General features: G+C 40.3%; 1 protein-coding gene across 1 annotated transcript; it reads left to right on the top strand.

Moving 5' to 3' along the window:
* Positions 1–15,121: 15,121 nt before the first annotated feature.
* Positions 15,122–68,323, top strand: ABCB1 (ATP binding cassette subfamily B member 1). Its single transcript, XM_063452480.1, has 28 exons — positions 15,122–15,386; positions 15,748–15,837; positions 28,474–28,552; positions 29,042–29,177; positions 30,316–30,415; positions 35,842–36,033; positions 40,190–40,361; positions 40,494–40,618; positions 41,511–41,682; positions 44,210–44,323; positions 44,852–44,962; positions 46,725–46,850; positions 47,004–47,207; positions 47,999–48,169; positions 48,431–48,592; positions 50,091–50,264; positions 50,903–51,046; positions 52,029–52,130; positions 53,956–54,033; positions 57,416–57,499; positions 57,613–57,816; positions 58,775–58,875; positions 60,992–61,132; positions 61,864–62,020; positions 64,947–65,144; positions 66,203–66,409; positions 66,906–67,052; positions 67,637–68,323. Exons 2-28 carry the CDS (start codon positions 15,758–15,760, stop codon positions 67,835–67,837), a joined length of 3,882 nt encoding a protein of 1,293 aa, XP_063308550.1. The 5' UTR covers positions 15,122–15,386; positions 15,748–15,757; the 3' UTR covers positions 67,838–68,323.
* Positions 68,324–72,089: the final 3,766 nt, after the last annotated feature.

Genomic DNA, 72,089 nt, shown 5'->3' with positions numbered 1-72,089 from the left:
AACTTCTATCAGGTGTGGTGATTATTGTGCTTATATGCACTGTGTAGGGCCTGACTGGACACTGGACTTGTTTTGCGGTCTTGTAATACAATGCAATTCAGTTGAGGATATATAAATATCTCCCTTAACCGGGCCACTTTACGGATGTATGGAGGAGCCGAGCCCCTTATTGGGATGTACTGACAGGATATTGGTAGAACACAAGGGACAGCCCCTCAGTAAGAAGAGCCCACTCCCCAGCAAGAAAGCCATACTCCTGTGCAAAACATAGGCAAAGAAAAGGGTGGTTAAAAACAATATAAAGTTTAATATTTGTTGGGGTGTGTATGTGTGTAGCTGTGTGTGACTCTGACAGTGTCTCTGGTTGGGTGTGTGCGCCTGACAGTGTGTGTGCTAATATTAAACGCTGCAGAAATCCATCAGTGTTATCGGATACCTCTCGAAAATTGGGATCGGGTGAGTGGGGAAGGTGAGCGGGGTCCTGAGGGGTCATTGCAAAACCTATAACGGGCAGGCACAAAAAATAGTCTAGCACGCCTACAGTGAAATCACTGGTGCATTTTAGATTGTACCCAATACAGCTGATTTGCAAAAAAATTATTCGGATTAGCTATTTGTTCAGCTTTGCTGTTTTGTCTGAACATTTGAAGCTATATATTTTTTTTTTTTTATTATTGAAGGAAATTTTTAAAAATTATTTCAAATGTATATACTTGCCGGAATATGGTGACATACTTTTACTTCCCTCATATATACAAAATTGGCAGTGGAGGGGTTACCTGGAGTAGAACATTCTTGTGTCAAACATACTGCATACTGTCCTGTATTGCACCATTAGCAAGAATTCAAAGTATTCAGGGATTTCCCACTGCATAACACAGTGTATGTTCTACCTAAATTACAGATTTGCCTAGATTGAGTACATATTTTTTTTTTTGTAAATCTGTTTATTGATTTATGAGCATTTTTGACATAATATGAGAGTAAAGTAAGAGACGCAGGTCTGGGCATGTAAAGAAAATAAAATGAGTAGAGTACAAGCAGGTGAAAACCAAGATTCCGTGAACAGAATATACACAACCGATAATACACTTATTAACAAGGTAACAAGATCCATCCTTACCGGGATCAAATGTTAGCATGGTATCCAAGACGAACGTGTGCAATCGTTATATACAAAACTACACCTGTATTTACATTTGAGAGTTTGCGTTCGATGTACCCGGGAGGAGTACACCTGGTGGTATACCTGCCATTATGCATACGTGTAGGTGTAAGAATTTGCTTTAAAGGCGCCCCAACAAATTGTCTGAATCATAGATAAAGGGTTCGGTATACAGCAGTGTAGTGGTCGGCATGCAAGCGAATAACTCTAATAATAGTGGATGTAGCATCATGCTAAGGCAGCGTGTTCCCGACACCAGGCCTAGGTCGGGGCCTGAAAGAGCACCTAACCCGAGCCTAGCACCCGGAACAACGAGTTTCCCGTTAACCCTCACTTTCTGCAGAGCTCGTGCGTTGTCCAGGTATCCCTCCACCTTAATTGAGGCGCTCAGGTCCTCTCCCCTGTGCGTCATGATAGATATGTTGAGATGGCATGTAATATGGGTGCTACTCCTGCACGAGGGTGGACCAAGTCATGCGTCTGTCCAGTCGGTGGGAGTGTAGTGGGCAAGTGTTCGTCATGTGAGCCACAGTCCTGTTAAATGACAGGCATCGATCCCACAGATTGTCTTGGGAATACGTATCCCCAGGTAAACGTCTTTGCGTTCGTCATGTTACTCAGTAAGCGTATGTTCTTGTCATACCTGCTATTCCCCAGGTGTATTGTGTCGTGTATACGTCTCATAGTTGACTCTCCAGCAACTCGAGACTAATCCAACCGGCCCCGGATTCGGGCCTCAGCAAGTAGACGAGAGGGGTAGGGGGGGGGGGGAGAGAGGAGGGGAAAGCAAGGGGAAGGGGTATTCAGGTTACACGGGACGTGTTCCCTCCAGCTGACTGCGCACCGGGCCGTTCCCCCACCGCGGGTCCCAGTGCATCTCCCCCCTCGCGGCAGCGGGAGATGTACAAGAACCACGGCTGCCACATCTCTGCGTGTCTTGTTCCCCGGCCAGTTAGGGTCGCATATGCTTCTTCTGCGCCGTGGATCTCTTCCACTCTGTGGATCCACTCTTTTTTGGTGGGAATTTCCGTCTTTTTCCAGTGAGCCGGGATGTTGGCTTTGGCGGCATTAAGCAAGTGCCTCAAGATCGATTTCTTATAAGTTGATATGGATTGTGACGCGATATGCAGCAATGCCAGTTCCATTGACCAGTCCGGGAGGTCCCCTATAATATGTATGATTGTTTCCCTGATCATTTCCCAGTATGGGGTGATAGCTCCGCATTCCCACCAGATGTGTAGCACTGTGCCGCGGGATTCTTGGCACCTCCAGCACGTCTGGGGTATTGAGGGGAATATACGGTGTAGTAAGACAGGTGTCCTATACCAGAAGGAGAGCAATTTATAATTAATTTCTTGGTAGTATGAGCTCAAAGAGCTTTTATGTTGCCAGAGCAATGCCGTGTCCCATTGCTGCGTCGAAAGTGTTTTACCTAATTGGTCTTCCCATTGCCTTTTGAATGTTGTAGCCACAGGTGAGTTCCCTGTTAGGAGATGTTGATACAGCGCGGAGATCGCGTGTTCCACGTTGGTGCCTCGGTCGCACAGACCCTCGAACCACGTGAGGTCTCTGTGCAGTCTATCTTTGTGTGGTAGGGATTCGTAGAAGTGTTGCAGTTGAAGATACCTGAATCGGTGGAGGTGAGTCGGTGTTCTGTCTCCCAGTAGCGAGGGAAGGGGCTTCAGTCTCCCGCCTTCGAGAGCTTTATGTGTGGGAATGTACAACCCATTTCCCTGTATAGGCAAAGCATCAGGGGGGAGTCCCCCACCTACGGCCGCATTATGTGTAATTGGCATCATCGGGCTGGGAGTGGGGGATACGTGGATTTGTTCTCGTACAGTCCCCCAGCTCAGCAGAGTCTGTAGGGTTAGCCCTTCCTCGGTAAGCTGAGCAGATGAGCGTCTCGAGTGTCCCCAGATCCTTGCCTCCAGCGCTGATCCGATAAGACCTCTGTCAAGTTCTACCCATTGTTTGGTCGAGTGTGTTGTGTGCCAGTCTAGGATACGTTGCATGACTGCGGCCTGATGATATTTCCTAAAATCCGGTACCGCCAATCCCCCGTGAAGTCTAGGTCTGCAGATGATGTCATGCCGGATTCTAGATCGTCCTCCTCGCCATATAAATTTAAGTACCGCTGTTTTCAAGGTGGAGAAGAAAGCCGGAGGCAGCGCGAGAGGTATAGTCTGCATAAGGTACAAGATCCTCGGGAGAATATTCATTTTGATTACCGCAACCCTCCCGTGCCACGTTATATGCGGGTGAGCCCATTTGGAGAGGTCCGAGAGTATAGCCTTCAGTAGGGGCGCGAAGTTGTGTTGGTACATATCATTCGGGGCCTCAGATACCCAGACTCCCAGGTATTTCATTTTATGGTGACACAGTGAAACGCGAACTCCGATTCCAGAGACCGGTATTCTTCAGTGGGGAGCGTCAAGTTCAAGACCTCACACTTTGAGACGTTAAGCTTAAATCCGGAAATCTGTCCAAACCTGTCAAATTCCGAGAGGAGGCACGTCAGTGTGATCCTGGGGTTGCGCACAAAGAAGAGGAGATCGTCTGCATATGCAGCCACCTTGTGTTGTACCCCCTTCCAATCATATCCCTGTATGTCCAGGTTTTGGCGAATTGCCTGCAGCAGTGGTACAACGCAAACAGCAAGGGAGAGAGTGGGCAACCCTGCCGGGTTCCGTTGTTAATTGCGAAGTCCGCGGTTGAGGCTCTGTTAACCCGCACTGACGCACGTGGTCTGCTATATATAGCAGATATCCACTTAAGGAGTCTCTGACCACATCCTTGTTGTCGCAATGTCTCCAACATATATGTCCAATTGACACGATCAAAAGCTTTTTCAGCATCTGTCGACAAAAGGGACCAGCCGTGTACCCAGTTTCCTTGCATGGTGCTGGATAGAGAAGAGTCTCAGCGTGCTGTCCGGGGCCTCCCTTCCTGGAATGAAGCCCGTCTGATCTGTGTGTATTAGGGCCGGGAGGAGATGTTTAAGTCGGGTTGCTAGGACTTTCGTGAACAGCTTGGCATCAACATTTAATAGTGAGATCAGTCGGTAGCTGCTACATTGTAACGGGTCCTTCCCAGGCTTAGGCAAAACCGTGATTGTGGCTGCTAGGGACTCCGCCCCCAAGGTCCCGCCCTCTCCGACTGCGTTGAGTGCTTTGGTGAGCCAGGGTAGCAGTATACCCGAGAAGTGCTTGTAGTACCCCGTAGCAAAACCGTCCGGTCCTGGTGCTTTGCCGGTTTTGGATGCCTTAAGGGCCGCGGCCAATTCTTGCACGGTGATCGGGGCATCCAACAACGTGGCCGAGTCCTGTGCGATCGTGCTGGCGACCGTGCTTGACAAGTAGTCCTGTATCCTGGCGTGGCGTCTCGCGTTCTCAGCATCACCGGTAGGTTCATACAAATTATATAAGCGTTCATAAAAGAGCCGGAATTCCTCCGCGATTTTCTGCGGGAACAGGGAGACTTCCCCCGAGGCCAGGCAAATTTTATGTATTTGCCTATGGGGTTGGGGACCTTTCAAGAGTCACGCCAAATATCTGCCCCCTTTATTGGCGTGTACATAGTAAAAGCCCTTCGTGCGCTGCACGGAGCGGAGATGTCTTTTCAAAATAAGGTCTTGAAGTTTCCTCCTCTGTTCCATTAATTCTCCGTAAACCGTGTTCAGTTGAGAACGTTTGTGTTGGCGTTCCAAGCTCGAGATCTTACTATATAAGTCAACCATGTCATGCATGAACGCTTTTCGCTTTTGGGAAGCGATGCGTATGAGCGTGCCTCGAATCACACTTTTGTGAGCTTCCCAGATGGTGATCGGGGAGGACTCATGAGTGTCATTTTCACTAAAGTATTGTTCTAATGCTAGGTGGATCTGCATCTTGACATCCGGGTCAAGTAGTAGAGCTGGATTAAGTCTCCAGGTCCAGTTCTTCGGCCTGAACAGGGGCGAATTCATCTCGACTGACCCATGATCCGACCAAGTGGCCGGCTCCATCTCCGCTCCGCGCAAGCGAGAGAGGCCTTCCTGTGCAATAAGGATGTAATCTATACGGGAATAACGATTGCGAAGGGACGAATAGTAGGTAAAATCCTTTGCCGAGGGGTGGAGTGTCCTCCAACAGTCCACCAGTCTCAGGGCTTCAAGCAACTGACGGATAGATATAATGCTGCGGTGCGGTATGCAGTTATGACCTGTGGATGAGTCCAGCGTTGGGTCAATTGGGGCGTTAAAGTCGCCCCCTATTACCAGTATCCCATCCGTGAAGTCCTCCAGCTGTTGTAGAGCGTTGCGCACGAACGGGGCCTGTCTCTTGTTAGGGACATATATAGTCGCAATCGTGTATATCTTATCCGCAATAGTGCCTTTAAGGAAAAGATATCTCCCCTGCGAGTCCTGTATACGATCCACTTCTTTAAAGTCCAGCTCCGCCGCTAGTAGTATGGCTACTCCGGATTTATGTGCAGTCGGGTGGTTACAAAAATAATTATTGGGGAAGTGCCTATTCCGCAGTCCGGGGGTGGACCCTTCCTTAAAGTGCGTTTCTTGTAACATTGCGACTGCGACATGTTTTTTCCTCAATTCCCGCAGTAGGTGTGTCCGTCGTTCAGGGATGTTGAGCTCTCTGCAGTTCTGTGTGAGGAACCTCAGGGGTGCGCTATGGTAAGCCATTATCACTATATGTGACGGGTGTACGTACTAACTGGTTCGGGTCCCAGAGGACCCACCCGCAGTCCGCAACGCCAGAGAAGCCCACGGACCGGGGCGCAGGGAGGCCAACGCGCGTCAGCAAAGAGGGGAGGTGATGGGGGGGGGGGGGGGTAGGAGGGGAAGGGAAGGAAGGGGGAGAGGACGGGGTAATAGCAGACGGTAAGGGTGGAGAATCCGGTGTTCGATAGCCGGGTGTCAGGGCTGGGTGTATCGTGCGAGTGCAAAGAGAGTTGTGTGTACCTCCGGGGCTACCGGTGGGGTACCGGATCTAGACCCCCTCTACAAGGGGAGGGGATACTCGCGCGGTGACCAGTGTCCGCAGGGGTACGCTCCTAGGCCGGCCCAGGAGACACGAGACACGCCGCCTGGTCACCAACCACTTAGCGCAAGTGTATATGGTAGGGAACGCGGTTCGAGCTCCACCCAAGTAAGGTTTCAGAGAATCTAGAGGTATGAAGTGAGGCTGCCCGCCCCGCCGTAACCCCCCAGTACTGAGTAGATTAGGTAGTAACATATCATATTAGGGGCATACAATTTTTAACATCCAATAACACGAAGACATTTGCGTAGCCCAAGTTAGTGATCCTAAGTCCAGAGCAACCCGTCATTCCCCAAATGGTCCATGTAATTAAGAGACGACCATCTCACGGCCATCCGACCCTGTCTTCCCGGGGTAACCTCCACTCCCCACAAGTCGCCCGTCCCAGCTACCAGATGTGTAAAGGCGGTATTGGGTCAAGGGTAACGAGCCGAGAGCCCGACAGTACCTATTCTATTGTCTTCCGCGCCAAGTGCGATATCAGGTTATGCAACAATTGTGGTACATCTCCCCAACATCCTCCACGTGGGGAGGGGTGCAAGCATAAGAGGTCATGTGTCAGTAGGGCCTAAACCGTCTGGCTGCGAGCGTCAAAAGTAACCCTGGAGCTGCGTCCAAGGGTCCGTGGCCTCAATATATCGAAGCAGAGCTACAGGCGAGTGTGTATGCACTCGCGGAAGGGGGTGCTAAGTCGAAAGCAATCTGTGGTGTGGGGCCCAACTAGACGGTCATAGGGGGTGAAAATACTGCGAAAGCGAAATGAGTATGTAAGTGAGCGTTGTCAGCGGATGTCCGCCTAATGTTACCTAGGTGCAGCAGCGCGTGAAAATGGGCACCCATGTGGGGCGCATAATAGACATCATCCAATTACATTCACGTACAGTAAGGCACTCATTGGTAAAGCCCCACCACCAACCGCCCTCCCCATCAGTCCCCCACCACATAGGAAAGTCAATATGTTGAAGCTCATACAAGCCAAGTCAGGGACCCTATTTATGATGGAATGTCCGCAGCATGGCATACGTAACCAGGATTACAGGTTAAATAACAGCTACTCGCCGGTCCATTAGTGAGTCCCCTCCGTAGCCCCCCATATCCCCCACCCCAAGGCTGAGTCCGCCTGCACGGGATGATAAAGTGTCTAAGAGAAAATGATATGGAGTGTTCGGTGCAAATGAGTTGGCTGTACGTCCCGTGTATAGGCCCCAGGGGCGATCACGCCCTCCTTGCGTGCCCACATGCTCAAGCTCCCCCCCTCCCATACCCATAGACTTTAGCCCTGAGTACCTGAGGGTATTGTTATACGCCAAACCTGCTTTCCTCGGGCTCCGAGAGGTAGAGACGGGCAGCAGATGTCAGCCGGAGGTGTTAGTCCAATCCTGGCTAGCCGTGGTGGTAGAAGATACAGGGAACCGGCGAATCAGCGCCAACCGGGAGTGGTGCGTGGCGGCCATTAACTCGGCAGGCAGGTGTCGTTATTCTTCCTAGGCTGTCGGATCTCCCCGTCCTCCAGCACGCTGAGCAGGAGGTGCTCTCGCTCCCCTTTGTCGAGGTGGTCTCTGAGGTCTCGGTTGTGGGTTCAGCGCCCCCAGAATCCAATTGGGGTGTCCAACCTGTGGTGAGGGGAGGCCCATTTCCCCCATGTACTGCGCACCTCTTCCGGCCATCTCATGGTGAGCCACCTGTTCTGGTGTCTGGCCTGCAACGCAAAAGGAAATCCCCACTTATATGGTATGTTGTGGTTTCGTAAAATTGCTGTGACCGGGCGGAGTGCCCGTCTGGCCTCTAGCGTCATGGGGGAGAGGTCATTGAAGAGAGAGACTTGAGCCCCTCTAAAGAGCCAGGTCTGCCGTTCCCGGGCTTTTGTCATGATGGCGTTTTTCACCGGGAAGGAGTGTAGGCAACATATCAAGTCCCATGAACCTTCTTCCGCGGGGTCGCAGCGCTCTGTGCGCCCTCTCAAGCTCTATCTCCAACGGCGGTGAGGGTTGCAGGAGGGAACGGAAGAGTTCTATGAGTGTCGCCGCCGCGTCTTCCGGACCTTCGGCCTCGGGTACACCGCGGACGCGGATATTGCACCTCCTGCCCCTGTTGTCTATGTCTTCCAGGTGCCTACGCATGGAGAGCAGCATCTCGCCCTGGCGCGCTACTGCCGTGTCCGTGGCTGCCACGCGGGTTGCAAGGGCCTCGCTCGCCTCCTCCACCACTGTAATGCGGCCCGCCTGCGCGGAGAGCTCGTTGCGGATCCCCGCTAGCTCAGTACGCAGAGTATCCTGTATGGCCGTGGTTATGGCCTGGAGGTCAGCTTTAGTCACTGCTGACGCTGACAGGTCGCGCAGGGTGCCCTCTATGCGGCTCAGGGTTGGTGTCTCCTGATCCGGTGCGGTGGGCGCCGCCATCTTGGGGCTGGGGGAGTCTCCGCTTGCCCCGGGCTGCGGCTGCAGGAAACCGTCCAGCGGTCCCTGAGGTGGGTTCCTTGGGGTCTGGGGGTGCTCCGGGCGTTTAGTGCGCCCCATGTAGCTTATTGTTGTTAGCTTACGGCGCTCTGTTAGGGTCCGGCGGAGCGGAGCTCTCTCCTCACGCGGCCATCCTGTTCAGAGCCGGAACCGGAACCGATTGAGTACATATTCAGTATCCTTGGTGGGCACATCATTAATATTGAGAGTGGGCATATGGGCATGTATTCCCTGTACTTAAGCACCTGTCTGATTATTTCATTATATCTTGGCTGGACACATGGCTAATATCTAGTTTTGACACATGGCTATTATTTGGGACTGTCACTTTTCTACATCTAGGTTGGGTTTTGTCACGTGACTCACTGTCCCGTTTTTGTTCAGTGTTCAAACAGCCCCATGTTTTGGGCTCCATCCCCATCAAAAATGGGTCTGTCCCTATAAGCACTTCCTGCTAACTCTGTGAAACAATGCTGGACATCCTCACGCTGTGCATGTGAACATCCAGAGCCTAATGCATGCACATTCGGTTCCCCCTCTGTGCTGATGTCGAACCTCGTCACTAGTACAAGGTAAGTGAGAAAAGGATCTAAAGACACAAAATTCCACTTTTCCTTCAGAGTTCATGCACAGTGTGACCAGTCATCATACCGGTTAGGCCCGACCCCGATAATCTTTAGTTTTACATTTTATAAATACATATAGAAAAAAATAAAGGGATGCAAGCAAAATGAAAACTATTGACCAGTATTGCAAGAGACATGCCTGCTAGACATGTTTATACATTGACAACATCAGGAACACTTTAAATAATTAACAAATCTCAAATAAAGACTAGAATGCCAACATTAATGATAATTGAAAAAGTATATACAGGAACATTGTATGAATAAGAGAGAGGAACAAAGTAAATCATGTTTACTGGGGATATGATAACATTATACAAATATATTCAGGGCCAATACAAACCATTGTGTGGAAATCTATTCACACACCGGACTTTACATAGGACACGAGGCCATGCGTTTAGACTGGAAGAAAGAAGATTTCGTCTAAGGCAAAGGAAAGGTTTTTTAACTGTAAGAACAATCAGGATGTGGAATTCTCTGCCTGAAGAAGTGGTTTTATCAGAGTCCATACAGATGTTCAAACAGCTACTAGATGCATACTTGCAAAAACAGAATATTCAAGGATATAATCTTTCAATGTAGGGTAATAACTGCTTGATCCAAGAATAAATCTGACTGCCATTCTGGGGTCAAGAAGGAATTTTTTTCCTAGCTTGTTGCAAAATTGTGCTTCAAACTGGGTTTTTTTTTTTGCCTTCTTTTGGTTCAACAGCAAAAAAACAAATGTGAGGAAGGCTGAACTTGATGGACGCAAGTCTCTTTTCAGCTATGTAACTATGTAACTATGTTGGGCAATTTATAGTGGTCAGAAAACAATTAAAAAGCAACAGCCTTAATTAGTTGAAGAAAGCAAAGAAACATAGTCGAGGGGAATCATGTTTAACCAACCTGGTCTGACCGAGGAAGCAGTGAGAGAATTCCATAGAATGCATTTCTTCAACTTTGGTGACCCATTGCTGGATGTGGGAACAACAGATGCAACGCTCTTCCATAGAGGTGGGATTAATAATTTAGCTGCTTTTAAAAGATGCTTAATTAAGGAACATTTTTTATTAGCAATTGAAATAGGAGAGAGGTAAAAAAAAATCATAGCTTTTGGCATGAAAGGAGTGTTTACGGTAAATCTGTAATTTTAAGTATCTTTATAAGTATTGTTCTCTACTAAAAAGCAATGAGAGGGCAACTCCACCAAATGTCTCCAACACTGAAGCATTATACCTTGTAGGATCTCAAGGGGCAGTAGCTTGTAATTCAGCTCCTGAACGTTAGTTGAGACATGGTGGAAATACAATGTTGTTCCAAGGAAGTAAGGTTCCTGTGAACATAATGTCTGCCCAGCAGGGAACAATAATAATGTGAACGCTTAAAATATCTGAAATTTTACAGTCCTGTCGGACAGCAACCCTGGAGCATATGGGAAGAGTTTTAAAGTCATTACTTGTTCAGAGCAAGTAAAGATACCCAGAGCCATCTAATGCCAAGAATGGTAAATTCTCACACCAAGTTAATTTTGATAATTCTGCAGTAGAGAGATGGAGAGTCTCACACTCTGTACCTGGGCCTTTGTCTGCAACTGTTCCCTGTTTACTGTGTGGCCACTGGTCCACACCATGCCTCTCTGTGCTGGGAGCATGTGATTACATTTCACTTCCTGACATGTTTTGGGCGCCACGTGGAGAGATAGTTGCATGTTGCATCAAGAACACCTAGATTAGGGGAATAAGACCAAGATTTCACAGATGGGCTCCTTAAACACACAACATTGCTCTGTTTTCACAGGGAAATAGTTACAAAGCCCAAAACTCACTTAAAGGATCACTAAAAAAGGCTAATGGAATATATGGGGCTAGAGGGAGGTCCTACGCATGCTGGACCTCAGGGCAAAGCCAGAAAAGAGACGCTAATCATCCCTCTTTACAAGTATACACTGTTTTGGAGAGGCAAACAAATTCAACTTGATTCAAGGACCTTTGGAAACTTTTTTTTAAAATTATTATTATTGAAAGAATTTATTTTTAAATAATTTGCTCCAATGGTACTCTAGAGACCTTACAATTAAATAATTGTGCCATGTTGCACATAAAACCACTTCTAATGTGAAACAATGACCTGTGAGATTCATTGTGCCCTGATTGCATACAGTAAAACGGGTTACTTTTTTCAACAAATCCAGTTTTTTGTAATATAGCTTTATACCTAAAAATTATCCACAGTAATTTTCTTGCTCATTACTAGAGTGTCCTATTTTGTGTTAAATTGTGACCTTCAAAACAAAACTGTTCCACACATTAAAGCTAAGGTGTGACATTTATTATGTATAACAATGGAAAATGTTCTAGGAAACCTTTCTATCCAATATTTGATAATGAATACAATTTCCTTGTACTTTCAGTCGATAATTATTTATTGTCTGTTCAGCTAGCATCCAGACATTTTGCCAGGATATATCCAGTAAATTAACCTACGGAGGGATTGCAACTTGTGCTGTATATGCGTATGATTTGTCTGGCTAGAGTGGTAATAATACCACTGCCTTAGAACTGGGAAACCTAATAATAATAATAATAATAATAATAATAATAAAAAGAAGAAGGCATATTGCTCATTAAGCTGTATCTCCTTTCATACAGCAGTGATACATTATAACCAGCACGGGATTTGCATGTCAGGTGCCTGTAAGCACAAGAATTCTGATGTGCCCCTTTCTCCTCTTCCCCACAAGAAGAAATTGCAGATAAAATAAGTTTAATACTTTTATTAAACATTATATATCCAGGTTGTATATCTAGGTTGGGTACATGTTTTATATCTTGGGAGGACACATTGCTGTATGTAGATTGGTTGCTTGGTTTATATCTTGGGGGAGCATGTTGCTATATCTAGGTTGGGTACATGGTTTATATATTGGGAGGGAACATTGCTATATCCAGGTTTGGTACATGGGCTATATATTGGGAGGACACATTGCTATATGTAGGTTGGGTACATGGGCTATATATTGGGAGGACACATTGCTATATGTAGGTTGGGTACATGGTCTATATATTGGGAGGACACATTGCTATATGTAGATTGGGTACATGGTTTATATCTTGGGAGGACACATTGCTATATGTAGGATGGGTGCATGGTTTATATCTAGGGAGGACACATTGCTCTCTCTAGGTTGGGTACATGGCTTTTATATCGGGAGAGAACATTGCTATATCCAGGTTTGGTACATGGATTATATATTGGGAGGGAACATTGGTATATCTAGGTTGGGTACATGGTTAATATCTTGGGAAAACACATTGCTATATGTAGGTTGATTACATGGTGTATATCCTGGGAGGACACATTGCTATATCTAGGTTGGGTACATGGGCTATATATTGGGAGGACACATTGCTATATGTAGGTTGGGTACATGGGCTATATATTGGGAGGACACATTGCTATATGTAGGTTGGGTACATGGGCTATATATTGGGAGGACACATTGCTATATGTAGGTTTGGTACATAGTTTAAATCTTGGAAGGACACGTTGCTATTTCTAGGTTGGGTACATGGCTTATAACTGGTGGCCACTTTTTTTTAATTCTTTATTTTATTGAGGCATGAGAATATGGTGGTACAGAAACAAGAGAGGGAGACTTGCAAGAGTTATACAGGTTAGGGTCATCATAACAGATTACAGTAATCTCCTAGGATTATCAGCCTCATTTTATATTGTATTAACAAGTTTAAACCATTGAGTTGATGCTGAGCTACATACTTATGTAATGCTGCAAGCTATAAGTACATGACGATTGTTACTTAAGATTTAGCATGAATGAACATTAACGAAAAAGGGAAAATAAACCTGTGGCACTTTAAGAGAGACAGGAGGCAAATAACAGGGGGCTCCTCGGGGTACACATGTCAGCAGCATCTACATGGCTATCACAAAAGATTTTTGGGAATCAAAATGAGCAGACTATCATGGCATAAGTGATCGTGGCCGGCAAGGAGTGTTTAGTGGAGCAGTCCTGTGCCCTAGCGTTGATCCTCTATGTCAGCCGATGCCAACACGAGCTGCATGCTTGTGCTTCTTTACAGGTAGGTCACTGGGTTCAATCAGTCCCATTGCCCTGGAGACCCCAACTGCTTGAAGGTGGTGTAGTGGATGAGTGCCTGCTAGTGCTCCCCCAGGGGAGGTCGGCAAATGGGACCTCAGAGGCTCTGACACGTCACATGGTTACATTGCTTGCTCGGGTGTTGCTGGCTGCTGCAGGGTATGCCAATTGGGCTCTGGGCTCCTCAATTTTGGTCTGAATCCGACCTACATGGTCTGTTGTTTCCATATAGTCCGTTACAGGCGTCTTAGGTGCTCGCTGCCTCGTGGTCACCGCTGGGTTGCATACAGTCGCCATCTTGGGGGTTCCGTCAGTCAGTGCAAGGTCTGTAAATTCCCGAGGGCCCGCAAGCTGGAGCGCCACAGGGTGAGAGTGAGGTTGCCGGGATGACCCCCACCGGCAGGGGGGGGGAAGTCCAGGGTCTGAGCCAACACTTCAAAAGCTGGGCAAGTTACGTGTGAGGAGATCGTCAGCCTCTCCGGCACCCGCTTCACCCAGTAGTCCGCAACATGGCACATGTGCAAAATTATCAGTGGTGCTCCGGAGTGCCCCTAGATTGGTTGCACCTCAGCTCCACAGGTTTACTCAGGGTTTCCAAGATTTGTGGAGCTGCTGAGAGTACAAAATGTGCCTTAAATGCAGGGCTTCCCACGGAGCTCAAGCCAAGTGCAGCCGCTCAGCATGGTGGTCTGACCCTGCCCCCAGTGGCCACTTTTAATATCTAGGGAGACCACATGGCTACCATCTGCAGTGGACATGAGGTTATATGTGGGGTGGTGGGCACATGTAAATATCTAAAGGTTGGGTCACATATAATATGTTAATCAGATATGTTGGCACATGGCTATTTATAAGCTGAGCAAATGGTTATGTCTTGGGCTGGCATATCGCTTATATCTAGGGTGGGCACATTTTTGATAACAAAGGGGCACTGTCACCATCTGGAGACTTTGCTGTGCATAAAGACCCTCAATGGTGACATCTCCGCCGGGGGTACGGTTACCTGCGGGCAGGTAAAAGTGAGATCTACCTACATGTCCCTCGTGGGCACGGCCATCTTGTTTCGGTAAGTCCTCTATAGCTAGCCAACATCACTGCAGTACTCTCGCATATGCACAAATGTACAGCATTGAGGTCTATGGAGGATTTCGGGATATCCTCCATAGACAGAGCTAATTCCCTCCATAGACAGAGCTAATTCCCTGCGATGGCTATCGGAATTTACACTGCCCAGTGTCTAAGAAAGTCAGGCGGAGGAAATATACAGAGCTGGACCTGGCACCCAGACCACTTCATTAAGCTGAAGTGGTCTGGGTGCCTAGAGTGGTCCTTTACGTGGCTATTAATGACTTTAAATCTCAGTACTGCCAGACTGCAATAAAGCAGTTCTGCAATAAAGCCTTTACCAGAAAAGTAGTTACATTAGTACATACATGTCTAGACAGTCTGGAAAGCAAATTTATTGAATAACATTGGCCATAAACCAGACATTTTCCTGTAAACGACCACCATGACACATGCTGTTGCATCATCCCCCATCATGAGCTGCTCTAAATATATTTCATGTACCAGATCTTAAAGAGACAGGAGCAGGACAGGATGTGGATAAGTGATGTAAGACACCAGCAAGTGTGCGCCTGGCTGACATCTCACTGTGCGTGTGAAACATTGTGTTACTGCAAGCTACATTAAATATTAACACAAGTCAATCCGCCCTCTGTGTGAGCTAGGAGGAGCTGTGTGACCTGAGAGCAGGCAGAGGATGCAGCATGCTGTGTCATATCAGCTATAATACAAGCTGTCATTTATTAAGGGAAGGAGGAGCACACTGGATATCTACCACCTCCTCTGTGCTTTCTCCTTCCATTCCAATTCTCAACAGCCCCCAGCTACCAACAGGGGGGAAAGCCCTGGACATAACAGAACATCATCTCCAAATTCACTGGAAACAGGGGGGATTGTGTATACTACTGGACCTAAACAGAAAGCCAACAACTACTAGTAAGTGTATGTTTAGGGAAGTACAGGGGATAATAACAAGGGTCCTCCACTTTTGAGACTAAATTAGTATCGCACCCTAATCTGTTCATCTCACTGTACTTCTTAACCCTTTCAGCGCCATGGGTCCTAAGCAAGCATTTAGCAAAAAAAAAAAAAAAAAAGTTACACCCCTTCCGCCCCCACCTTCACCTCTTGTCTCTAAAAGTGTTCATTATACAAGTTGTCACAAAAATTCACTTTATGTTTCTTAACCATTTGTGTGCTGGAGGGATTCATTATCATTGATGAGCTTGGATGTGTAAAAAAAAAAAAATGTAATAAAAATGCATTATGTAGGACTCTTTTTTTCTTGTTAACACAGATCTCTAAATATGGACAACGACAAAAAGATGGACAAAGCAAATGGTATCGATGAAACGGCGGTCACCATCGAAGACCCCAGCACGGGGAAGTGAGTGCAATCATTGTAGTTCTGATATTAATATTATTAGTTATTAGGTTAAGTAGTTTGCTTGATATGCCTTGTAGTGTGTCACCGGTTACAGCTGTGATGTATGTAAAGTCACAGGGTTTATTTGTTAAATAGGCAACATTTAATGAGTTAAAACAAAAATGTTGCAACCTTAGATCCAGGCTTAGGTGACTCAAAAAAATTATCCTATTTATCAGTATTCCCAATCTGGCTCTTATAGTTTACATTTTGCAAATGGTGTCTTTTTCAGTTTACCAGTATTGATAGGTTTTTTTTTTTGTTGCTAAACTAGATCAAAAAAGATGAGTATTTGCAATACCGAGTTTAGTGAATAAGCCCATGTAAACTAATCTGCAAGTGTGGAATTTATAACCATGTATCTTTATTATGCCTGTCGTAAAAAAAAATGTTTTGCTGCCATATTTTTTTATTTTAACCTTCGACTGTCAAACTACATTGTCTAATCAGTAAAAAAAAAAAATATTCCAAGAAATCGGCAAACTATGCTGTTTCTGTGTTCTGCTCTAAAAAAGACTTCAGAGTATGTGCGTTGTAGCCTAATTTTGCTGGTTTGATCTACATTTTGTGAGTTGGTTCTCGACTCACTGTAAATCACTATTTCTCTAATTGTCAAGTATGCAATCGGAGTGATTTACTAAAGTCAAATTGTCAGGAGTTTTAAAGTAAATATAAAATTCTAGGACAACATAGTCATACCTGGAACTTTTTTCCAAGCCATATATTTTATCTTAAAAGTTACAATAATTTTTCAGTGTTATTTGTTAAAGTTTGGATAGTCATGCATTCAAAGTGAATTAAAAGGGAATCTCAGATTTTAAATCTAGATAGTCAAAGTGGCTTGCACAATTTTTCCAAGCAACTTTAGTGGCTTAAAATTTGAAATTCACTTTAAATTGAAGACCATTCTCACGTTAGCAAAGAACCCTGTCTTAATTCCAAACGGTTAATACAATAATGAATAAGCCTAGCTCTATTATTGTTATCATCACGGTCCTCATTAAACAGTGAGTTGAGATGAATTTATATTTACTCAATAAACAGTTGGGGGTTTGTAAAGTATAGGCCGTATTCAAACACTGTAGCGTTAGGAATATAAATACAAAAAGAGAAGTCCTGCGCTAAAGCAGCAAGGACTACAACACACATCAGCCCCAATATGTAGTAAAAACCAAAGAAAAGAAAATGTTACTTGCGCTTTTTCCTTAATCCCTATGTATATTTAGACAAATGGAGGTCATTTAGTTGCTCCAATGGCCATTGGAGGGATGCCCGCCTGCCAACGTCAAGGCAGACCCCCCCTAAGCGGGTCCTAACACTGACCCTTCAGCCTGCTTCCTTGAGCTTCTGGCAAAGATATCTCTAATGAGACAGAAAGGGGTATTTTTTATATACACCCCTTTACTTATTAACCCTTAATAGGGAACACATGGGATGGGTAGCAGCATTGTAACCAGGCTGTGTGATACAAAGTAAATACAAATACAAAAAGAGAAGTCCTGCGCTAAAGCAGCAAGGACTACAACACACATCAGCCCCAATATGTAGTAAAAACCAAAGAAAAGAAAATGTTACTTGCGCTTTTTCCTTAATCCCTATGTATATTTAGCGTTAGGAATATGCTGTTTAGGTGACCAGCCCCTTACCTACAGCTTTTACTTCGATTTTCTCCCCCGCAGCACGGATCTTCATGGCTGGCCTCGCCTCTTTGGCTGAGATCATCGAGTTCAATAAACTCAGCCAATCCAATGCTTTCCCATTGGAAAACATTGGGAGGCCATTGCGCATGCGCTGCAAAATGCTGTCCTGATCTGAGACCAACATAGAGAAACAGAATTGTTATCTGCTATCTGCTTTTCTACGATACGCCTCTAGTGGATGTCCAAGTTACAGTCAATAGAGACACTTCACCATGCAACAAAAACATTGTCATTTTGCAGAACGACTGTTTTCTGCTGCAGGGTAAAAATGAGGGGGAGTGAAATGGCACCCAGACCTCTTAGTTGAAAGGAAATGGTCTGGGTGCCTATAGTGTCCCTTCAAGTAATTGTCAAAAACTTTCCAATTATTTCTGCTTGAAGTTTTACTTTTCTATCTTGACTCTTCTAATCTAAAATTTGAAAATCAGCCATCAGATCACCTCAATTTTATTTTTAATAAATAACCTTATATAAAATACCTCAGACAGCATGTATCACTACAATCCATTGTGAACACAGCTTGATATATTTATGTTTAATATGTTATTATTAACATTTATAGATTAATGTATTAAACTATTTATAAAATAAAAATGGTTTTAAAATTGCTATTTATTGGATATGGTTGTCTGAAATTATCCCCCGAATTTTTAATGCATTATACATTTATTTAAAAAAAAAAAAAAACACTGTCTGATGCAGCACTTGCAGGTGTCAACAGCAAGCAAACTCTGCTCGGACCAGAACAAGTCTCCACCAACCAGGAGCCTCTCATTCTAGGGCTAGGCTATGGGGGGGTTCTCTTATCCCATAAACCCTTGAGTGTCAGAGGTACAGCTACAGAAAGGATACGTAGACCTGTGCAATAGCACCGTGGATGCTATAACTTTACACACAACTTGGTTTACACAACCACTCTATAGCACATAACTGTAGCCGGTACACATTATAGATGGAATTTTAAATTGCCATTATACTACAAAACAAACTTTGTAAGGTTAAGTAAGTAAGTGTATTAGAAACACAGAGATATGATTGTTAGTTATCGAACTATCTAGATTTGCTTGTTAGCTGTTGTGTGTTAAGAACCAACCCGCTAAATTTATACTAAAATAGTTAATATCTTATAAAATGCCTGTAATTAAAGACAGACTTACTATTTGGCCTACATATTTCTAATTACCTCTTAACTAATCATACCTATTTAGTCCAAACAGTTTATAATCTACACTGCGTGCAGAATTATTAGGCAAATGAGTATTTTGACCACATCATCCTCTTTATGCATGTTGTCTTACTCCAAGCTGTATAGGCTCGAAAGCCTACTACCAATTAAGCATATTAGGTGATGTGCATCTCTGTAATGAGAAGGGGTGTGGTCTAATGACATCAACACCCTATATCAGGTGTGCATAATTATTAGGCAACCTCCTTTCCTTTGGCAAAATGGGTCAAAAGAAGGACTTGACAGGCTCAGAAAAGATAAAAATAGTGAGATATCTTGCAGAGGGATGCAGCACTCTTAAAATTGCAAAGCTTCTGAAGCGTGATCATCGAACAATCAAGCGTTTCATTCAAAATAGTCAACAGGGTCGCAAGAAGCGTGTGGAGAAACCAAGGCGCAAAATAACTGCCCATGAACTGAGAAAAGTCAAGCGTGCAGCTGCCAAGATGCCACTTGACACCAGTTTGGCCATATTTCAGAGCTGCAACATCACTGGAGTGCCCGAAAGTACAAGGTGTGCAATACTCAGAGACATGGCCAAGGTAAGAAAGGCTGAAAGACGACCACCACTGAACAAGACACACAAGCTGAAATGTCAAGACTGGGCCAAGAAATATCTCAAGACTGATTTTTCTAAGGTTTTATGGACTGATGAAATGAGAGTGAGTCTTGATGGGCCAGATGGATGGATTGGTAAAGGGCAGAGAGCTCCAGTCCGACTCAGACGCCAGCAAGGTGGAGGTGGAGTACTGGTTTGGGCTGGTATCATCAAAGATGAGCTTGTGGGGCCTTTTCGGGTTGAGGATGGAGTCAAGCTCAACTCCCAGTTTCTGGAAGACACCTTCTTCAAGCAGTGGTACAGGAAGAAGTCTGCATCCTTCAAGAAAAACATGATTTTCATGCAGGACAATGCTCCATCACACGCGTCCAAGTACTCCACAGCGTGGCTGGCAAGAAAGGGTATAAAAGAAGAAAATCTAATGACATGGCCTCCTTGTTCACCTGATCTGAACCCCATTGAGAACCTGTGGTCCCTCATCAAATGTGAGATTTACAAGGAGGGAAAACAGTACACCTCTCTGAACAGTGTCTGGGAGGCTGTGGTTGCTGCTGCACGCAATGTTGATGGTGAACAGATCAAAACACTGACAGAATCCATGGATGGCAGGCTTTTGAGTGTCCTTGCAAAGAAAGGTGGCTATATTGGTCACTGATTTGTTTTTGTTATGTTTTTGAATGTCAGAAATGTATATTTGTGAATGTTGAGATGTTATATTGGTTTCACTGGTAAAAATAAATAATTGAAATGGGTATATATTTGTTTTTTGTTAAGTTGCCTAATAATTATGCACAGTAATAGTCACCTGCACACACAGATATCCCCCTAAAATAGCTATAACTCAAAACAAACTAAAAACTACTTCCAAAAATATTCAGCTCTGATATTAATGAGTTTTTTGGGTTCATTGAGAACATGGTTGTTGTTCAATAATAAAATTAATCCTCAAAAATACAACTTGCCTAATAATTCTGCACTCCCTGTATTTTATCTGATATAAATGTATTATAGAAGAATATGTATATTCTATATATATTCTAAGTGCTTTGTTATAGTACATATTTTTGTGTAGTTGCCAAAAACACTCATTATAAGATTTTGTTTGTCTCTTGATTAATTGTTTATTTCTAGTCAAGGAAACTTTTTTTTTCTGGTAATCTTTAGGAAAATAATACATTCTTTAAAGTCTTATTATTTCTTTCGCTTCCTATCTATAAAGTCTTTTCTTTGATCATAAATGAAAGTAGACACCTTTATCCTGTACCGCAGGAGACTTGGAGATGTTGACAAAGAATTTGGATTTCACGCTGTGCTCACATTGATTTCAAGATAATTGTATGGTAAAAAGTAACTAGTGATTTTCAGAAATGTTTGCCTTAAAATATGACTGATTTTAACCCACTGAAAACCAATGACATGCAGGGAAATTCTTGATATAAAGGGATTTGCCTAACCCAGACCCTTAACCCCTTATTGACCAGACCTTTTTTAAATGTTCTTACCGTTAAGGACCAGGTTTGTTTTTACATTTCTGTTGTTTTTAGCTGTAATTTTCCTCTTACTCATTTACTGTACCCACACATATTATATACAGTTTTTCTCGCCACTAAATAGTCTTTCTACAGACACCATTATTTTCATCATATCATATAATTTACTATTAAAAAATTATAAAATATTATGACATTTCTTTTTTAAAACACACCTTTTCTGACTTTGACCCCCAAAATCTGTTACGCATCTACAACCGCCAAAAAACACCCGTGCTAAATAGTTTCTAAATTTTGTCCTGAGTTTAGAAATACCCAATCTTAACATGTTCGTAGATTTTTTTTTTACAAGTTATATGGTTATAAGTACAAGACAAGTAGGACATTGCTATTTCAAAATACCGGTATATATTTTTTAAATGTATCAATAATGACATTGTAACACTGTTATCTGTCATAAATCTCTGAATCACATCTTACATGTACATATCTTTTTAATAGTATTTGAGAGAAATAGGCCTTCTGTGTACATAGAGAAGGTCTTAGATCTTTGAGTTCAGCTCATGAAAAATGGGGTCAAAAACAAGTGTTGCGTTTAGAATTTTGTTCAGTGTATATATACACTATATGGACAAAAGTAATTAACCCCTTGAGGACCAAACTTCCGGAATAAAAGGGAATCAGGACATATCACACATGTCATGTGTCCTTAAGGGGTTAAAGGGACACTATAGTCACCTGAACAACTTTAGCTTAATGAAGCAGTTTTGGTGTATAGAACATGCCCCTGCAGCCTCACTGCTCAATCATCTGCCATTTATGAGTTAAATCCCTTTGTTTATGAACCCTAGTCACACCTGCCAGCATGTGACTTGCACAGCCTTCCATAAACACTTCCTGTAAAGAGAGCCATATTTAGGCTTTCTTTATTGCAAGTTCTGTTTAATTAAGATTTTCTTATCCCCTGCTATGTTAATAGCTTGCTAGACCCTACAAGTCACTCCTGTATGTGATTAAAGTTCAATTCAGAGATTGAGATACAATTATTTAAGGTGAATTACATCTGTTTGAAAGTCAAACCAGTTTTTTTTTTTTTCATGCAGGCTCTGTCAATCATAGCCAGGGGAGGTGTGGCTAGGGCTGCATAAACAGAAACAAAGTGATTTAACTCCTAAATGACAGTGAATTGAGCAGTGAAATTGCAGGGGAATGATCTATACACTAAAACTGCGTTATTTAGCTAAAGTAATTTAGGTGACTATATAGTGTTCCTTTAACCCCTTAAGGACACATGACATGTGTGACATGTCATGATTCCCTTCTATTCCAGAAGTTTGGTCCTTAAGGGGTTAAACAATTGGGACACCTGACCATTACACTAAAAGAGACTTTTCCGAAATTGCATTCAAAACACAGACATTAATATGTAGTTAGTCCCCCCTTAGCAACTGTAACAGCTCCCACTCTTTTGGGAAGGCATTCCACAAGCCTTTTTGATGTGTTTCTGTGGCAGTTTTTGCCCATTCATTCAGTAGAACAAATGTGAGGTCAGTCACTGATGTTGGACAAGAAGGTCTGGTTCGCAATTTTGGTTCCAGTTCATCACAAAGGTGTTTGATGTGCAGGTTATTTCACACCAAACTCAACCATGTCTTTATGGACCATGCTTTGTGCACTGAGGCAGTCATGCTGAAATGGAAAAGGGCCTTCCCCGAATTGTCCCCACAAAGCTGGAAGCATAGCATTGTCCAAACTGTTTTGGTATGCTGAAGCATTAAGATTTCCCTTCCCTAGATGTAAGGAGCCTAGCCCAACCCGTAAAAAACAGACCCATACCAATATCCTTTCTCCACCACACTTTACAGTAGACACAATACAGTCAGGCAGGTAATGTTCTCCTGACATCTGCCAAACCCAGACTCGCCAGACACGTTTTCACTGCTCCAAAGTCCAGTGGCGTTGTGCTTTACACCACTCGATCCAACGTTTAGCATTGTACTTGAAGCTTGAATGCAGCTACTCCGCCATGGACACGTGAAGCTCCCACCATACAGTTTTCATGCTGATATTAATGTCAGTGGAAGTGTGTAACTTTTCAGTTATGGAATCAGCAGAGCATTAGCAACTTTTACTCATGCGACTAACCCCACTTTGTGACATTACACGGTCTTCCGCTTCGGGGCTGAGTTGCTCATGTTCCTAAACACTTCGACTGTCCAATAAAACTACTTACAGTTTACCGTGGAATATCTAGCAGGGATACAATTTCACGAACTGACTTATTGCAAAGGTGGCATCCTATCACAGTACCACACTTGGATTCACTAAGCTTTTAAGAACGACCCATTGTTTTCACAAATGTTTGTAAATGCAGATTGCATGGATAGGTGTTTTATACACCTGTGGCTATGGGTCTGATTGAAACACCTGAATTAAATAATTAAAAGATGTGTCCCAATATATGTGCCACAACTATCCTAATTTCTAGTGGCTAACAAATGACCATTGCATCTTAGTGGGACCAGGAGCAGGGCTGTTCCTGATAACTTTAAATGACTTCATGACATATCACGTTTGGCTCTTGATAATGTAGAATGTTGATAATGTTGAAAAGATCCCTGTTTTCATGTCAAGGGTACCCAAACAGTTTCACAAAAAACTAGGACTGGACCCATAAATTTATTGCGCCATAAACACTAAAAAGAGTTGGCATGAAGGTGGGGTTAGAGTACTACAGGGACAATGGGACAGAAAAGGACACAGAAAGTTGGGTCTTAACCCCTTAAGGACCAAACTTCTGGAATAAAAGGGAATCATGACATGTCACACATGTCATGTGTCCTTAAGGGGTTAAAGAAGCACTTTCTGTCCTCAGTAGGGACACTTGAGAGGATAAGGAATATTCTTATGGTAATCATGATGGTAGGTATGGTTATTGGACCTTGTGAATTGAAGTTTTGGAACAGTTTAGTCACTGAGAATGCATGGTCCATGCAAAACTTTGATGTCAGTGGACCATACCACGTGTCATGTAGGGAAGGCGTTTAATACTTTTTTCATGTCTCTTTAATTAGTTTGTAATTATGTGTATGTATTGAAGCAAAGACTACATATGTTACGTATCAAGAAACCTAAACATATTTCAGTGGTCTAGTCAGTGGATATAATTCTAGTTTATGTGGTTTGTTTCATGATTACATTTTTTATTTTTTTTTATACATAATACTGATGCGCTTGGTCATTTATGGATAACCTTAAAGCATAAATTGAAAGTTAGTGCATACCTAGTCTTAATATGGCTATAAAATATCGTTGCATTTTTTGTTTGCTTAGCCAAAATGCTGAATGTTGTATGTAATGCACAATGCAAGTGACACTTGTCATAATCCGTATAAACATAGCGTGACCTATTTTTTTCAGAAATGAAAGTTTTCCATCTGTGTTTGCCTACATGTTTCAGTAAGGTTGTCAGTTAACTACAATTTTCCATTGAGATTGCTAACTCACTTAGTAATTGCAGATATGTGAGCTATGGTTGTTAAATTACGCAAGCAGTGTTTTAAACATTTCGAGGTGAAATACATAAAATAAAAATGTGTCCTAAAATGTGATAATTACTTTGAAAATTAAACTTTACTGAATAACCCTGACAATGACCCATATATCCAGTTTAAAGTATCCTCAGTTAGTTAACCTGAATTCAAACTGGTTTCTAACGGTGATGGACCAGGAAGGATGCTGAGATATACTCTTGCCATCAACCAGTTTAAGTGTAAAATATAGACATGCAAATCTATTGCTTGAACTCCCATTAAGATCAACCAGACTGATTGGAGTTTAGCATATTGGGGATTATTATTCTCTGTATGAGCACCAGGCAGCTCTATGGAGATCTATGTTTAATTGGATCTGAAACAGAATGAAGGATTCACTCAGCTCACTGAACAGGTGATTGCGTTCCCAGGTCAGTCTTTAAGACATGAGTGAAGTTCTGTGTCGCCTGGTCATTTATATGGATATTGTATGATCAGTAATTGTAATAAATCAGATTAGTGGGCCCCTCTGGTAAAGCAAAAAAAAGTTAAACTCTCCATTTATCCAATGCCACTATGGTGTATGTGCCGCAAACGCTGTGCTTCGCACGTCAGATGCTTCTCATTGAGAAACATTGAATCTATTGCTTTTCTATGAGAAGCATTAACATTCTACAGTGCTGCACGTGAAGACTTTAAATAATTAGTCACCCTTGGTAACAAATGTATATATCACTGTTTTCCACAAACAGTGTTATCATTTGTCATAATGCAACACCGCTCAATTAAAGGGACATGCATGACTTGACAATTAATTTTTTTAACCAGTAAGCAAACACTTTGAAACAAATATTCAAGCCTAAATAAAGCTAGAAAAATATTGAAAACGATGTAATAAACATATATAAAATACTATAAACTTGGTCAGATTGCATTTTTGGGCACGCCTCTCAATTAGGTGAGTTTATTCAGCCTCCCCCTCCTCTCTCTTGCCCACTCATATCAGTTTCAGACCTGCCCACCAATGACAGAAACAGGGCATTATTGTGCAAGAAGAAAGAAACTCCGCACCGGAGCCTGCTCTGCATAAATCACACCGAGCAGACTCCCCCTGTCAGAATGTTGCAAGGTGAAGAGAAATTTCACACATGTGAATCTGTCAGGCATGCCAAATGCACTTTCCAGCATTCCTAGGGATAGGATGAATCAACATTCCCCCTCCCCCCGGAGTGGGTGTGGAAAGCTTAAGAAAGAAGAAGAAGATAAATATGAAAAAAAATATATTTACCTGCTTATTCCAGAGTGAGGCAACTGTCTCATTCAAAGCTAAAGCGATGCATGTCCATTTAAAGAACCACTAAAGTCACCCAGGTCTGGATGCAGTGATCCTATCCTACCAACTCGGCAATCTAAAACATTGCAGCTATTTAAATCCAGGGTTAAATCCACTTCTAGTGGCTGTCATAATGAGGAGGCGCTTCCACTGCATTGACCGAATAAAACTGGATCATATGATGCAGAAGCCCTCATAGGAAAGGATTCATTCAATGCTTTCCTATAGAGCTTTGATGCACGTGCGACACTCTCTGTGCATGCACATCAGGTCCCCAACACTCCTCTGTGAGCAGCACTGGATTGGACTGTGAATGATGAGGCTATGAGGTCACAGGAGGCAGAATTGTAACAAGCGCCAAGAGAGCCTTGGCAAATGAAAAGGGTAAATAAAACGTTACATTTCTTTGTATTGAAAATGACTGGGGAACCTGAACATACTTATGGATTGGGACAGTAAAGGGATAGGTGTACAGGATTGTATGACTAATGCTATAGTGTATAGTCCATTTAAAGGCAAGACACAATTTTAAAATCCTAGTAAGTTTATGTGGTCCATCAAACTAATTGTATAAACATCTTGCAAAACATTGCCAAATATAGAACTAGCAAATCATGTTCTTCTTCACTGTAAGTAGTGCTGGAAAACCAAGGTTCTCAACAGCTGCATTGCTGCTTCAGTTAGAACAAATAATTACATAAAATAGTATATAAACCCACTGCATTTGTCTGATTAATCCAAACAACAAGAACGCTTTCCATCCAGGTTAGCTAGCATAATAAAACACATAAAAAAATAAATAATAATTTTACTGGAGCACATAAAATAATCTCAGGTGCAAAAAAAACAAAAAAAAAACAACTGAACGGGTCTATTTACCAAAATGTCACATATTTCTGCAAATAACATGATCCTTACTTAATGAAGTAGCCAATTTCAATCTTTCTATCACTTAAAGGAGGGTTCTCCAAACTCTGACCCTCCAACAACCCCCAACGATTCTCTGGCTATCTCTGAATAATGGGAGTTGTAGTTCAGAAACATTTGGTGGGCCAGAGTTTGGAGAATCCTGACTTAAAGGAACACTATAGCGTTAGGGATACAAATGTGTATTCCTAGTGCTATAGTGCCCTAGTCACTGCCAGGGTGGTACACACTGCCAGAGTTAAAAGGTGAGTTTACTTAACCTTTTCTTCCTCGCAGTGCTGGTCTCCAGGGTGCTGTTCTACCTCTTTGGCTGAGATGATTAAGATTGGTGTCCTCAGCCAATCCAATGCTTTACACTTAAAAAAGCATTGGGAGGCTACAAAGCTCGCATAATAAAAAAACACTCTTTTTTTTCAGCTGCAGGGTTTAAAAAAAATATGCAGTCTGGGTGCCTAGAGTATTATGTTGGGTTATGCCCTAATCACCCCACAACCATTACAGACTCGGTGTTAGATTCTCTGTCATCGTGTTTGTATATTTATGGGTGCCCATAGTGTTCGTTTAAACAGCAGAGTTTATTAATACAAACTGGAAAGGTGTAGAATTGACAAGGAATTTGGCAACTGTTAGGTATAAATAGTCGAGTTGGTGAAATAATCAATTTAAAGATTTTTTGTTTCATTTTAGCTATTATACTCTGAAAGTGTACAATGCTTTCATCAGTTCTCTAAATTTCTCAGTTTAGTGAACAAAGCTCATTGAGCTAACATCCTACGTTCAGAAGTCAGGGCTTAGCTAAACTGAAAAACAAAATAATTCACAACATTTTGGATTATAATGAACTGAAAAACAAAATGCAAAATTCAGAATAAAACAGGCACGTAAAAGTAGAAGCATCCTTTTTAGCTCACCTCTTTTTTTTTTTACTAAATTGTAGTACATTTTTTAACTCACTCAATGCACGTTTTAGTAAATAACTCCTTTAGTTTTTCTAGTTTGCTCTCATTTTGGGATGGTTGTATGGTCGGAGTGCAGATGGCTATAACCTTAAAGAAACTGTCTCACCACGGCATGCGCAATGTATTGCTAAGACACTGTAGCGTGAGCACAAATCACCCTGAATAGATAAGCTATATAGGGACTTTTTTCTGTTTTCCAAAGCAGAATGCAGTAGTAAATAGATACATAGATATATTCCAAATTCATCACTGTTTCACCATATTTGGGACAGTCCTATGACATTCAGGACAATTGGGACATATGCATTGCTCAGTAAGTAATAAAAGAAAATAGGAGTAAAATGGGCAACTGACTTTAATCAAGCTATGTATTAAACGTTAACTCCAGTAGGTGACATAGCGGCTTTATTATGAGTCAATTTCAATAGGTAATACAGCAACCTGCTTCCCTGACAGGAAGACGTTTCTTCAACACAGAAATCTCACCTGTCATTGGGGAAGTAATTTGCAAATATTGTACAATTTGACTTTCGGTAGATATACCCTAAATTACTAGAACCAGAGGTAGAGGCCCTGCATGCACTGGTATTTCAGTCTGTGTTTACGTGTCAACATTCTGAAATGGAACACATCAGGGACAAAGCTTCGATGGCACATGTATCACACAATAAGACATTGACACTCCTGTCTGCCCAGTGCCCACCCTCTTCATTTTACAATAAACTCCATTTATAGATTGCATTCAATATTGTTATTAATTGTACAGTAATTATTCATGTGTAACAAAAACAATATTATATATGCCATACCTGTTCTCCAATAATCAACAAATATAAAATTTTAAAGACTATAATTTTGTTTTCGTTTGCAGAAAAAAGAAAGGATTTTTTTCAAAAAAGAAAGATAAAGAGAAGCCGGTAAAACCCAAAATGGTCAGCCCGTTCACAATGGTAAGTTTTCAAGAAATTGTTATTGCTTTTCTAAAATCAATTTAGAGACGAAAGAAGTTGTTGCAAACTGACTGCAAAGAATGCCATCATGGTAAGAGTCAGGAGGTTTCTTTTTATTTATCTGAATCCACAAACGAGCATGCTTTGCAAGGTTAAATTTAATGACAGTGCAATAGATTCATAGACTTGTGGAAAGGGTAAGCCTAGGTGCATCATAACCATTACAGATTTAATGCTTTCCTATGGGGGAAGCCTAGATGCGCATCTGTACCACAAAGCATTGGATTGGACCACGTCGGAGGAGGCCAAGTTTTCGCCATGATGTTTCGCCATGATGTTCGGCGTTGGATAAAGGTAAACAAGTAAAAGTTTATTATTTTATATAGTAAACAGGGATTTGTATTCCTTTAGTGCTCATTTAATACAAGTTCTGGCTTCCCCTCCCGTAGTAGTTAATCTCTTGACTAATATTTTTTTTGTTTGCTTTAGTTTCGATACGCGAACGCAGTAGACAAGCTGCTAATGCTGGTTGGGACAATAGCTGCTGCTGCCCATGGAGCAGGACTGCCACTAATGATGCTGGTGTTTGGCGACATGACGGACAGCTTTGTTAATGCAGGACAACGTAAGTCATTAAGGTGCCTTGGACTAGTAGCGATGTTGTTTGTGATGCAAGATGGATGATATAAGGCTTAATATCAATATATGGTGTTCCAATGGTGATTTTGATGGGACAGTCCCTTTTCAGGGTCTTGTCCTGCCGTCCCTGATTTTTTTCCTGGTTTCCTACTTTTGGCAGTGATCGGCAGTCAACTTGGCGTGCAGTCAGCTTGTGTATGCCAGGCTTAATGGCCTATTCTTCATACAGAGATGCCCCATTCTGGGTGGTTCCACCTCTTTGGGAGGCACCAGTGACGCAGTCCATGTCACTGACTTGCCGCCTTTCATCCTGCCTACGTGTCCCACTTTATGAGACGCTAATGTCAGAAGGTATGCCTTTGTGTAAAGGAAATGTTTTCAGGAGACGGAGTGCTGTGTTGGGTGACACATTTGCAGTAGACACAGCTGTAGGATTGGATGGCATTTTTTATAGTCACTGTGTTGTGTTTTCACACTGGCAGCCAGCATTCAATTCAGTATTGGAAATTTACGCTTGTACTACACTGTCTATACATTTAAAAAATATTTTAGCTTTTATTTTGACAACTGTTATCCGGTGGGATGCTGCCTCTGGGATGAGCCATCGCTGCACCCTAGCATTGAATTTCCCCTCCTCTTTCCTTTTGTCTGTTTTAAAGGAATACTCCAAGCACCATAACCAATACATTACTTAATACAGGGCTAAGCTATGAAGAGCTTACATAAGTTCCTACTTAGGAACTTCCGGCTCTCTGGCGATGGTGGTGGAGGTAGGGAGTGGCGTCCAGTGAACCCCAAATAAGAAGTCCTTCTGTTCTACAATGGTTTGGTTCCTAACAATGGAGGGGGGGGGGGGGGGGCGGGGAGAGGCATCAGGGAATCAGGGAACACATTTTAAAACAATAAATGAAACAAACAAAATAGTAGGTGGGTCAATATTTGAATAATAAATAGTAAATTCTGCGTGTAGAAAGTTAGCTTTTTTGGTGTTCAGATATTTTAACGGTGATAATTCAAGAGGACAGCAGCACAAAATATATATATATTTTAGGTTTTAGATGATTTCTGCTTTATACATATCTATCATATATAATATTCTGACTTGCTCTTTCTTCTTTATAAAGCACCTCCTACCTTGCCCCCCAATGTAACCTTACCAGACACATTTACAACCCCAGACTACTCCGCAATATATGGGGAGGAGCTAGAGAAGCAAATGACAACGTAAGTAAAAATAATATATACATGTCTGTGCGTGCACCACATTGTGTCTTTCCTGTTTAACAGTTGATAGAAGATTAGATTGAGCAAGTCTCTTAACACCTTTTGTATCAGTAGGCTAAAATAATCTTTTTAAAATGTATTTGTACCTCTCTCACCCGCCTGTTGCAAGGCGCTGTATATGTTGGTTCTTTCTAAATCAAAATAATAATTTAAGGAACATCATTTGTTTTTATCTGAATGTGCATTATCAATGTGCATTCATAAACCGGAGTATTTAAAACGCAGTCACCCAGTCAGTTTATTGTTCTCCTTCCTTGTCGTTATAGCAACATTTCAGGGTAGAAATAAAAGTTATGTAAAAATTTAATCCTTACAAATTTATTTAAAGTAGATTTATCAATTCTCTGGAAATTACACTATTAAATAAAACATTGAAAATCACCTATAGTTTGTGTTAACCTTTTTTATCACATATTGTTCAATTTTCTTTACAACAAAATAAAGTAGACCTGTCACTTTTTAGCAGGAACTACTTTGTTGTATGGTTAAGTGTGAGGAGGAGCTCCTCTGTCACATTTTGGCCAACCCTAGCGGCTGTCACAAATGGCGGCTGTGGGATTCAGACTTAGTCTATAAAGGATCATGCGGTTTTGCGAGATCCTCCATAGAAATCAGTGTTGTGCTTTCTCTTGCATGCTGAAGCACCGGAAGCCGAGGATGGCGGCGATTTACCGGTTTCGTCCGTTTTGGGAGTCGTTGCACATTTCACAAAGTCCTTAGAAAATTGACATATACGCTTTAAAAATCAAGCAGTTGACATGACTATTCAATTCAACTCTCTCATTTTCAGGGGACACATTGCATCGGAGGATGACAACGAGAAACATTGTTTCTGTTTCATAACCCTCACTTACTATGTTAAATGACAGAAAAGAGTTGAGCTTATAACAATCATTGACAGGGAGCTAGGAAGGAGACACTTAGGTCAAAGATACATTTAAATGTGTGTCGATTTCAATACATGATTTTATTATTTCCGACCTCACAAGCACATAGTAGCAAAAATCTGGGGTAGTTTTATGACGTAATATTCTTCCATAACTGTGAGTAAGGATGCTGTGCGGAAGAGAAAGTAACCCTGGAAGCTGTCTCTGCTGTTAGTCTTTGGGTACTTTTATCCCAACAATAGCTTTTATTATTGCAATTTACAGTAGTTGATGTTCTAACAAAAGGATTAGCCTGTGAACAATATCATGAGCACCGTGTCTGAATCCAGGAAGATCTGCAATTATAAAACTGCAAACTGGATGCAAAGATATTTAAGTTTTTTCTTTTTGAGGATTAGGAAGAAAGACACTAGCTATAAATATCTTGATACAATATATACACAGAGAAAGCAGAACGAGGGGGACTCAGGAGGGGAGCTCAGCCACTGTAATGTGTGAAGCAGGGCAGGTACAGGAAAGCCACTTCCTCAACAGTCTTAGGTTTCCTTCAATTCTTCTTCATTGTTTAACTATTTCAGTCCTATAAGCTTTGGAAAGTATAGAATTACACCAAGGCTCAGATTTAAGAAAGTTTGTTGATTTCACATTAATTGCATGTGCAGGAAAGTAAGTTATATTTGTAATTGAGGCTGGTTTTTGGGTAGGAGCTGTACATTTGGTGGGGAAACAGGCAGTAGAACCTGACGTAAAAATGGGGTGGGTCATAAAGGGAAAAGGCACTGCTCCATCCAAAAAGAGGACGTGCCAGCCTGCCTGGTCTATCCCACTTAGGGCTGTACATGTACGATGTCTCCAAGGCATTCTTAACATTGGCTTAGTGCCGTTGGAGCATTCTGCACAGTGCAAGTGCATCTATGATGCACTTATGCTGAACTTTTTGGGGACATTTTCCTAGGGTTCTCAAAAGTGGGACACCAAAGGACAATGCCAGAAGAGCAGGACAGAAGTTATAAGTTGTACTATATATATATATATATATATATATATTTATTTATTTATTTTTAAATCTCCAACATTTTTAATGTTTTATTTACAGTGTATGCATGGCTATCTTGGCACAGCCAGAGTATACAATGCAAATTAAAGGAACACTATAGTCACCAGAACAATTACAACTTAATGTAGTGGTTCTGGTGTCTATAGCATGTCCATGCAGGCGTTTCAATGTCAATTCTGCCTTTTCAGAGAAAAAAACATTGTATTGGCTGAGATCCTCAAGATTGTTGATCTCAGCCATGAAGGTGGGGCCAGCTGTGCATGGCAAGGGAGAAAAGGTGAGTAAAATACCCTTTCACTTCAATCTGAGGGGGGGCCAGGAACCTAAAGAGCCACTCCAGGACTATAGTGTGAGATATACATGTTTGTATTCCTAACACTACTGTGTTCCTTTAAGTTAACCTGCCCAATTCTGTATACGCTTGTACTGCCCTATGGAAGGAATGTCTCAATAAAGACTTCAAAAGCATTTACTGCAGTGAGGGATAGAAGAACTGTTGTTTCCAGAAAAGTGTCCGTACCACTTTAATCTTGCTTGTGACATGAAATGTCCATTTGTTTATCAACTCGTCACTGCACATTAGTATGTAAAACCCCTTATTACAATGGGGCTTATTCACTAAACAGTGGATCTAATAAACTGACTCAAGCTACAGTGTATCCGTCCCCTTAACAATTCTTCCTCTGCCCTCCATAACAAGTGGCTGTTAAATGTTTATGCCTAGCGTCCTTTTCTAGCCGTTCCCTATTTACAACCTTTTTTATCTCACACGAAACAAAGTCCAGCAATTTTCCAATACTAGGTTATCTATTAACAATAAAATATTACTGCAATCTATTTATACCTGATTAGCGGCCAATGCCGTGTATAGAGATGGACAGAGGAAAGAAAAGAAACATAGCAATAAAAATGAATAAAACACAGTGTTCCCTTGATTTGAAATTTCTAAGAATTGTTTATTCTTAGAAGAAAAATCATGGTGTTTTTTTTCTTATAAATGAGTCATATAATTAATTTAAATGGCAATCAACGCACCATAACCATTACAGATAATTGTAATGATTATGGTGCAAAGTGCCTGTGGAGGCACGGACCTCCTATTTATCTCAAAATATAGCTTTTGCAGAATGTAAAGCCAGTCCCTTTTTCTGCAACAGCATTAATGCAGGAGTGAATGTTCACATAGACCAGTGGTTCCCAACCCAGTCCTCAAGTACCCCGTACCAGTCCTGGATTTAGGGATTACCCTGTTGTGTCTAAAGTGTTGTTATTTGTTTTATTCCTAAAACACCTTAGAACTGGTTAATCCCTAAATCCTGGACTGTAAGGGGGTACTTGACTGGATTGGGAACCACTAATAGACTATCCAAGTTTGGATTGCCATGGTAGACTGAGATTGCTAGGACGTTCACACTCAGTGGTTACAGCTTATTATTGCTGCCCAAAGTTCGGTGGGTAATGCAAAGGTTCGCTTCTGCATACATCGAGTAGAGGCCTTTGCCCCATAACCACTAGAATGTAATAATCACTACAATGAGCTGTAGTAATTGTGAGAGTAAGATTGCCACTTTAATTATTTTAAGGCGAGACAAAAGTTCTGTCTCCAAGGATTTTCAAATAAACATTCTTTAGGAAGACAGGTTCAGTATTTTTAAGGCACTCTCAAATAATTTAGAGTGTTCTGTAAACTGTGTAGAGTTCTGAATCCCATTTCAGCATTAGAACCTATTAAACTCGCCTTTATTTTTAGCTCTGGATTTTTATGTTATGTTGCAGCCATCATTTTTTATTAAAATAAAAGTCTACTCTAATACCCCATAATTACAAAGCAAAAAACTAATTTTGAGGTAGAGCGCTGATACTTTTAGTGTGTGTGGGTGTATATAAATATATACTATAAGTATTAGCGCTCTACCTTTAAATCCAAATGATAAGGTTCTTGTCTGCACAATAGATAGGAGGGCAAATCCCAAAAGTGGGATTCCTTACCCCCCATCAGGGAAAGGTAAGTTCTACTTACCTGAACATGTTGCTCAAGGGCACTGCAATCTTCCTCCAGCAAGTCCTCGTCAGCTCCTGGAGCTCTAGCTGGTGACAGCTGTCGGAATCGACACTGTAGCTCTGTAATCCTAAATGTCAGAAAACTGAGCAGGGTCATGATCTGTACACAAAAACTGCTTCATTAGACAAAGTTGTTTTGCTGCCTATAGTGTCCGTTTAAGAGTTAAAATGTTTATTTAACCACAAAGGGAATTTTCGATTATAAAATTTACCGTCTAATGTTAAAAGACTGTGTTAACATAGAAAGTGTTAGTGAAAGTAATGAGATGAAAACACATGGTTTTATTCACTAAAGTAAGAATTAAAATGTAAGGCCAAAGGTATGCCAAAGAACAGCTATTTCCACCTTTAACTTGAAATTCTGTTTAAATTCCAGATTTTTCACTTTAGTGAATAACCTGTGGAATTTTTAGATCCATATTAGTTAGTGGAGAATCAGTATTTAACTACCACAACGAGAGGACCTAGTCTTAAATTAGAGGGGCAAAGTATTACTTTACTGAGAGGGTAGTGGATGCATGGAATAGCCTTACAACTAAAGTGCTAGAGGTTAACACAGTGAAGGAGTTTAAAAGGACTCTTCAGTGCAAGGAAAACAAATCCGTTTTCCTGGCACTGCCGAATCCTGCAGTGCCCCTTAACCTCCCACCCCCCATCCCATGTTGCTGAATGGGTTAAAACCCCTACAGTGACTTACCTGAATCCAGCGCTGATGTCTCTCAGCGCTGAGTCAGGCTCCGTCCATGCTCCACCGCTGCCGACGTCAGCCGGCGGGGGAGACCTAATGCGTATGCGCGGCAATGGCTGCGCGCGCATTAGACCTTCCCATAGGAAAGCAATTTTAATGCTTTCCTATGGGGATTCCGGCGACGCTGGTGGTCCTCATGCAGTGCGTGAGGACGTCCAGCGTAATTTAAAACACTTTTCGTGTTTTAAGAACCCGGAAGTCTCTCTAGTGGCTGTCTAATAGACAGCCACTAGAGGAGGACTTAACCCTGCAAGCTAATTATTGCAGTTTATAAAAACTTCAACAATTACACTTGCAGGTTAAGGGTGATGGGAGTTTGCACCTAGACCACTCCAATGGGCAGAAGTGGTCTGGGTGCCAGGAGTGTTCCTTTAAGCATGCGTGGGATAGACATAAGGCTATCCTAGATATACGATAAGGCCAGGAACTTATGAAAGTATTTAGAAAATTAGGCAGACTAGATGGCCAGAATGGTTCTTATATTCTATGTTTCTATGACTTTTGGAATAATTTGGGTACAATGTAGAAATTTTTACTATGTTTCAAATATATTCCCATTGCTAGAGCACATCATTTCTTATATAATGTAGAAAATCACTTCTTTTTTTTCCAGATACGCCTATTATTACACCGGCTTGGGATTTGGAGTACTGTTAGCTGCATATATTCAGATCTCCTTCTGGACCTTGGCGGCTGGTCGGCAGATTAGGAAAATTAGAAGGAACTTTTTTCACGCAGTTCTGCGCCAGGAAATCGGCTGGTTTGATGTCAATGATGCTGGAGAACTGAACACAAGACTCACAGAGTAAGTAGAAACAGAAAAATTCAGTTCCAACAACCTTGATAACCTATAATATTTGTATGTCCCTCCGTATTGCTGCCCTGTCTAACGCTTACGAATATGTGTGTCTTCTAAATGGAGGGTTCTTAATAAGGTCAGCAGCCCACCACTTTATGTTGCAATAAAACAAATTAAACCATATGTTGAAATAGATATGCAGATATGCAAACTTACACCTTTGACTCAGTGTTGTATCAGTTTCTTTAATTATGATTTTTTGCAATTTCTCAATTTCTGATTGATGTTAATGCTTCTGGTCAAAGTTCCAGTTTCTTCAATCATGAATAAGAATATAAGTCAATATGTTCAAATATTTTGCATAGACGTAAATTTCTTTACTTAGACCTTGACAGAGGGAGCAGAGTTGAATCCCTGGGGTGGCATCTAGTGCCACACTAACTTAAATTTCACCAGCCGCCACTGCTCTAATCTGCGATGCCCCAGTTGGTAAACGCTCCAATGACAGTATGGCAGTACATGTTCAAGTCTTAGGTCATGTCTAGTGCAAGCACAACTCAGCATTTCATGCCTTAAGGTTGATCAAATTACCAAGTTAAGTAACAGTGACATATATTAATCATGCTTAATCATGTGCTCATTGCTTGGAATCCCTTTAAAGGAACACTATAGGGTCAGGAACACAAACATGTATCCCTGACCCTATAATGTTAAAACCACCATCTAGCTTGCACCTCATCCTCCCTTGCCTCTCTAAATATAGTAAAATCTTACTTTTATTCAAGTCTGCAGGTGCTGCCTCTGCCCCTGATCTGCCCGCTTGCTTACATCATCTGAAGTGATTCTCTGAGCCAATCACAATGCTTTTCCATAGGATTGGCTCAGACTGTCAAGGAGGAAAATCAGGGGCAGAGCCAGCATAAAAATCAAACACACCCCTGGCCAATCAGCATCTCCTCATAGAGATTAATTGAATCAATGCATCTCTATGAGGAAAGTTCAGTGTCTCATAGACAAGCCTGTGATAGGTCAGTTTTGCCTGCTCAGAGCACATGTGTGCGCTCTGGGTTGCCAAGGGAAGGGAGGTTTAGTGGACCGGAGAGGGCAGTTAAAAAAAAAAAATATATATATATATATATATATAAAACTAAATGTGGCGAAGCGTGGAGGGGTTTTTAAAAGAAGGGTGTGGATAGCGAACTTACCCTTGCACGCAGGTACATGCTAAGCACTTCTGGTGCTAGCGCACAGTGTGCACTGGCAACAGATTATTTTTTTTATGCACAGAATTGACATTAGAGAGCCCGAAACAGAGTTTTGGGCTGCTTAAGTCACGTGCTCGGGGTGCAACTTGTGTCCGCCACACAAGTGCCATATTTGGCTGAAGCACTGCACGTACATACTCCTACAGCCATGACCACTTCAAATCACTGAAGTGGTCATGGTGGTTGGAGTAAACTTTTAAGTAAAATCTATCTGGAGGGGAATGCAGTCCTGTATTTACAAACTTGTTATCAGGAAGAATGTATTTATCATTGTTTACTAAAGGTTTTCTTCCCTGTCCAAATGTGGCACAGGGAGCTATTATTATTATTATTATGATATTTATATAGCGCCGTCAAATTCCGCAGTGCTTTACAATGGGTGGACAAATGGACATGTAGTTGTAACCAGACAAGTTGGACACACAGGAACAGAGGGGTTGAGGGCCCTGCTCAATGAGCTTACATGCTAGAGGGAGTGGGGTAAAATGACACAAAAAGGTAAGGATAGTATTAGACTAGTTACAGTTGCAGAAGAGGAATCAGTCAGGAGCTATTAACAGTTTAATTGATACGCTTTTATGAAGAAGTGGGATTTTAACGATTTTTTGAAGGAGTGGAGACAGGATATGAATAACTGTGGGTTGGTGTAAAAAAAAAAAAGATTTTGTAGAAATTAAAGTCCAGCTATCATGCCGGCATAACACAGGGTTATTTACTAGAGTGTGAATTTTTGGGAATTAAAAGGATATTTCATATATTTGGCCAAAATAGCAGGGCTAGGAAAAATCTTTATTTTCAGGTTGGCTATTTTTGGCTAAAATCTATCATTCATTTTGAATTCCTAATAAATCTTACTTTAATGATTAACCCTGGTAGTGTCACATAGATGGTGCCATATGCCATCTGTTTACTGTGCTAGACAACGTCTGAGCAAATGAGTAGCATAACACCCATTACACTCAGTGTATTTAACTCTGGATGCAGCAGGCAGGCAGAAGGCCTTCCCAAAAAAGAAGTAACACTCTCAGCTTATGACGAGCTCCATGAATAATGTATGTACCATCGGCAGAAATTGTTGGGCCAAGAGGACAGGTGCCATCTTCATACATTTGTGGTTAAACTCCTAAAAACGGCTTAACCCCATAGGGTAATATAGTGCCGGGACATGATAACACCATAACTTTATTGAGATTATTGCTTGTGATTCCTGGAATGAGAGGTTCTTTAGGATTATAGTTTATGTATCTGCAGCAGGTAGATTATAAACTGTCAGTATGCAGTGCAGCTACATCCCTGCTATCCTACAGTGCCACGTGTGGTGTCCTATAATTCAACACTTTGGCATATAAACGTAGCGCTGCCTAACATTTAATGGGAGGCTTTGCACTTTGGACACTGTATCTTTACATTAATGAAATCGCATGTAGTTCCAAAACCTAGAATAGAAAAGCAGCACAAAACAACAAAGACAATAAAACCATAAAACGCCTTATTTATGAGCTGTCACAAAGCAGTTTTTTTATGTTTTATGCGGTCTTACATTATGTTTTAAAAAGAAAAAAAAAATCTTTTACATTCAGGGTTTTAGCACTTCATGTGACTACATTAGTGACTTTGGATACTGAAACTGAAAATGCATTTTTGTTCTTTTCTTCACTGGTGTGTTGATTGCGTGGATTTTGTTTGTATGCGGTTTGCTTTCTTTTAATGTGTATCATATAATGTTTAAAATGTACTTTTCTATTAACATTAACAAGCACAGAACTTTAGGTGCTCGCAATAGTTTTCTGTGATTGAAAATATTGAGTTTTGTTACTTCATTACTCAGTATTTATATAATAGGGAACCACTATGTTTGTCACGCAAATTCAATAAGTTCATTTAAATAGCAGTTTAGGAAAAATATCAACTACCTGCTGAACTGTCCTTTTTTTCTTGGTTCAAAATGTTTTCAAGTGGTTTGACCGAAACCGGGGTGCACTATAACTATATACCCTTGCTCACCTATTGAAAAATATTCTACTTCTTCTCTAACAATATTAATTTTGTTTTTATTGTAAATCCATCAATTGGCTGGGTGCATCAGCTGACCCACTCAACCAATGAATGGCATCCTAATATGGACATTTCAATGATGGCGATTGGGGGCAAGACTGTGAGTGCCTCAAGGAACTCCAATTGTGGTCAAATTGCATCAAAGTCGAATCACTATGGTCACTGGGAATTGTTCACTAAACAGTGAATTGAAAATGAAATTTCAAAATTTGGCAAGGATTTTCCAATTCAACTGCAACTTCAAAATTGCAGCCTTAGCCTGAATTCTTGACTTTGATTTTCCATCTACCATAATTCACTGACTAATGAATAATCCCTACTGAGTGCTGTAAAGTCTTGAATTCCAGGAATACATTTGTAACTCTGTGACCTATCTTTAGCAGTGGTTTCTGGATTGTGCCAGAGTAAGGACGTCATATGTTTCTATGGAAACCAATGCACAATGTAATTATGTTTGTACATCTATCTTAGATGTTCATTTTTAATAGATGTGTGTTTGAATCGAGGCTCTGTTACAAGTGATTAAATGGACACTTAAGCACCATCAACAATATAGTTTATTGTAATGGTTATTGTGCAGTCTTTGTTTTTTGTCAAAATGTTTTCAAGCAGTTTGACAAAAACACGTATCATAGAAGGTTCAGATCAAATTCACTTTCTTCATGTGTCCGGAATATTGGTATGGGCTAGCGGGTAAGCCTGGATAATGAATGACAGAATCTCCATAATCACCCAAATTTCGGATTGGTTCCACCCCAAATTCTAAATGCATTACAATAATAATAATAATAATGAATAATAATACATTCAGCATGTTAAATCGATGCTTTTTATTTTTTTAGTGATGTCTCCAAAATTAATGAAGGAATTGGTGAGAAAATAGCGATGCTTGTGCAATCTATGGCCACATTCATAACTGGCTTTGTCCTCGGATTTGTTAAAGGGTGGAAACTGACTCTGGTCATTTTGGCTATTAGTCCAGTCATGGGACTTTCAGCTGCGGTCTGGTCAAAGGTGAGATATGGGGATTTTAATGTAAAATTAGTAATGCTCTGTAGTAGAGGATGTAAAAAACACTGTAATAAGAACTGACAGTGCAAAATGATTGTTTTCAAAATATTTTAAAATGTTTTTGTTAACGCACAGATATTGTCTGCATTCACCAACAAAGAACTGACAGCTTATGCCAAAGCTGGGGCCGTGGCTGAAGAAGTACTTGCAGCTATCAGAACTGTGATAGCCTTCGGTGGGCAAAACAAAGAAATTGCAAGGTGAGATAATATTTTATTTTAATATTTTTTTTTACTTATCTCTTTAAACCATGGTTTCCTCAGCTGTTATTTAACTAAAGTGCCCAGTATGTCTAGCCAGCTTGGAAAAGCGTTATGGGAGTTGTGATTTAAAATAGGGGCAAATCTCCCTTATGGTGGCTCCCAGCTCTAAAGAGGGACTGTCACTTCTGTGTAATTCACATACCGTATTTAAAACTTTAAAAATCAAATGATGCTTGCTTTTTTATTTTTATTTTATTAAAGTTTTTGGGAATTGATATCTAGTGATGTCCCCACAGTTCGCCGGGAACTGTTCGCCGGCGAACATAGCTTGTTCGTGGCGAACGCGGCGGGTGAACATATGCGATGGTCGGTCGGCCCCCTATTCGTCATCATTGAGCAAACTTTGACCCTGTACCTCACAGTCAGCAGACACATTCCAGCCAATCAGCAGCAGACCCTCCCTCCCATACCCTCCCACCTCCATGACGAATAGGGGGCGGACCGAACATTGCATATGATCGCCCGCCGCGTTCGCCACGAACAAGCTATGTTCGCCGCGAACAGTTCCCGGCGAACTGTTCGGGACATCACTATTGATATCACATTCCATTTAAGTCCAGACACAGAAAGGGGCACACACTTCAAATGAGGATGAGATGTAAAAGTAGCCTTGATACTCTCTCCCTGTGCAAAGGACAATAAATGCCAGGGAGCTGATTTCTACTTTAAAATTTCACACCTTTAAAATACTTATTTGTTAAACACTGCTAAGTAAACATGCTATTATAAATCCAGGGATGTAACAGTTCCCCATTTGTGCTTCATACGTGGATAAATTCTGATGTTTTTTTTCCCTCCTATATCGTATTTTTTTTTTTATCATCGACAGGTATGAAAAGAACTTAGAAGATGCCAAAAAAATAGGCATAAAGAAGGCAATAACAGCCAATATATCTATGGGATTTGCTTTTTTAATGATATATGCTTCGTATGCATTGGCATTCTGGTATGGGACAACTCTGGTTATAGATGAAAATTACAGCATTGGAAGTGTACTTACAGTAAGTGTTTATTCTCAAAGTACTAACTAAAAATTATATAGAATGCAAAGCCGTTTATCTGTGTTGCAGTGCAGTGGTATCTTGATGTGGTTTCCAGTTATTGGTGATGCCAAATGGCTGTGCATCATAAACAATCTAGTTTGCAAACATCTGGTTGGCCAAGGATATCCAGAACTTTAGTAGTACCACCGTGATACAATGTTGTGCAGTTTTACGTGCCATTATTCTTTCTGAAAACGTTATATTTGGGATGATTACATTGCTACTCTACTCACTTACAGACACAAATATCTTAATAGAATAATTTTATATCACATGTGAATATATATATTTTAGAATATATCTTGTACAAAGCTACCTGAAATATACCCCATAACCACTCCAGCTTATTGTGGTGGTTATAGTGAAAGCAGTCTTTGGGTGTATTCTTAAACCGTTTGACAAAGATTGGGGCTCTTAGGACAAGGACACTCACAGACATATTTGGACGTATGGACACACTGACTGACCGTGGTTTACCATGTGGACTTTCAGACACTGCTGACATATGGGTGGCAAGGGGGGAACCTGGGAGAGGAGAGGGACGTCGCCCCAGTGCAGAAACAGACTTAGATGGGGGTCTCGAGTCACCGGTCCAGACGGAGAAGGAGCTGAAAACCCACTATTTTAACAAATCTTTGGCTCCCAATCGGGTCACTCTTATGGTAGAATGCTCAGGATATGAACACGAGGTATTGTTCACGGGGGAAGTTGTTTGGGTCTGGCAACGTGAGATGCCAATATTAATGAATCCTCAGCGACCAACCCCTTCCCTCCAAGACTGGCATATAGGTTCCAGCTGCTTTATTCTTTTCGTCTCTGAAAAATACACACTAGCGCACGGTTCCCCAGAAAACATAGGACTATACCGCACATGTTCATTAAGTTACAATTTTTAATGTTATTCAGGGCTTTTACAAGACTGATCTCTAATAAAACTTTCATTAAAATTAAAAAAATAACTTGCGTTTTCCTGACACCCAATGCCAGACCCCTTATTTTCCATACTATTTCATATAAATCTAACTTTCTGCAAGCCACATCCTCTCATTGCAGTTCAAATTAAGATAGATTACAATAGGCTGTAGTGGTTATGGTGTACAGAATGTCCTTTTAAACTGAACTTATATAGTTTATCAGAGAAATTATCTTAGAAATATTAAAGGTACACTATAGCATTAAAAGAACAAATATGTTATACTAACGATTTAGGGTAATTCAGACAGAGTATACTAACGATTTAGGGTCACTATCACATTAGGAACACAAATATGTTATACTAAGGATTAGATTATTGGGGAACACCCCACCCCCCACCCCCCCCCCCCTAAATAAAATGAAAAAAGCTATATACTCACCTTTATTCTCTTAGCATGCTGTTCTGCGTGCATCCTCCCGGTCTCTGATAACTAATATAATCAATCCTTCTCTACATGCTTGCATTTGGAGATTAGTGTCCTAGAGGTGACATTAGGCTACATTGTAAACACCTCAATTTCTCCGAAAGAGATAAGCTATTTTCCCCAGAACCACTACATTAGGCTGTAGTAGTTCTGCTGCCTATAATATCCTTTTAACGTTTAGTTCTTTAATATCCTTTTAACGTTTAGTTCTTTAAACAGTCCTAGGCTGGAAAATGTATACTGAAGATTTTACTATGTTAACTGAAATGCCACATTATAGTGGGCAAGGATCCAGTAGGAAGAAACTGCAGGCATATGTTTGGGTTTTCGATATGTCATATAGAACATATGCTTGGGAACTAAGATTAGGTGCAACACAGGAAATGCTTTCCCTGGGTAATTCTAGCCCTCTACGTTATAACCGTGGGGTATAGAAACAAACACACACGTTATTTCACAGTTTATACCCAGCTTATAATAGGAATCGCTATGACCCTGAGTATTTGTGAACAGCCTTTGCCATGCTTACATCAAGCCTATCTTTTTGTTCTTTCTCTGTAGTACCGCAACTTCCCTTCCACTTTCTGTTGGCATCCACCTATTGTCAGTTCTGTGCCTTCTTGTCTTGTCTCTTACCAGCCATTATCTTCTTTCCAACACTGTTTATGAATGGGCAATCCTCAAATATACTTCTGTTCGCTTGATTTTTTTTTTTACTTTTCTAAAACTTCACAGTACCATCTATTTCTCTGCAATCTGCTCTCTAAAGCTGAGCTAAATATCTGTATACCTTACGTCTCTACCCAATTTAGTAAAACTGACGATACTAAATATCCCCCTTACTATAAATAAAATACAAAGAGAACATGGCACTCTGAATACTACATATATCAGCATACAAAATATGTACAGAAAACAGAATAGGTAACAAATAGGACAATCCCTACGAGGTAAGTAATAGCGTAGTCTTTACATGACCTTTAAGGTTGTTTTAAAAATATCTTATCTGATGCTGTGCATGAATGTGTATGTGAATTGTTGTATAAGTAATTTATCTTTTTATAAAATCAATTTTCTTACTTTAGGTGTTTTTCTCTGTCATAATCGGTGCTTTTAGTATTGGACAGACAGCACCCAATATCGAGGCCTTTTCCAATGCTAGGGGGGCAGCCTTTACAGTATTTAACATTATCGACACGGTGAGTACTTTATGTAGTAATTGATCTTAATAAACAACAATACTGTTAGCTCGGAAAGATAACAACTGCTTTATCCTTTAATTGTGTTTTAATTTTGAATTGCTTTCGTGAAAATTATAAGCAACAGAAAAGGCACGTGGGTTTATTTACTAAACTGGAAATTGTTGAGTACTAACATGGAAAGTGCAAATTGCAAGCAAACTTTTTTAAAATGGAAACATATAGTCCTGCAATAGTTGTCCTACAATAGTTGTATGACCTAATCTACAATGGCTTTAAAATTGCTGTTGTCTATTCTCTGTTATTTCTGGCTAAGTAAATTCAGCTAATTTGATATAATTGGACCATTTAGTGCATTTCAAAAGTTGCTAGCTTGTTATCCTTATTGGAAATATATTGTTTTGTTTCATTGAAATTGGATTAGACTACTTATGTTACACATCTGAGAGCTATTTAATATGTTTTGATGATAACAAAGAAACATTCTTCTGTTTGAAAATATTTGCTTAATGGTTTTATTTCCTTTAGGAACCAAAAATTGACAGTTTTTCCAAAGCCGGCAATAAACCTGATAAAATTAAAGGAGACATAGAATTTAAAAATGTGAAGTTTACGTATCCATCCAGACCTGATGTTCAAGTAAGTGAAATGAGTTAGAGGGGTAAAACGGTGCATTGCATGTGGTTTTTCGAATGTAAAGAAATTATTACATTCTTCTTGCAACATATTTTTAAACTGTTGCCTGAGGGTAGATATACAGGGAGACAGTTTATAAATGAGGAGCATACCCTGGGACGCCGGAATAAGGAGCCTGTGTCTCGTAGTTCTAGAGTGTCAACAGGGAACACTGTCTTGGAAGAAGAGCTCATAGATGGTGACTGTGTTTAGAAGAGATATAAAATTGATCCATCATGAATTCTGAGACAAGTTCCAAAAATATAGCAATGACCAAGGATTTTCTGATGGTGTCCATAATGACTGCTCCATTTTAAGAACTTGGTTTCCTTAAGCCCCAAATGATCTATGGCAAATCGAAATAATCATGTAAGACCTACTGTGGGGAAATGAGATAAAGAGCAGAATCATGATATATATATATCGCTATAGTTTGATGAGCACAAAAAACATCATTTAGAGGAATAAAAATGACAGCTAGTGAACATTGGGCAGATAAAGAATGATTCAGTATAAGCTCCTAAAAAAATAGATCTAAAACGTGCTGCTAATAATTGCTGGGGTAGGATGAAATTCTATCTGTTAATGATTTTGGCCTTGTGTTTGCGGCATCAAAAACACAAGGACATCAGTGTAAATGGAACAGTATCGCCAGAAGTGAAGTAACTAAATTCAAGCTGATGATACAGACACAAGTATATGGCTTTGTACTCCGGCTAGGGGTATGTCATTCAGCTACCCCTACTGCAAAGTAAATTATATATTATCAATTCTATTTAAAATATCTACCATGGTCCCCATTACCAAATCTCTAGTTCCACTTTGAAAATAAGCACTTTTTAGAGAATTTTTATTTTGCACAATGTGACCATCTCAGGTGTTTAATGATAATTGTACTAGTGCCATTGAGACCCAAAGTCTAAATGTAAATGCTGGAAATTAAGCAATCATTTAGCCTGGAGTAACTGTAATACAGGGTTCCTCCCTTTCTTTATTTCTTTAAGTGGAACTTCGATTACTGGCACATCAGTCAAGGATGTAGTTTGAAATGTCCCATTATCACCCAATCATTAAATATGCTGCATATAGTACGTTTATTAACTTGCTGGCAGCTGTTTTGCTTTTCTTGTGTATACTTGTTGATACAGTGCGTGCATTGCAATGACATTTCTAAAATAAGAATCATAAGAGATGATTTGTATCCCAAAGATGAATAGTCTAAATATTTCAAATTGCATATTAAAATGAAACCATAAATGCAGGCCTACATCCGTGTATATGTCATGTACATTATCATTCTGTAAATATACATGTTCCAAAGGTCACTATATTTGCTGTGCAACTATCAGTCACGCTGCCACTTCCCTGTGTCCCCGAAATAGCCACCACTCCTCTGTTTATCTCCTACAACCATAGCTTCTCAGATAAATGAAACCTAAACCTGACTTTTAAAAAAACGTTTCCTCGTAAGAAAGCATTACCATTCCCAGTTTTAGTTCCCGTCTTGTAATTTTGTTTGTGTGTGGAATGTGCCTTTTAGTAAGTTGCACAGGTGTATCTGATATCTCTATTGGGACAAAATGAATAATATTGATATCTAGTTTAATGTCCATTGCTTGTTTGAAACAAATAATCCCTTTATTCTGTTCTAATGGAAATTAGATCAGTCTTGTTTTGAATGAATTATTGGTTATAATTAGTTTTCTTTTTTATGTATTTGTTGAAGGTTCTGAAGGGATTGAACCTAAAGGTCACAAGTGGTGAAACTGTTGCTCTGGTTGGGAGCAGCGGCTGTGGGAAGAGTACAACAGTTCAGCTCCTACAGAGGTTCTATGACCCCGAAGAAGGAGCGGTAAGGATCCGAACAACTCCATAATCCATATATTCTCCACATAATAATACTATACAGGATTCTGATCCATTTTAACTAGTTTGAATTTGTCATGTGTCTCCAAAATAGTTCACACTACTAGTAAGTAATTAAATGAGGAATTATATGTCATAGATAACCATTGATGGAGAAGACATCCGGAATTTAAACACCAGGTATTTAAGAGAGATGATTGGTGTGGTGAGCCAGGAACCCATCCTGTTTGATACAACAATTGCGGAAAATATCCGATTTGGTCGTGAAAATGTCACAGTGGAGGAAATTGAAACTGCAGCCAAGGAAGCCAACGCTTATAGTTTTATTCTGAAACTTCCAGATGTAAGTCCATATATACAGTATTTTCTTTATACATCAAGATGTAACCTTTCCTTACAATGCTCACTAGGGACACACGTGTCAAGCTGGTGGCCGTTACATTATGTATCAGTTGTTTCCAAACCAGTTATCTTTTTTCCATTCTCTTCCTCGATTATTCAAGGGAGTTGGGGGTGATGTTTTTTGCATGACGGTATAAATGTCTGGCTGATGTATCACAGAGATCTGAATCAATAAAGCAGTCTGCAGTGTTTATCAGTGCAACTGCACATAGCTTCCCAGTCATGAAACTCCCAGTAATATGCAGTGTAAATGAGTTCATTATCAGGCCCTTTGAAACATACAGTAAAGGGGACAGCAAACTGCAGATGTCCTCAACCATCTAACCATCTTTTTCCGTACACACACAGAGCAGGCACAGCAATTCAAAACAACCATAGCAGTAACAAACATTGGGTATTTTTTCCTTGCATTCCCTCTGGACTCAAAACCCATGGGTTGAATATATGAATTGTATAAGTGAGCTTTGTGAGTCATACCTGTTCCACAGCCAAACCAAGTTGGGGATTTTGATAAAGCTTGGCATATTAGGGGTTCATAAGATCTGCAGAAGTGAAATATGCCTCAATGAACTTTGGTGATCTAAAGGTGTATTGACAAAAAAATATATATTTTTAGCTAACTAGTTAGATTACGCAGACTACACATAGGAAAACGAGCTGATCACACCTCTTTCAAGCTGATTAATTATTTTAAAAGGATATTTAAAATAATTATGTAAATCTCTATTGCAGAAATTCGAGACTCTAGTGGGAGAGAGAGGAACACAACTGAGTGGTGGACAGAAACAGAGGATCGCAATTGCAAGAGCACTTGTCCGCAATCCCAAAATCCTCCTTCTAGACGAGGCCACGTCCGCGCTGGACACTGAAAGTGAAGCTGTTGTCCAAACTGCTCTGGATAAGGTATTATTTATTTAGGTTATGCCACTAAAATAATTTACACAACCCTCTGGCCAATAAGTAAATCACATTTTTGTACATTTACAAATATTTCTATATACACAATACTTTGGTATGTATTCGCCACTCTTAGATTAATTTAATACATATTAAATTAATTGAATATGTGTACTATCATCCTTTTCATAAGTTATGTGCGCTATACATTGTATCATCAAGATATGTTAACACATTTAAATCATGCTTCAACTATGTTTCTTGCAGGCTAGGGAAGGCCGTACGACCATCGTAGTTGCTCATCGATTGTCCACAATAAGGAATGCAGACACTATAGCTGGGTTTGACAATGGAGTCATTGTTGAACAAGGAAATCACAGTGAACTAATGAAAATACAGGGAGTCTATTACAAGTTGGTTACCATGCAGGTACAGTTCACAAATATATATATATGTCCCTCTCTAAGCCCTCTGCACCCTGGCAGGGGTTTGTAGCTTGCATGATCCATGTCTCATGGCTAGAAGTACAATTTGAATCAGTTAGGCAGACCATGTGAAAAGTCCATATACCATAATCTGTGGGAGAGCTATGTTGAGGATGCATAGTCCTCACAAGCTGGTAGCCACCAAATGTGTTTGGAGGATCTGTAAACAGGACCACTAGGGTTGTCCTTGGAAGGGTAAGTTAGTGGTGCCAGTTGTATAAAATTCATTTGAACTTAGGAGATGACAAATTTAAGAAAGTGACCCAGGAATGGCATCTACTTAGTCTATTGCATTGCCATATATGTTTTTTGTTTCGTGCCCAGACCTCTGTAAGTTCTGCACTACCTACAACATAAGAAAACATGCAGTTTTACAAGATTACAAATAAAAAAAAAAACAACTGTAGTCAATGTTATTGAAACCCCATCTCTCTGGAATACAATATTACATTTACCCCAACGGGAAGGTGGATCATTTAAAAATAAGAGGCAATAAAATGATGACAGTGGTTTGCTCGTTGGTCAGTCCTCACAAGAATTTTGCAGGTTAAGGTATACATGGAGATTGGGTCATCTGTATAGGGAACCCCTCTTAGGGAGCCTCTTGAGGAAATTGAGATACCGGTCTAATAACTATATCTGGAATGTTTGTAGAACTGGTGGGGATTGTTTATTTTCCCTGTTAAAATATCACCAATATTGAATCTATTTTTTTTTTTAAATTAGCTTTTGGTTTTTCACATTTAACTGGGAACGACTTCCGTTAGAAAGTTGCTTTAAAAATATATCTGCTCTAACTCTCACTTTAGACCCCTGGATCTTCCTATTATTTCGACCCCTAGAGGGGCTCCCCACATGTGCCCAAAAGCTGTTTAATAAAGTTAGTTTAGCTGCTAGAAGAGACCTGTATGCATTATGGTTACAAATGGAGCCCCCACAAAAGAGAGAGGTCATGATGGAAATTAAAGAGAATCACTTAATGGACGGACTAACTGGTTTGGTTCATAACACCTTGCCAGCATTTGAAAAGTCATGACTTCCGTGGAAAGAACGTGTCTCGACTATTTAATTCAAGCTGACCCCCAATATGTGCTGACCCCTCAGTGTCAGCACACATCGCCATTGCAGGTTTCCCTTTTCATTTTTCCCATTCCCTTCCTTTTTGTCTTATTTTACTCTTCTCTTTTTATTTATTTAATGTATTCATGTGTTAAACTGTATGAGCATACTATATCAGTGCACAAATGAGCTGTTTATGTATGTATGTATTGTTGCTCATTTTTGAAAATAAAGAGAAAAAAAAAGGAAGTCTCTTTAACCCCTTAAGGACACATGACATGTCTGACACGTCATAATTCCATTTTATTCCAGAAGTTTGGTCCTTAAGGGGTTAAAGTACAGATAATGACTCCACCGTTCAGTAAAATAATATTACTTTGCAGACAATAGAAACACATGATTATGAAGAGGTTGATACATATGAAGAAATTATTGATGAGAAATCACCCACTCTCAGCCATAAAGAATCCCAATTGGTAAGAAGAAAATCCAGTCGGCACAGCATGAAAAAAGTACCCGAGCAAGAGGAGAAAGAAAAAGATAAAAAGGACGAAACGGTGAGTGTTTTTTTTAGATTTCAGGCGACCTCTGCAAAAAATAAATATATCTAAAATATAAATAAAAACGTCAGCACCAAAAACAAAGTAGTACAAAAAGTTTGGATATTTGTTTATATTTTATTTTGTTTATAACAAGTTCGCTATATATATATATATATATATATATATATATCATTGGGCACATTCAGACATGCATTTATAATGTAAATATATTTCATTTAGTAAAATGGTGTGGTCCTTTAAAATGCTATATTATTGTATGCAAAAAAGAAAGATGACTTTGGTCAAAGTGTATGCGTTAAGTCTAAATAAAATTAAAGTACATACAATTCCATCTATAGATTGTGCTAGGTGAAACGATAGCAATTGTATACATTTTACACCTGTGTGCTGACAGTTGAACGATAGGGAAACAGCAAAACCCTTTTACAGGTAGATCTGGTAAGGATGGTCTAGGTGGAACATAATTTATATATTGAAGTGTTCAAAATCTACAACTAATTATTTAGGCAAGGAGTTATAAAATGCATTTTTAAAAAAGAGTTTTGTGCCATTCTATTTATGTTAGCTCGGCATCATACGTAGTCTTTTAGTGGACTTGATTCACTTTGTTTTTCTCACTTGTGTTTTTGTAGGTTGACGTGCCACCAGTCTCATTTTTTAAGGTTATGAAGTTGAACAAACCAGAATGGCCGTATTTTGTGGTTGGCGTTATATGCGCAATTATCAATGGTGCTACACAACCAGTTTTTGCTATTATTTTTTCAGAGATCATTGGGGTACGTAAAATATTTTCGTGATGGACAACAAATTAGTGGACAAAAAACATCTACTGCGCCGTGAAAATAATAAACCATTATTGCAGATCTTGAAAGGAAATAACAAACACCATGTATGTTTCCCTTTAAAATTCCAAACGGAAGTAACAAAGCAAAGTAAAAAGTGTTTGGCCTGCGATGCGCGGTTTGCAATTCAAGGAATATATGCAGCTAACAGAACATAAAGCCAAAATAAGCCATAATATGGCCAGTGGGAGCTCCTTTGAAAATAGGCTGAAATATAGTATAACAGTGGGGAAAGATAAGCCAGTGCCAATCGCACATGCAGGATTTTCCTAATAGGACTTTTGTACTTTTGGCCCCTCTGGTCATGCACCAAGGATTATTTAATTTTTATTTGCTGTTGGCTGCATATAGTCCTTGAATTGCAAACTGTGCATCTCACCGATCCTATTGTATGTGCTATGTGCAATTGATGTGTTTTTATTTCTATGCTTGTTTGTAAATGATAATTAGCCTCAGACATGGATTTTTATTCTTTATACTATAACGGTAAAATCGTTATTTTCAAGCACTTTTTGGGGCCCCTTATTATTTATTATGATATACATATAATACATCAATACAAGAATTGCTTTCTCTTTTTTTCTCACTATATATGCTGAGAGTGGTCAGATTACCTCTACTAAGAGAGGGTTTTTATACTGTTTAAATGTGTCAGTTTTCACTGTTTTGTTTCCCCACACGTGGAGTTCTCCGCCACATACAGTACATTTTTTTCTGTATTTTTTTATTTTTTTTTATTAAAGGGAGTTTCTATATCCCGCGCCATTTAAACTGGATTACATGTATATTTGCACAATCATCTTTTTCTTTTCTAAGAAATAGGTTATACTTCATGAATTTTACTAGCTATAGTACATTACATCTTCCTGTTATCCTGCGTTCCATTTCTTGATGACCTCATTGTTTTTTTTTGCAGATATTTGCAGAAATAGGACCTGATACCAGACGGCAAAGTACCATGTTCTCATTGCTGTTTCTGGCACTTGGTGCAGTTTCCTTTGTAACCTTTTTTCTACAGGTAAATATTTTAATATGTTTATCAGTGCTGTGAGAAATACACCTTTTTATTTCATGTTTGTGCTTTGCTTTTTTTGAAACATTGATGTATTGTAATTAAACCAATAGCTTCTGATATTTAAAATTGAAAAAAAAAAACGAATCTACATGTAAGTCAATATTAAGAAATCATCAACATTGTTCTCTTCTGACTACCTCGAAAGTCTGAATGCAGTCCCCATACCCACTCCTCCCTGTTTTCATTATTTCCTAATACTATAGCGATTGTTTTCTCCCTGGTTCTCCTGCTGTCCCCCCACTCCTTATCAGACTCCCCTGCCCACTTCTTCCAAACTCCTACTAAACCAAATGTATGATTATCACAAACCACTCCTATTTGACTCACCTTTCTCCAGCCATAACCTACTCTCTCCTGACTGCTTGTCTTTAATCACCACCGACTGCTTCCTGACTCTTCTTCCCATAACCACTTGTGAATCCTTTCTAAATCCTCCTCCCGATAACAATATATATATTTATTTGTAATCTTCTTTCCGATACCTCTACCCCTCCTTCCACCTAAATCCTACTCTCACAACCTCTTCCACAGTCCTACCATTGCTGTCCCTTCTCATTTTGACTCCTACTCACAATCCCAAAAAATGCTGTAAATCGACAACATATCAAAATCTGCCTCAACCTCTTTCTGAATCCTGGACCGAATGGAGAGTGTTACTGAAAATTCCGAGTATACAGTATTTAATTGCAAAATCAACGAATAAATCTATCTTTGTTTTTTGGGATAAGATGACTTAGTGTTAAGAGCTCCAGATATGGTGTCTTTGAGTTACTGTATTGTTTCTGGTGAGAGATTAGGGAATAAGTGAAAGTTAAATATGCCCTTGATAAATAGTTTGTTATTATAATTAGCATTATTAAATTGCCAATATCACTAGTGGTTTGGGAATTTTGACCTTATCTAATTAGTAATTGTCCACATAAGGTTTGCAGTTCCCTGACTTATACTTCATCGGGGTTATTCGCTAAGCTCTGCAAATATGCAGGATATTCAGAATTTAGTAATTCCAAAATAATTCTCAGAATGTGGATATTTACAAAAGGCAGTGTTGTGATTGATGTACTACAGTTCTCAGCAAATTGGAATTTGTTCAAATGCCACAGAGAAAAAAAAACCATTCAGATATTTATCAAACACTAATATTTTACTAAACTACTTGCATACAGGAGGCACATTTGGAGAGCTGTGTTTGCTTGTACTTGTGTATTGCAATAAATAACATAAAGGAAACAGGGGTCAAATGGACCACCTAATCACAAAAAGGGACTTGAAAATTGAGCCCTTCCTATTTTCTCACACTACATGTGGTTTTGTAAGGGTTAATAACAGAGAGCTCATCCTGAAAATTATTAGGGATTCAAATATGATTATGGTGTCCAATAAATGACCGATCCATAATTGCCTCTTTTCCTCATGCATGAATTGGTAAGCTCCCCATCTGTGTTTGTGATGAGGGATGTTCATTCCCCAGACCTATTACTAACTAGCCATTGTTCATTATGGTTAAATAACCAGTACTCTCGAAAATACAAACTTGTCAATGTCGATTAGACAGAACTTCTCAACCATTTCTCTTACCAAGTACCACTAGGAATATATTATGCTAGTGGAGTCCCCAGATTGTTATCAATGTCTACTGGTACCCGTAATATCAGTATCTTCCATCAAACTAAGCTACATTCATGCAGAAGTACCAATATTTCCTTCGTAGAATTAACATGAGCTCTTTATACTTAATAGATTTTTGTTTTATCCTGCCTTTACACAGGGATTCACTTTTGGTAAAGCAGGAGAAATTCTTACAAAGAGACTCAGATTAATGGCTTTCAAGGCAATGCTGAGACAGGTACGTGAACAGGTTTATTTCTAGTAAAATTTGTCTTTTCAAAGTTTCATGACCTGCAAAGTGATGCAAAGTTGAAAAAGTGGCTTAATCATCAGTGGAATAGAGTTGCGGATTCCATACGATCCCATTGCTACTGCTACAGAACTTTGCACACTTTTAACCGAAGACTACTATGATACATTTCAGCAATGATTTTTTTGGTATTTTTTTTTCATTAGCATGTGATAATAGATTTGTTTGTATATTAAAAATATAGCTGTCAGCTTGTAAGTGGGAGATTTTAGGTCTGTTAAAGGAACACTATAGTATAGATCATTCCCCTGCAATTTCACTGCTCAATTCACTGTCATTTAGGAGTTAAATCACTTTGTTTCTGTTTATGCAGCCCTAGCCACACCTCCCCTGGCTATGATTGACAGAGCCTGCATGAAAAAAAAAAACTGGTTTCACTTTCAAACAGATGTAATTTACCTTAAATAATTGTATCTCGATCTCTACATTGAACTTTAATCACATACAGGATGCTCTTGCAGGGTCTAGCAAGCTATTAACATAGCAGGGGATAAGAAAATCTTAATTAAACAGAACTTGCAATAAAAAAAGCCTAAATATGGCTCTCTTTACAGGAAGTGTTTATGGAAGGCTGTGTAAGTCACATGCAGGAAGGTGTGACTAGGGTTCATAAACAAAGGGATTTAACTCCTAAATGGCAGAGGATTGAGCAGTGAGGCTGCAGGGGCATGTTCTATACACCAAAACCGCTTCATTAAGCTAAAGTTGTTCAGGTGACTATAGTGTCCCTTTAATAAAAGTCAAATTATAGTCCTTTTGCAACTTCCTCAGTGTTGTCTGAAATAACTGAATGCAAGCAGCAGATGTAGCAAAAATGTGCACTCTTTATTTATTGTATTGTATATATTTTCCATAAAGTGCATCCTTAACAGAACAATCCTAATGAAACTAGGACAAATCACAAGATAAAAGAAAGATCACTATTATTTCTTATTACTAAGAAAAGGGATGAGAAAAAAGTCCTCCTAGAAAGTAAATAAAAAAAAGCGAACTCTGTTAAGAACCTCTACAAATATAGGGGGAAACCATGAAGTAGCACCATAACCGCTACAGTGCACTTTAAGAATGGCATGACTACTTACCTAGGACCTACCAGACATCATGTCTCCACTACTTTCTAGCTTGAAGCCCTCTGTCTGAGCTAAGCCCAGTGGGGCAAGGCTTAGCTTATTGGCTGAGAACAACCGGCTGACACTCTCAGCCAATGAGTACGGTAGCATTTAGCTCACGAGAGCTAACTTAGCTCATACGTTCTGGTTCTCCTGAAGGCTGCAGAGAGGCAGGGAGCTTTAAATGGTGGACCCCCAGTAACAGCTAATGGTTATGGTGTTTTAATGGAATAAAGAACTGGGTGGTATTAAATGAACAATAACCGCAAATGCTAAAGTTAAAATGTACAACTTTAGCAGAAGGATTATATTAATATACATATGTATATACTCTCTGTAGAAATATGATAGAACAAATATATACTCCTGGTATAGTGATACTTTCTTTCTCCATTGCAATAAAAATAAAAGGATCACAAAACACATTGAAACGTATTACTTTCTGTGTTAAATCCCAGTAAGCTATTGCATTAGACCAAGCTTGTGACCAAGACAAAACCGAATCCACATAAATGAGAAATATTAACCAAAGTGGACTAACATTACTGTCTCCACTTTACACCATATGGTACATGAGTTTGTAAAACCCCAGAATGTTTCTCTTATTAGGGAACAGTACCCATTCTGTTACCTTATCTAGATTAAACTCTTTACAATACCCTTAAATTTAAAACTCTATTTGATTTCTCAACAATTAGAAACATGATGATATATAGCGGTATTTGAGTCACTACTTTCAATATCAAAAATATGTTCCTTCATTGTTTTATTTTAAGTAAGTGAGGTTTGAGGTAGCAGAGATAGACCATTCAGAAAAACAAGGGGACTAAATAATTAAACAGATTATTTAGTAAAATAGCCTATGCATAATGGATAATACTGTTTAGTACAGCCCATGTATGGTAATCAAAATATGTGTAAGTGGTGTAGTCTGTGTATAATCTGTTATGGTATATTATTACATTATTATTATTATTATTATTATTACTAAGGGAGTATATATAATATACTATCATATGTTCTAAAAACTGTATGGAATATGTATAATATGCTATCATATATGTTATCAGCAGTATAGCACATATAATGTAGTATAAAATATTATAATGTTTATTTATTATAATCATCTATATATATTATATCAGTGGTATAAAAAATGTAATCAATTAAAAACAAATTTACCTATATCCACAATAAGCATCCAAAAAATCCCACCAAAATCACAAAGTGTATCCCCACAGTACATTCTCAGTAAACTAGAAAGTTCACCTTAAAGAACAAACAGTGAATGATATAGGTGGTGCAAGTACAGCTTTAAATAGAAAAATCACACTTATCTCTTTAAAGGGACACTATAGTCACCAGAACCACTACAGCTTAATATAGCTGTTCTGGTGTGTATAGCCTGTCCTTGCAGGCTGAGCACTGTGAATTCTGCCTTTTCAATTCTGCTTAGTAACACCTCTAAAGGCAGTCGCGCAGACAGCCACTAGAAGTGCTTCCTAGTCCAGGGCTGCACTCTGTGCAGCACCTGCATTCAACGTCTCCACGCTCTGCATGGAGGTGCTGAACACTCCCCATTAAGATGCATTAATTCAATGCATCTCTGTGAGGAGTTGATGAATGGCACAGCGTGGCGTTTTGTTGTGCATGTGCAATAGCCTTCCTATGGGAATGCATTGGACTGATGATCTCAGCCATGGAGGTTGGGCCAGCCTCGGCAAGGCAGGTGCGGCATAGGAAAAAAGATTAGTAAAAACACTATTCCCATGCGATCAGAATCTGGCTGGTCACCTAAATACAAAGTTTGTGTTGGTGGTTTGTAAGATTGTCACTATTATATGTCCCTTGTTTTAAGAATATATACTAGGTTGTTTTGCTATTTTTGAACCCATTTATTGCATCCCAGTGCGATTGCTGTGGAGTGACCACCTACCTACTAGTGTTTTTTTTTGTTTTTTATGATTACTGTTTGTGTAATTGTCCACCAACACTTAGAATATTTATTGAATATACTATGATATAATGTTATTGATTTATTGTAACGTAAAACGTATTTTCTAGTGTTATGGGGAAGAAAGGTTTGCTGAAATTCTCTTTGGAAAATGTCAGTTAAAACTAAATATATTCTAAAGAGAATTATACGATCCACAACAAACTTTACTCACCTCCTTAAAAAAAGCTCCTCTTTTATTTCATAGGAAATGGGCTGGTTTGATGATAAAAAGAACAGCACTGGGGCTTTAACAACAAGACTGGCAACCGATGCTTCCCAAGTGCAGGGGGTATGTACTTTTCTTGTGATTATGACTATTTATAATGTTATTTACTATTTATTAAGGAATGAGATGCTCGCTGATCAGTGGATCCATTTCTGTTTGTTTTTTGTTTCTGCTAGGCAACCGGAGCCAGATTGGCCTTACTTTCTCAGAACATCGCAAACTTGGGCACTGCAATTATTATATCTTTTGTCTACGGGTGGCAACTGACCCTCCTGATATTGGCAATAGTGCCAATCCTTGCCATCTCTGCTCTTATAGAAATGAAAATGTTTGCTGGGCATGCAAAAAAAGACAAAGAGGAATTGGAAGTGGCAGGAAAAGTAAGTTAAATATGTTGTTATATTGTCTTAAAAGTTTAATATGCAAACCTTGAAGTGCATGTATCTGTATCTGGGTTATATTTTTTCCTATGATCATGGCTAAACTAGTGTTGTAGTATGTGCAGCAATTCTTTATGGGTTATATTCTGTTAAATCAATATAATTTTCACTCTTTTTAAAATTATAGAATTTTTGATTATCTTTTGTGTTGATTGTTACATAAGATATTTAGAGAGGTCTCAACTTTTCTGCTCAAATTCAATGACCTGTTTCACTCCTTAACCCGCAGTATTTCCCACTTAGCACCAAGAATTCTGCTGTACATGATGGGAGTTCTAAATCCACTGTTAGAATGCTACACTAGATAGCTGGTTGTTAAACTAAACTCTGAAAAGGTCATGCTGTACCCATAAAGCATTACTTAGAGTACATACACCCACAGTGCTGGCAAAGCATCAGGGGAGATGTAGTCCACAAGATCTAGAGATCCAAAGGTTGCCCTTCCTTATTTAAAGTCAATGATTCTGTAGAAAGGCACGTGAGCATTTTGATTGGCAGAGAGTTCACTATGAACACTACAGTCTGGTAAAATGCAACAAGGAGTCCATAGGGTAATTTAGAAGATCTAAGATTCTCAATAGGATTTAAGAGGAGAAACGTCCAGGTATCTAATGGTATTGGTTGAGACAGTACTGACTCAAATGATCATTTAGAGAATCCCAAAATAAAGCAAGATGTGGGCAAGTCAATCACATGTGGATCTTTGGCCTTTTTTGCCAACACATTTTCCAGCACACATCAGAAGGAGTACATCTCATGCGGTGAAGTACCTCAGAATGGGCCAGATCTAGCCCAGGGTGTTCTTGTATGTGAAATATTGTAGATTTGATGTTCAAGTAATATGATGTGCGTCCAAACAATTCTTCAATATCATTCTAACATTTCTCACCCAATAAAGATCGCCACTGATGCTGTTGAAAACATTCGTACTGTTGTGTCGTTGACACGAGAGTTGAAATTTGAGGCACTTTATGAAGAAAATCTGGTTGGTCCCTACAGGTAATAGAAAAAAAGATATAAACAAATTTTAGCTGAAATTCTGCCTTACATGGCACACGTCTAAAATATCTATATTTTTATATCTATATTTTTTTTATTAGTAAAATGTGTTTATTCACAAAGTAAAAAAACTTTACAGTTATCTGTATCAATGCTGTTCATAGCACTCCTAGCCCATTTTGTAGAGCACCTCAGTGGGGGTAGCTCTGGGATATTACAGAGCTGCCCCAGTAATGTGCAGTGTGTACTGGGATATTACAGAGCCCCCCAGTAATGTGCAGTGTGTACTGGGATATCACAGAGCCCCCAGTAATGTGCAGCGTGTATTGGGATATCACAGAGCCCCCAGTAATGTGCAGCGTGTATTGGGATATCACAGAGCCCCCAGTAATGTGCAGCGTGTATTGGGATATTACAGAGCCCCCAGTAATGTGCAGTGTGTACTGGGATATCACAGAGCCCCCAGTAATGTGCAGTGTGTACTGGGATATTACAGAGCTGCCCCCAGTAATGTGCAGTGTGTACTGTGATATTACAGAGCCCCCAGTAATGTGCAGGGTGTACTGGGATATTACAGAGCCCCCAGTAATGTGCAGCGTGTATTGGGATATTACAGAGCCCCCAGTAATGTGCAGTGTGTACTGGGATATCACAGAGCCCCCAGTAATGTGCAGTGTGTACTGGGATATTACAGAGCTGCCCCCAGTAATGTGCAGTGTGTACTGGGATATTACAGAGCCCCCAGTAATGTGCAGTGTGTACTGGGATATCACAGAGCCCCCAGTAATGTGCAGTGTGTACTGGGATATCACAGAGCCCCCAGTAATGTGCAGTGTGTACTGGGATATTACAGAGCTGCCCCCAGTAATGTGCAGTGTGTACTGGGATATTACAGAGCCCCCAGTAATGTGCAGTGTGTACTGGGATATCACAGAGCCCCCAGTAATGTCCAGCGTGTATTGGGATATTACAGAGCTGCCCCCAGTAATGTGCAGTGTGTACTGGGATATTACAGAGCTGCCCCCAGTAATGTGCAGTGTGTACTGGGATATTACAGAGCCCCCAGTAATGTGCAGTGTGTACTGGGATATTACAGAGCTGCCCCCAGTAATGTGCAGTGTGTACTGGGATATTACAGACCCCCCAGTAATGTGCAGTGTGTACTGGGATATTACAGAGCCCCCAGTAATGTGCAGTGTGTACTGGGATATTACAGAGCTGCCCCCAGTAATATGCAGTGTGTACTGGGATATTACAGAGCTGCCCCCAGTAATGTGCAGGGTGTACTGGGATATTACAGAGCCCCCCAGTAATGTGCAGTTTGTACTGGGATATTACAGAGCTGCCCCCTGTAATGTGTAGGGTGTACTGGGATATCACAGAGCCCCCCAGTAACGTGCAATGTGTACTGGGATATTACAGAGTCCCCAGTAATGTGCAGTGTGTACTGAGATATTACAGAGCCCCCAGTAATGTGCAGTGTGTACTGGGATATTACAGAACCCCCAGTAATGTGCAGTGTGTGCTGGGATATTACAGAGCCCCCAGTAATGTGCAGTGTGTGCTGGGATATTACAGAGCCCCCAGTAATGTGCAGTGTGTACTGGGATATTACAGAACCCCCAGTAATGTGCAGTGTGTACTGGGATATTACAGAGCCCCCAGTAATGTGCAGTGTGTGCTGGGATATTACAGAGCCCCCCAGTAATGTGCAGGGTGTACTGGGATATTACAGAGCCCCCAGTAATGTGCAGTGTGTACTGGGATATTACAGAGCCCCCAGTAATGTGCAGTGTGTACTGGGATATTACAGAGCCCCCAGTAATGTGCAGTGTGTACTGGGATATTACAGAGCCCCCAGTAATGTGCAGTGTGTACTGGGATATTACAGAGCCCCCAGTAATGTGCAGGGTGTACTGGGATATTACAGAGCCCCCAGTAATGTGCAGGGTGTACTGGGATATTACAGAGTCCCCAGCAATGTGCGGTGTGTACTTGGACACACGTCTAGAACACTCCAGGCACCATAACTACTTTTGCTATTTGCGTGTAATAATTTATACACTGTAAAATAGTTGTATTCATTTATTTGCTTTTTGATCCATCTTTATTTCAGGAATTCCATCAAGAAAGCACATATACACGGAGCAACCTTTGGCCTCTCTCAAGCCATCATGTTTTTTGCATACGCCGGCTGTTTTAGGTTTGGGGCGTTCTTGGTGGCTACCAACGCAATGGAATTTGCTGATGTTTTTCTGTGAGTGTTTATGCCATTCCGAGAAATAAACAATGGCCCACAAGGGCAAATGAAAATGTGTCCCTTTCAGCTGTTGTATACTATAGTCATTGCTGCCACTCAGGAGTAGTGGGACTTGTAGTGCAGGGCTTAATTACGATAGTTCTGTGGGACCCTACATGCTTGTGTTAATAGAATGTGTAATGACATTCATGTAAGTTACCCTATTGTATGTATCAGTCTGCAGTTTGTTTAGTATGTGACATGTTTTTTACAAGGTAAAAATAATTGAGGTTTTATAAAGAGTATTAATGCTTTAGATACTTTTTTAAGATTGATCTGATGCCCACTATTGGCTTACTGTTTGGGAATACAATGTAATCTATGCTTTATGTATACATTAAATGCAGTAATGGGCAAACCCTTACTTTTACATGTAATAGATTAAAACGGTCCTCATTAGAATCCTTTTGTATCTATTAAATGTTGCAGTTTTAAAGACTGTGACCTTCATCGCCCATTGCAGCTAGCATAACATACACTTCTGATTGACATATAAGATTCCAGACCATGTTTCCATGGCTTCCTTTAATGGTGGCCTGCTACTCGATAAACATCGGTTTTGACCCAAGCATGTTTTTGGCTCTAGATACATACCAGTACTTTCTGAAGACCTGTGTTGTCCCATGACACAACATTGTTCATTTGGGCTTCCAAAATCACAAACAAATCTGACAATATTGCTTTCCTAGGGTTTTCTCAGCCATTGTGTTTGGAGCAATGGCGTTGGGCCAGACCAGTTCCTTTGCCCCAGACTACGCAAAAGCAAAAATGTCGGCATCCCATATATTCAGTTTATTGGAACGAGATCCACTGATTGACAGCTACAGCAGCCATGGAGAGGCACCAGTAAGTAACTGTTGCTGTATGTATGTTGTATAAAAAAATAGAACCTTTCTCCCCATATGTTATGTATAATACTTTTTTTTTTTGTTTCTCTGTTTATTTGAATAATAGTTCTTGGTTAGTAAAGATAAACTACACGTAGGATAGTAAAGGCAAACTACTCGTAGTATAGTATACACAAACTACACGTAGGATAGTAAAGGCAAACTACACGTAGGGTAGTAAAGACAAACTACATGTAGGATAGTAAAGGCAAACTACACGTAGTATAGTATACACAAACTACACGTAGGATAGTAAAGGCAAACTACATGTAGGATAGTATACACAAACTACACGTAGGATAGTAAAGGCAAACTACACGTAGGATAGTAAAGGAAAACTACATGTAGGATAGTAAAGGCAAACTACACGTAGTATAGTATACACAAACTACACGTAGGATAGTAAAGGCAAACTACACGTAGGATAGTAAAGGAAAACTACATGTAGGATAGTAAAGGCAAACTACATGTAGTATAGTATACACAAACTACACGTAGGATAGTAAAGGCAAACTACACGTAGGATAGTAAAGGCAAACTACATGTAGGATAGTATACACAAACTACACGTAGGATAGTAAAGGCAAACTACACGTAGGATAGTAAAGGCAAACTACACGTAGGATAGTAAAGGCAAACTACATGTAGTATAGTATACACAAACTACACGTAGGATAGTAAAGGCAAACTACACGTAGGATAGTAAAGGAAAACTACATGTAGGATAGTATACACAAACTACACGTAGGATAGTAAAGGCAAACTACACGTAGGATAGTAAAGGAAAACTACATGTAGGATAGTAAAGGCAAACTACACGTAGTATAGTATACACAAACTACACGTAGGATAGTAAAGGCGAAAACTACATGTAGGGTAGTATACACAAACTACACGTAGGATAGTAAAGGCAAACTACACGTAGGATAGTAAAGGAAAACTACATGTAGGATAGTAAAGGCAAACTACACGTAGTATAGTATACACAAACTACACGTAGGATAGTAAAGGCAAACTACACGTAGGATAGTAAAGGAAAACTACATGTAGGATAGTAAAGGCAAACTACACGTAGTATAGTATACACAAACTACACGTAGTATAGTATACACAAACTACACGTAGGATAGTAAAGGCAAACTACACGTAGGATAGTAAAGGAAAACTACATGTAGGATAGTAAAGGCAAACTACATGTAGTATAGTATACACAAACTACACGTAGGATAGTAAAGGCAAACTACACGTAGGATAGTAAAGGCAAACTACATGTAGGATAGTATACACAAACTACACGTAGGATAGTAAAGGCAAACTACACGTAGGATAGTAAAGGAAAACTACATGTAGGATAGTATACACAAACTACACGTAGGATATTAAAGGCAAACTACACGTAGGATAGTAAAGGAAAACTACACGTAGGATAGTAAAGGCAAACTACACGTAGTATAGTATACACAAACTACACGTAGGATAGTAAAGGCGAAAACTACATGTTGGATAGTATACACAAACTACACGTAGGATAGTAAAGGCAAACTACACGTAGGATAGTAAAGGAAAACTACATGTAGGATAGTAAAGGTAAACTACACGTAGTATAGTATACACAAACTACACGTAGGATAGTAAAGGCAAACTACACGTAGGATAGTAAAGGAAAACTACATGTAGGATAGTAAAGGCAAACTACACGTAGTATAGTATACACAAACTACACGTAGGATAGTAAAGGCAAACTACACGTAGGATAGTAAAGGAAAACTACATGTAGGATAGTAAAGGCAAACTACATGTAGTATAGTATAGTATACACAAACTACACGTAGGATAGTAAAGGCAAACTACACGTAGGATAGTAAAGGCAAACTACACGTAGGATAGTAAAGGAAAACTACATGTAGGATAGTATAGTATACACAAACTACACGTAGGATAGTAAAGGCAAACTACACGTAGGATAGTAAAGGCAAACTACACAGAGGATACTACAGGCAAACTAGACACGGGATGCTAAAGACAAACTATGTATAGAATAAAGTATGATAGTAAAGACAATTTAGAGCTGTGAATTTATTTTTCATTTACAGTTTTGTGATGCTATCAAAATTGAATTTTTAAACATGATTCGTTACCCTACAAAAAGAACTACAATACTTTTTGTTTGATAAATAGTGCAGACGGTGCAGGTAATAATAACAACACATTTAACCAGGAAAGGTACATTAAGATTACTGTGGTTTCCAAGTACAACCTGGAGATGTTACTTTCCTAATATCCAGTTCAATGGTACCCATTTTATCTACCTCGGAAGGATGAAGGACTGAGTCACCGCTGCTGGGAATTGACCCTGCAACCCCAGGGGTTGAACTGATGCAGCATTAACCCATTGGTGTTGAGGTTCTCCACTTCATACCCATCTCTGTATGTTATATGGACATTCTAATTGAAATGTAAAGTATGTAAGAATTGGAGAGGGAGGAAAGTAGGCAGCAAAAGTATTAGTAGTCGTGCCCTAATATGTTCCTCTGCAGGGCACCTTGCCATCATTTAACACTGTTGTTTACTGTTGTTTACTGGTATAAAACATGTATTGATTGTATTTTCCAATAGATTTCCACTAGAAGGAAAAAACCTATACAAAACTCTTACATTGTGAAATATGCATTATTAACTAATAGTAATATGTTGCTTTCTGATATTAAGTAAAGTGTGATTTTTATCAGCCAATGATGTACATAGACATATTGTACACATTAATACTTGAACTGGTCAATGTTTGTATTTTTAATTGCAGTATTATTAAATGCAGCAAAATTGATCAATGTATTACATCCCAAAATCAGGCTGAAATAACTCAAACCTTTGTTAATTTTTTGCAGCAATACTGTGATGGAAACGTGACATTTAAAGGTGTACAGTTTAATTACCCGACCCGGCCCGATATCCAGGTTCTTCAGGGGCTTAATTTGACAGTGAAAAATGGAGAAACATTGGCACTGGTGGGCAGCAGTGGATGCGGCAAAAGTACAACTGTCCAACTTTTGGAGAGGTTCTACGAACCACATGATGGAGATGTGGTAAGTAGGCTATACGTTTTTGTGCTCTTTTAAAAGAAACAGTCTAAGCAGCCTTCTCATGTGCTGGATTTTAGGATATTATAAAATCTAGTAATGGAAAGTGAGCCCAGAGAAATAATCCCAGGTGAATCCAATACCTAGTACCACATTTTCAAGTTAAACTGATGGATGTCGTGGCTGACTCCCACACATGACCTAGTATTGAATAATACCTCCATGGAAAAAATGCTTACATTTAAACAAACAAAAAAAACAATACATTTTGCCTGAACATTTTTGTCATTGATGGCTAAACATAGATGTGTCTGAACCGCAGTTCCTCTGATTCTCAGCCAGCTGTATATGTGATATCACTGTTCCATCCCATTAAACAACATCTCTTCAGTTGATAAAACAACAGGCCAATCAAAAATTTGTAATTGGTATGTTCAGAATATTGAAGTTTACATAACAGTAATTAGAATGAGTATAACAAAGGAAAGAGGTCCAGTCACTCCTTGGTTCAAAAATAGGCAGTTTAGTGGAACCACAGCAACGTTTCGACCTTCTCGGTCTTTATCAAGTTTGATAAAGACGGAAAAGGTTGAAACGTTGCTGTGGTTCCAATAAACTGCCTATTTTTGAACCACGGAGTGCCTGGACCTCTTTCCTTTGTTATACTACATATATGGGAATCTGGTGTTTGGTTCTGGTACAGCTATAGCACCCTGGCTCAGACTGATGGGAGTGAGTGCAGTTCCCTGCACAATCTGGAAGGAGTAATTAGAATGAGGACATTCAGAATGCTTAAAATAAAAATGCTGATCAGAATACTGATGTCAGACAGCTGTTATTCAGAATGCTGAAGTTCTGAACTCAATTCAAATTACCGACGGCTAAATGCCGAAGCTGAAAATGCTGTTGTTTAAAACTTGGATGTTTAGAGTGCTGAAGTTGACAATACTGACATTTGGAATGTTGTTGCGCAGAATGCTGACACTTAGAATGTGGCGGGTTAGAATGCATAAGTTACTCTGCAGTATTAATGGGATTCTAACTAGAATGTATTTTACTCCTAGTGTGTGGACGGCAACAGTGTGAAAAGCCTGAACATCCAGTGGCTCAGAGCACAGATGGGGATAGTTTCCCAGGAACCCATGTTGTTTGACTGCAGCATTGCCGACAATATTGCTTATGGTGACAACAGCAGAAAGGTGACACAAGAGGAGATTGAAACGGCAGCAAGAGAAGCCAATATCCATAACTTTATTGTATCTTTACCAGATGTGAGTTGAATGTTTCCTTTTTTTTATTGTCTAATTATTCAATACTCTTCTGATAATCATGGGCATTTCATTCAGAATTACCACTAATGTGGCTTGATACTGATTCATGCAAAGAGGGAGATTCTTTTAACAATGCAGGTGTAACCACACGTTTTCCTTCAATATGCATGCTTGCCATGAAATAGAACTGTCTGAAACAAGTTAGTGACTTTACCAGCTCGTAGCCTATGATTACATAAATTCTATGCCCCATACATACAGTCTTGTGGATTTATAATAAAACAATATTGTAGTAAATTGCTTATTTGTAGCAGTAATGTAGAGTGATTTACCCATACAGACGTATATCCATCAGCCAGTGTGCTTTGACTTATCTTTGTTCCTAACCATTGGATGTGTTTTATGTGCTGGTATAATTAGGTTTTTAAATACTATGTTTGTCTTATTTATAGTATTCGTGTTTTATTTATAACCTTCTTACCTCCGTCTCTGCTAGAAATATAACACACGTGTTGGGGATAAAGGGACCCAGCTCTCAGGAGGACAGAAGCAGAGGATAGCCATAGCTCGAGCTCTTGTACGAAAACCCAAAATACTTCTACTGGATGAAGCTACATCTGCCCTGGATACAGAGAGTGAAAAGGTCAGCTACCCACCTCTTCCTTTGTATTAATTGTTTCTCACACTGACTACAATTCATTTCCTAATAAAAACGTTTATTCTAATGGTTCAAGTTAGCGTTCATTGGGCATGATCAAATGTTAACGTCACCCTATACGTTTGTTACTGCTGCTTATTTATTTTTTCTTTTGTGGGTTTAAGTATTGGATGCAAGTTTGTACAATATCGGATGTAAATCTGGATCTGTATATTGCACATAGTAACAATATAATTTATATTTTAGAATGAAGGTTTTCACTTTGAACTAAGCTTTATGTACAATAATCTGGTTACATATTCTACAGCACTGAAGCTTTTTCTTCCATGTTTTAGTAGATAAGTGATAACGGTGTTTGTGAAAAGTGTTGAGATTTAGAATCTAATTAATAATAATGAATTACAATTGCAATCTGAATTTGCTCTCTTCAAAACACTAGCTGAGAAACAAACATTTGTCTTTGACCTTCAAAATTGTCACCAAAAATAAAGTCTTTATAATTTTGTGTGATAATGATGTACACTATTGTAGATGTTGTCACTTACATAATGCCTTGTGTTGTCTATCAGGTGGTACAAGAAGCTCTGGACAAAGCCAGACAAGGTCGCACTTGCATTGTGATTGCTCATCGGTTGTCCACTGTCCAGAATGCAGATAAAATTGCAGTGATCCAGAATGGACAGATTGTAGAACAAGGGACACATCAACAGCTCATACAGCTGAAAGGATTCTACTATTCACTGGTCAATATACAGCTTGGCCAAACATGAGTATGGGACGAGATACCAAGTATCCAACTATTTCAGACTTGTTTCCATCTCGTACAGCACTGAAATCAAGCAAATGCGTTGTCGTTGGCTTGTCCTGTGGACAAAATGCATAAGCCCAGCAAGTATACCTCATTTAGCCATTTAGGAAGGGATTTTTCCTCTTTATCTCTGTATTGTTGAGTCTTTGTTTGTTTATTGAACTAATGCTTAAAACCGAAAGACATGGTTTACACGAAAAGGCCAGTCCGAGCTTTGACAAAGTGAAACTAACGTTGCTCTGACCCCCAATAATTCTTCCTCACTCCTGCAAATGATTGTAAGTTAATATTTTGGAATACTGTTAACATTCTTATATTCTTATAGAGATTGTTTTAATTACGAGTGATAATTTAAAAGAGATCGAGCAGTCTGTACAGTCCTAGCCCTTCTAATTTGATATTTTTTTTTCTACTATCCATGTTAAAACTGGAATAAATTCTACTGAGCAGAGTTTGAATATTCATTTGTGTTAATTAATTTGTAATCTTGTTTGTTTTGCCTTTACTGGAGAGCATGTTATAGTAAGTAGTATTTATAAAGGATCAGAGTGAATGCATGGGTTTTCAACAGCAGAAACTAATTTTCAAACGCTGGTTTAGGTTTTAAAATCCTCTGTATGTTTGTTTTTCAAATATATGGCAGCAATAAACAAAAATACAGAAAAAGAAAGCTTTGCTCCACAACGCCTACTAAACAATACAAGGACTAACGGATGTTGGGTGGCTAGCCCCCTTACCAACTGCAAAATAGAAAGAGCAAAATTCAAAACAGTTTGGACAGCTCACCATGCATTCCGTCTCTGAATCTCACAGGTTCACAGGTTCCATTTATAAAGCCCAGCACACACCATTTACACTCTACTTATCAATTAACTCCAGCAGGTGTGTCTAGAGCATGGGTCGTCAACCTGGTCCCTACCGCCCACTAGTGGGCGTTTTAGGATTTCAGGTGGGCGGTAGGGATTTCCAGGTTTTGACGACCGGGCGGACGGGCGGGCGGGTGCGAGCCGGCGGTACTACTGTGACTGGGTACCGCCGTGACAATTTGCGGCCCCGGCCCGCGCGGCAAACCGCCGGGGCTGCATATGGAGGGGTCCATCGGGTGGCCCATGCTGTCAGGGCCACCCGATGGATGTGGATTGTGAGGGGGCCCGGTCAGCGCTGGGCGCTTAAACTGCGCGACTGGGCCCCCTGTGATGACATCGCAGAGCTGGGAGGAAGTGATTCCCCGGTCACTCCTCCCAGCTAACACTGAGAGCCGCGCGGGAGGAAGACCAGGGAGTCAGAGTGGGAACTCTGACTCCCATCCACCTGAGCCACCACTGGACCCCAGGGAAAGTCACCCTCCTGAATCTAAAAGGTAGGAAACAGGAGGGTGACTTAAATATAATGTGTGTGTGTTTGTGTGTTTGTATGTATGTCTTGTGTGTGTGTGTGTGTGTGTCTGTATATTTGTGTGTGTGTGTATGTATGTGTGACTGTCTGTTGGTATGTATGTGTCTTGTGTGTATGTGTGTCTGTCTGTGTTCCTGTATGTGTCGTGTGTGTGTGTATGTATGTATGTATGTATGTGTGTATGTATGTATGTGTGTGTTGTGTGTGTGTCTGTATGTGTCGTGTGTGTGTGTCTGTATGTGTCGTGTGTGTGTGTCCGTATGTGTGTGTGTATGTCCGTATGTGTGTGTGTCCGTGTGTGTGTGTATGTATGTGTCGTGGGTGTGTGTATGTATGTGTCGTGTGTGTGTATCTATGTGTCTGTATTTGTGTATGTGTGTCTGTATGTGTCGTGTGTGTGTGTATGTGTATGTATGTATGTGTCGTGTGTGTGTGTGTGTGTATGTATGTGTCGTGTGTGTGTCTGTATGTTTGTCTGTATGTGTCTGTATGTGTATCTGTATGTGTATCTGTATGTGTGTCTTGTACGTGTGTCTGTATGTGTGTCTTGTACGTGTGTCTGTATGTGTGTCTTGTACGTGTGTCTGTATGTGTGTCTTGTACGTGTGTCTTGTACGTGTGTCTTGTACGTGTGTCTTGTATGTGTGTCTTGTACGTGTGTCTTGTACGTGTGTCTGTCTGTTATAGTGGACTATATAGTAAGTGGGCTACCTAGCTCAGCCTTCCTACTGGGCATTGCTACAAGGAAGGTTAAAAAATAGAAAAAAGGGGAAAAAAAGGTGGGGAGGGGAATTGAGGAGGGAGAGGAGATGAGCTGACGCACAGATGAGAAATCATATTATGCGCAAACAAAGAAGTCGTCTGAATATCACTGAAAGAGACCTTCGTTTGTTCCTTACGAAAATCGAACCAGATATCAAATATTTAGTCTCGCAGCATCAACCTCAAGGATCTCATTAATCACTAGTAAAGGTAATTTCAATTTATTTTATTGTTTTCTCATTAAACTTTATAAAGTTAAAAACCTTATAAACCTGCATTAAGTAGAAATAAAAAGATAAATGTACGTACATTTATTTTTTGTAAAACACCCTCCTTTCTAAAAAATATTCTGCATTTGTGCGAAAACTGGTGGGCGGTAAGGAATTTTTTTTCAACCAAAAAGATGCATTAGTGGGCGGTAGGTAAAAAAAGGTTGACTACCACTGGTCTAGAGTGTATGTTTAGACTGTGGGGGAAACCAGATCTGGATTCACCTCTGTGAAATTGTCTGCCACATCTTAATTGTGGAGTGGATTATTGCTCCATAATACACACAAAAATTATTATTATTTTTTTTTTTTTTTGTAGTGCACGTTATAACAGACGAGCTTGCGTTACCACAACAGTAGTTGCAAGCTATTCAAAAATCGAGATATTAAAACATTGGCATGTATATGAAACATTGGCACTTTTCTTTTTTTTTGAGGACAAGATAACATCAGGAATAAATTCAGACTATAAATGCACACTCTATATGTGGAGTAAGACAGGAAGGACAGGAAGGAAACTACACCTACATGTCTGTTTCGCAAGTGGCAATGTTCAGGTAGAGTATTATCTAGACATGTGATATGAGTTGAGAGATACAGGGTATGCATATTAATTAATTAGTGAAAATCAACATTCATATAGCCAGGCTTAGGTATGTAATTGCTCAGTAAATGCTAGTGCTGCTGTGCTCATTCTAGGCGAGTAAAGAAGAGGACAAATAGTATAACATGCGTTTTAAGAGAAACAGGCTTAAAGTGAAAACCACTGGGGCCGAGCAGGCTGTGCTATTACATGTGTCCATGTGAGACCCGGCAGAGAGAAGTGGGTAGGGGTAAGGTATGGCTGCATGTTTCGTCCAAGAGTGTCAGTTCTTAGGTGGCATGTGTTGAGCAGTTGTCTCTTGTAAAGCCCGGTCTGTGTCTGGCTGTGGAATACTCTGTGCTTGTATAGATTGGGCAGATGATGTCGCTTGGGACTTACAGTCCATGGCAGGTCTCTACAGCAGATCGGCATGGTGCAAGATGAAAGGGGACTACAGACTCTTCCAGATGTCACTGGTGTACCTTTGGGTGGTAATAAGGCTTTTCTTTTTTTTTTGCTTGGTGGTCAGCCGAGTTAGACGCTTGGCCAGCTTGTTACATGCTTCGCGAGCCAGCTCAGTGGGCTCATAGTTCCCCTCCGACTCCTATCTCCGCCAGGGAGGCGCGTATTGCGGGCAGAGGGTCCGGTGGCTCTCTTGGTCACTTTCTCTCCTCGGCTGGGGAAGCGGTGGATTAGTCGCTGTGTTCACTGCACCGTCCTTTGTTTAGGAGTAAGGTGCTCTCAGCCGCTGCCATCTTACACTTTCAGCACCCTTTAGTCAGCTCCTTAGTCAGCTCGAGTTCGTCCCAGTGGGGACCGGGATGACCCCCCCAGCCCAGAGGGGGGGGAACGAGGCAGGCAAGCGCCCAATAAGCCAGCGCATGGCAGTGGGGAGGGAGACGGGGCAGCGGCCATCTATCCCGCTCCCCCCAGAGTAGGCCGCAGCCTCCGAAGTCTCGTGCCTCCCGCGGGGGGCCCGAAACTCCCGATCTCGGGGTCCGCTAACTTTTCCACAGCTGTGTGAGTCTTTTCAGGCTCTGTTCGAGTAAGAAAAGCTGCCTATTGTGGCTTAACGGCCCGATTCCTCTGGAGCCCCTCCGCCATGCGACCGGTCAGCATGGCGGTCCGGTCCCGCCCCCCAAAAATTACATTTTCAAACTGCCCAAAAACATTCCATCAGTTGTTGGGAAACATATCTTACATTA

Source organism: Pelobates fuscus, chromosome 4, assembly GCF_036172605.1.
Source record: "Pelobates fuscus isolate aPelFus1 chromosome 4, aPelFus1.pri, whole genome shotgun sequence".
Lineage (NCBI taxonomy): Eukaryota > Metazoa > Chordata > Amphibia > Anura > Pelobatidae > Pelobates > Pelobates fuscus.
Note: the sequence above shows the minus strand (reverse complement) of the source record. Positions and strands in the feature narration are given on the sequence as shown.

Coding starts and splice junctions, on each gene's coding strand:
- ABCB1 (XM_063452480.1), top strand. CDS start 15,758: ATGGACAACGACAAAAAGATGGACAAAGCAAATGGTATCGATGAAACG. Junction 54,034..57,415: donor TCAAGGCAATGCTGAGACAG/GTACGTGAACAG, acceptor TTTATTTCATAG/GAAATGGGCTGGTTTGATGA. Junction 61,133..61,863: donor GAATTTGCTGATGTTTTTCT/GTGAGTGTTTAT, acceptor TTGCTTTCCTAG/GGTTTTCTCAGCCATTGTGT.